Source organism: Myotis nattereri (genome assembly GCF_964212035.1).
Source record: "Myotis nattereri genome assembly, chromosome: 15".
NCBI classification, from domain to species: Eukaryota; Metazoa; Chordata; class Mammalia; order Chiroptera; family Vespertilionidae; genus Myotis; species Myotis nattereri.
Genome location: NC_138090.1, coordinates 51,800,756 through 51,872,844, shown reverse-complemented (window position 1 = coordinate 51,872,844; position 72,089 = coordinate 51,800,756). Strand labels below are relative to the sequence as shown.

The window sequence follows — 72,089 nt, the reverse complement described above, 5'->3', positions numbered from 1 at the left end:
AGGAAGCATAAAAAATGCGGAGACAAAGAAAAAAGACAGAAATGACAGAAATGGAGGAAAGCAACTACTGGATATAGAGTTCAAAACCACACTTTTAAGGGTTTTCAAGAATTTTCTAGAAACTGCCGATAAACTTAATGAGACCTACAAGAAATCTAATGAGACCCTCGAGGTTGTGATAAAGGACCAATGAGAAATTAAGTATACACTGACTGAAATAAAGAATATTATACGCCCTGATCGGTTTTGCTCAGTGGATAGAGCGTTGGCCTGCAGACTCAGGAGTCCCAGGTTCGATTCTGGCCAAGGGCATGTACCTTGGTTGTGGGCACATCCCCAGTGGGAGGTGTGCAGGAAGCAGGTAATCGATGTTTCTCTCTCATCGATGTTTCTGAATCTCTATCCATCTCCCTTCCTCTCTGTGAAAAATTAATAAAATATATTTTTTTAAAAAAGAATATTATACAGACTCCCAACAGCAGACTAGAGGATCGCAAGAATCAAGTCAAAGATTTGAAATGCGAAGAAGCAAAAAACACCCAACCGGAAAAGCAAAATGAAAACACAATCCACAAATACGAAAATAGTGTAAGGAGCCTCTGGGACAGCTTCAAACGTACCAACATCAGAATTATAGGGGTGCCAGAAGATGAGAGAGAGCAAGATATTGAAAACCTATTTGAAGAAATAATGACAGAAAACTTCCCCTACCTGGTGAAAGAAATAGACTTACAAGTCCAGGAAGCACAGAGAACCCCAAACAAAAGGAATCCAAAGAGGACCACACCAAGACACATCATCACTAAAATGCCAAGAGCAAAAGACAAAGAGAGAATCTTAAAAACAGCAAGAGAAAGAAACTCAGTTACCTACAAGGGAGTACCCATACGACTGTCAGCTGATTTCTCAACAGAAACTTTGCAGGCCAGAAGGGAGTGGCAAGAAATATTCAAAGTGATGAATACCAGGAACCTACAACCAAGATTACTTTATCCAGTAAAGTTATCATTCAGAATTGAAGGTCAGATAAAGAGCTTCACAGATAAGAAAAAGCTAAAGGTGTTCATCACCACCAAACCAGTATTATATGAAATGCTGAAAGGTATCCTTTAAGAAGAGGGAGAAGAAAAAGGTAAAGATACAAATTATGAACAACAAATATGCATCTATCAACAAGCGAATCTTTCTTCAACAAGTGGCTTTCTCACTCAACAAGTGAATCTGAAAATCAAGTGAATAAATTATCTGATGAACAGAATAAACAGGTGATTAGATTAGAATCAGGGGCATAGAACGGGAGTGGACTGACTATTCTTGGGAAGGAAAGGGGTGTGTGGTATGCGGGAAGAGACTGGACAAAAATCGTGCACCTATGAATGAAGACAGTGGGGGGGGGGAGGGTGAAGGTGGAGGGTGGGGTGGGAACCGAGTGGAGGGGAGCTATGGGGGGGAAAAAGAGGAACAACTGTAATAATCTGAACAATAAAGATTTAATTAAAAAAAAAGAGATAAAGAATTTTTTAAAAAAAGATGAGAGGGAACCAAGATAGCGGCGTAAGGTACAGACCTGTGCGTGCTGCCTCCCACAACAACACTGAAAATACCAACTATAAGACAAAACAGTTCTCACTCAGAACCATAGGAAAGCTGGCCCAGTGAAAGTTCTACAACTGGAAGGAAAGAAAGAAGAGCATTGAGACTGAGTAGGATATGTAGAGGCACCAAGAACAGAGGTACGAAGTCGCGTGCCAGGTGGGCTGCAACTGGATGGGCGTTTTTTTTCAATCAGAAGGGGTTACAGACTCTCAAATCCACTGAGCTTGTTTGGGCGGGTTTCTGAGGTCCCAGACCCCTACGGGGAAAGGCGGGACGGCCTTGCATTGGGTCGGAAAGCGAGAGTGGTTTTCTCGCAGAGCTGCTCGCTGGCAATAGGGGACGCAGACGCTAGGAGACGCCATTGCTGTTTCCTCCTCCCTAGTTATTCTGAGACCCCACCCTACTCAATTTACATCCCAACCCAAGCTGTGCCAGAGACACAAAAGGAACCACCTGTGCTTTTACAGCATAACCCAACAAACTGCAGATTTTAACTCCTCCCATCCATAAGGGACACACTCAAGAAGCGGGTTGTTTTCAATCGGAAGGGGTTACAAACTCTCGAATCCACTGAGCTTGTTTGGGGGGATTCTCAGGTCCCAGACCCCTACGGGGAGAGGCGGGACAGCCTTGCAGCGGGTTGGAAAGTGAGGGCGGCTTTCTCACGGAGCTGCTTGCCTGTACTTGGGGACGCAGAGACCCGGAGTGGCAAGGAGTCGCGGAGACGCCATTGCTGTTTGATCCGCCCTGGTGATTCCCTGCGAACCCGCCCTACTCAATTTACATCACTGTCCAAGCTGTGCCAGTGGCACAAAAGGAACCACCTGCGCTTTTTCAGCTTAACCCGACAAACTGCAGAATTCAACTCCTTGCACCCATAAGGGACACAGTCAAGAAGCAGAATCAGGTTCGGAGGAAGCCGGAAATGGACCAGGCTGGGCTGGCAACATGGAACCGCTGTACCAGCAAACGCACAAACAGGTCCACCAGATCCAGTCTCCCAGATCTGGGAGACGGCAGACAAGTAGTCTGTGCGCTTAGTAGAAAACGAAATCCAAGCAAGCAACCAGATATTCAGCCATCAAGAATGCCTGGAGATTTTGTCCAGCCAGGAGCCGCCCAACAAAAGACAGAATGCCAAACTTCGTGTTGACCAGTTAAAGTATGATGTCCAGCACCTGCAGACTGCTCTCAGGAACTTCCAGCATCGGCGATACGAAAGGGAGCAGGAGAGATAGCGAGAGGAGCTTCTGTCTCGAACCTTCACTCCCAACGTGGGATGCGGTGCCCCCTGTGAGGCTGTGACAACCCCTGCGAGGCTGAGACAGCCCCTGTGAGGCTGCGACGGCCCCTGTGAGGCTGAGACGGTCCCTGTGAGGCTGCAACAATCCTTGCGAGGCTGCAATGGCCCCTGTGAGGCCGAACACAGGGACAGTTGGGGGGGCAAGGGCAGAGGGTGGGGTGGGAACTGGGTGGAGGGGAGCTATGGGGGGAAAAAAAGGGGGAGCAACTGTAATAATCTGAACAATAAAGATAATTTTTTAAAAAAAGATGAGTTACTAATATATCTTTCTTTAATGTACTTTTATTGATTTTTTACAGAGAGGAAGGGAAAGGGATAGAGAGTTAGAAACATCAATGAGAGAGAAACATTGATCAGCTGCCTCCTGCACACTCCCTACTGGGTAAGTGCCAACAACCAAGGTACATGCCCTTGACCAGAATCAAACCTGGGACCTTTCAGTCCGCAGGCCAACGCTCTATCCACTGAACCAAACCGGTTAGGGCAAGTTACTAGTATATGTTTAATAAACCTCCACGAATTTATGAAATATAAATTAAACAAGAAAAATACTTAGGAAAAGCTAAGATCTCTATTAAAATGGAATGTAAATCCATGATTACTAGAACAGCTGTGAAGAACAGGGACAGATTAAACAAGGTCCTGAAGCAACTACAAAGTGAGCAATGTGGTCAATATCATAAGTGTAATGGTGGTTTCAGTTTCATGCACATGTCAAGATTTATGAAACACTATACTTAATGCATGTAATTTACTCATTACAGCTGTTAAAAAACTGGTTCAAAATAAAACAGTTCACATATTCTGGAAGAACAGGTTTGGCGACTCTATATACAATCCCTGTACTTATTATGCCCTCTGAGTGAGAGTCTCATCACAGTGGCAGAAAATGTAACAAACAATGAAGAACTTTCACCCAAACCCACAACCCTGGACTAAAGACGGCTTTGTCTCCACCTTGCTTTTGCTGTCAGCTCACAAATGGCTCTGATGGGAACATCTGAGAAGCTATAGGAGCCACAAAACATCTTCATTATAATCAATGACAATGACTGCTCCAGGGAAGATAAACATCCCTGGAGTCCCTCAGGTCTGTGTACACACAGGTCTTGCAGTCTTTTCCTCAAAATAATTCCTGGATGCACAGTTAAGTGAGGACCATTCCATCTAATGGGCTGCAGTCTCATCCAACAACAAATAGGTCAGTGTTTCTGCAGTGAAAGGGTTTCCCTAACTACTCTGGTCCTCATACCAGTGACCATCACCAGTGAAATTGTAGACAAAAGGGCATATGTCTCTCTGCAATACCTGCGCAAGGGATCCCCTTCACATGTATTGGCATCCCTTGCAAACTAGAAAAAAAAATCACGCTCCCAGACATACTTGAGGTTGTTACAGCTGCCCCCTCTTTGGAGTGATCTCTGTGTCTCAAAGCATCCAGCATCACATGAGGACTAGAGTCCACAGTGTTTCCTATGAAATTATGGGCAGCAATGTAAATTTGGCAAAAACTGCTGAGTTAATTTCTGCACCATGGTCTTCCCCCAAGGGCAAAAATGTTTGAGCCCACATAAAAGTTTTTCACATCATCATGCTTGGATAGCCTAGATTTCCTTAGAAACTAACCCAAACAGTAAATAGAACATCCAAGATTAAAGACGTCTTAGGAAAAGGCCTTCATTATTTTGCAAAGAAAGAGGCCTAAGACTGGCAGTTCTATCATTGATGACTGAGGCACTCAATAAACTCATCATTAGCATATAGGGAAAGTGTGTCCCTAAAAATAGCAGTTCTGCCACATTATGTTTACTGGCGCCAACAGCAATCAGTCCTATGTGGCAACTCATGACAGGGAAACAAGGGAGAACTAAGGGCTCAGGTATTCCTAATTTTCTTCAACAAATTAGACAACGGAGTTAGCTTCCCTGGGCACATGAGGATGGTGACTGATGCCATCTGTAGGGTCCTTATAGGTGGTTCAGGTGAAATACCTGCAGCAACAGAAATATGCAGTGACATAGATCTGGCAACATGTCTCTGTATGTTAGAAAGTGTAACATAATTACATAGTGTTTCAACATAAAAACACACACACACAACAGCAAAAACACTTATCGGAACTCTACATAATATAGGTGATTAAATGTATGAGGTACAATTCAGAAAAATGAGGATTTACAAATTTTCTTGTACTATTGTTAAGTGCAAACTAAGAAACTACATTTCCTACACATCTAACAAATTTCTCACATTTGTACTCTTATGCAGGGAACGAATTTAGAAATTTGGCTGAGAGATACCTCAGATTAATTGCACTCATAATGCCTTTCTCCAGTAAGTGTGAATTCGCTGATGACAACGAAGGGGAGTGCTCTGGGTAAAAGATTTCCCACATTCACTGCATTTATAAGGCCTTTCTCCTGTATGAATTCTCTGATGACAACGAAGGGAATATCTCTGGGTAAAAAACTTTCCACATTCACTGCATTCATAAGGCTTTTCTCCAGTGTGAATGCTCCGATGACGACAAAGGTTGCCGTTAGTGGTAAAATTCTTCCCACATTCACTACATTGATAAGCCTTTTCTCCTGTGTGAACTCTCTGATGACTAAGAAGGATGGTTTTAGTGGTAAGAGTTTTCCCACATTCACTGCATTGATAAGGCTTTTCTCCAGTATGAACTCTCTGATGTCTACGAAGTTTAGTTATAGTGGTAAAAGTTTTCCCACATTCACTACATTGATAAGGCTTTTCTCCAGTATGAACTCTCTGATGTCTACTAAGTCTAGTTATAGTGGTAAAAGTTTTCCCACATTCACTGCATTGGTAAGGCTTTTCTCCAGTGTGAACGCTCCAATGACGACGAAGGTGGCTGTTATTGGTAAAATTCTTCCCACATTCACTACATTGATAAGGCTTTTCTCCAGTGTGAACGCTCCGATGACGACGAAGGTGGCTGTTATTGGTAAAATTCTTCCCACATTCACTACATTGATAAGGCTTTTCTCCAGTGTGAACGCTCCGATGACGACGAAGGCAGCTGTTATTGGTAAAATTCTTCCCACATTCACTACATTGATAAGCCTTTTCTCCTGTGTGAACACTCTGATGACTACGAAGGTTGGTTTTAGTGGTAAAAGTTTTTCTACATTCACTGCATTGATAAGGCTTTTCTCTAGTGTGAACACTCTGATGATATTGGAGACAAGTGCTCCTTGTAAAAGACTTTCCACATTCACTGCCTTTATAAGGCTTTTCTCCTGTGTGAACTTTCTGATGATAATGAAGGTAAGAGTTACTTGTAAAAGATTTCCCACATTCAGAGCACACAAAACATCGACTTCCAACATCGACAACTTTTTCCTGAATAAACATGTGGGTGCAACTAATGTCATTCTTACATTCTTTTCTGGTGTAACAATTTTCTCTACTTTGAAACATCATCCCATGTGTTGAAATAGCACTTGGACTGTTTCTGGTCTGAGGGTCCTTTAGGTGGAGATGTCCTGATTCGGTAAGGACAACGTGCCCAACCTCTCCAACCTCTCCGCAGGTGAAACAATTCTGGGACACATTGAAATTGCAGCTGTTTGCAAGTGAGATCCTGTCCACCCCTCTAATGAGAGTCTTCTCTCTCACATGCTGCTGGTGAAATTTTACAATGAAGTAAAACTGTTTTGCACATGCCCCACACCTCAACTGTATCTGTCCGTGTTGTGTTCCCTGTAGCTCCAGCACGTGAAAAATGTTTCCCAAGACTAGCCCACAACTCTCACAGGGGTGGCTCTTCTGGGAAGACAAGGCTAACTTGGGATTCCTTGCCTGTGACAGTCCAACAGAAACCTTCTGTTTTGTTGATGCCTCCATATTCTCTGCTCCACAGCAGCAACCTGAAAAAATGAAATGTAGGTGAAGTGCATGTTGACCTGATAAAAACAGAATATCTTCACCACGGATGTTTATAAATGCCACATTATAAAAATAGATCCGAAAAAAACTGACCTGCCATCTCAGGAATATAGGCTCAAAATAAGAAAGTAAATCCAAAGTTTGCAAAGTTATTGTTTCCTTAAACAATGACTTTTTGAAAAAGCATCAATAAAAGGGAGATAAGAAAAAATAAAAGAATACTAACAGGTACTTTTCTAAAACATACAAAAATTGGCAAAACTTAAGCTAGAATAAAGCAAAAAACAAAAACAAGCCTCCAATAAATGAAAAAAGAAATGAAAAGTAAGACATTATACCTGACACTATGAACGACAAAGCATCATAAGAGATGCTGATGTTAGGAGACGACATGACCCTCCATAGAGAAATTGGTCAAGATCCCATATAAGCTTCTGAAATTAATAAACAAATTCAGAGCCCTGGCCATGTAGCTCTCCTGTTGAGTGTGTGGTCCTGATGCACCACGGCTGTGGGTTTTCTAGGGCACATGTAGGGCACATGCCAATAAATGCTTAGATGGGTAGAACAGCAGATCAGTTTCCCTCTCTTTCTGTTTCCCTTCCTGTCTCAAAAATCAATACATAAAAGCTGTGCAGCGCAGTTCAGTGATTACGTATCAACCCAATACCTAGGAGACAAAAATACTATTTCTTGTTAGGGGACATGCACAGGTTGCCAACTCAATCTCCAGTGTGCAGGAAGCAGCTGATCAATGAGTCTCTGTCATTACTCAGGTTTCAATTGCCCTCCTTCTCTTCCTCTTTGAAATCAATCAAATATCTTTTAAAAATAAGTAAATAAATAATTTAAAGAATAAATAGCCCTGACCAGTTTGGCTCAGTGGATGGAGCGTCGGTCTGTGGACTGAAGGGTCCCAGGTTCGATTCTGGTCAAGGGCATGTACCTTGGTTGCGGGCACATCCCCAGTAGGGGGTATGCAGGAGGCAGCTGATCAATGTTTCTCTCTCATCGATGTTTCTAACTCTCTATTCCTCTCTGTAAAAAATCAATAAAATATATGTATTTTTAAAAAAAGAATAAATAAACAACCCTGGCCCATTTTGCTCAGTGCTGAGAGTGCCCGCCTGTACCCTAGAAGGTCATGGGTTCAATTGCTAGTAAGGGGCAGGCACGTGGGTTTCAGGAAGTTCAATCCCCTCTTTGTGGGGACACATTGGGAGGCAACCAATTGATGTTTCTCTCTCTCTCTCATTTTCTTTGCCTCGCCCTTTCTCTTCCTCTCTAGAAAAAAAAAAAAATCAATGGAAAATCACTATTCAGGTGAACCTAAAAGAAAAATTAAGAATTGACTTCAGCCCTGACTGGTTTGGCTCAGTGGATAGGGCGTCGGCCTGCGGACTGAAAGGTCTCAGGTTCGATTACAGTCAAGGGCATGTACTTTGGTTGCAGGCAAATCCCCAGTAGGGGGTGTGCAGGGAGGCAGCTGATCGATGTTTCTCTCTCATCAATGTTTCTAACTCTCTATCCCTCTCCCTTCCTCTCTGTAAAAAAAAATCAATAAAATATATTTTTTAAAAAAGTATTTATTTCAGAAAAGCTACAGGAGAGGAGACTCAAGATGGTGGTGTAGGCAACAGCCTATACTCGCTGCCTCCCACAACCACATCAAACTTACAACCAAAATACAGAACCATCAGCAAGAACCGCTGGAAAGCTGGCTGAATGGAAGTCTTACCACTGGAGAAGTAAAGAAGAAAGCACACTGAGACTGGTAGGAGGTAAAGAGCCTCGGAAGGTGCTGGTCCTGGACCCATTTGGGCCACTTTTCTAATTGGGAGGGAGATCGTCACTACTGAGGTCACCTGGAGGAGCAAAGGTTCCCAGTGCCAAACCAGACTCCCAGCCCAGACTCCCAGAGCTGTGAAAAGAAGTGCCTACCAGGAAGAACAGGCAGGAAGAAGTACGGGCTGTAAAAACCAGTGCAGATTGGGGCTCAGGGACAAAGAGGCTACAGGAGACCCAGTTGCTCCTCTTATAATTTCCGCACCACGAACTGAAGTTACAAGCTCCCGCTTCATCTGACTCCCCTGGGCCTGGAGAGCCTGTGGGGGTGGAGCGGATGAAGACACAGACTAGGAGACACTGGACTGACTGGCATCCCGGCAGGAACTCGGGGGCGGCTTTCTCCCAGAGAGAGGTTCTCGCAGCGGTCATTATACCTATGCTGGGACATACCACTAGGTTGTGAAGGCCCCGATAGATGCTAAAATCCTCAACAAAATTCTGACAAATCAGACCCAGCATTACATTAGAAAGGTCATACACCATGACCAACTGGGATTTATTCCAGTGATGCGAGGATGGTACAATACCTGCAAATCAATAAATAGGATACATCACATAAACAAACTGAAAACCAAACATCACATAATCATATCAATTGATGCAGAAAAAACATCTTACAAAATCCAACACCCTTTCTTTATAAAAACTCAGCAAAGTGGGGAGTACAGGGACCATACCTCAAAATAAAAAAAAGTCTTATATGACAAACCTACAGCCAACACCATATTCAATGGGGAAAAACTAAAACCATTTTCCCTAAGAACAGGAACAAGACAGGATGCCGACTTTCACCACTCCTGTTTGATATAATACTGGAAGTGCTAGCCATTGCGATCAGACGAGAAAAGGAAATGAAAGGCATCCAAATTGGAAAAGAAGTAGTAAAACTGTCATTATTTGCAGATGATAGGATATAGTACATAGAAAAACCCTAAGGACTCTGTCAAAAAACTACTAAGTATAATAAGTGCACTCAGCAATGTAGCAGGATACAAAATTAACACCCAGCGATCTATAGGTTCAATGCAATCCCCACTAAGATATCAACGGCATATTTCAAAGGCCTAGAACAAACTCTCCAAAAATTCATATGGAATAAAAGAAATAAAAAGAACACACAACCTTGCCGAAACCGGTTTGGCTCAGTGGATAGAGCGTCGGCCTGCGGACTGAAGGGTCCCCGGATCGATTCCGGTCGGGGGCATGTGCCTGGGTTGCAGGCACATCCCCAGTGGGGGGTGTGCGGGAGGCGGCTGATCGATGTTTCTCTCTCATCGATGTTTCTGACTCTCTATCTCTCTCCCTTCCTCTCTGTAAAAAATCAATAAAAAAAAAAGAAGAAAAAAAAAAAAAGAACACACAACCGAATAGCCACAGCAATCCTAAGAAAGAAGAACAAAGTTGGAGGAATCACGATACCACATACCAAGCTATATTACAAAAATGCCTGGTACTGGCACAACAGACACATAGAAAAAGGCAACAGAACAGAGAATCCAGAAATCGACCCAAAACATTTTGCTCAATATTTGACAAAGGAGACAAGCACACAAAGGAGTCAAGACAGTCTCTTCAATAAATGGTGTTAAGAAAATTGGACAGATACATGCATAAAATCAAACTAGACCAACAACTTATATCATATACAAAAATAAACTCAAAATGGATAAAGGACTTAAACGTAACAGGGGAATCCATAAAAATCTTAGAAGGGCCGAAACCGGTTTGGCTCAGTGGATAGAGCGTCGGCCTGTGGACTGAAAGGTCCCAGGTTCGATTCTGGTCAAGGGCATGTACCTGGGTTGCGGGCACATCCCCAGTAGGAGATGTGCAAGAGGCAGCTAATCGATGTTTCTCTCTCATCGATGTTTCTAACTCTCTATCTCTCTCCCTTCCTCTCTGTAAAAAATCAATAAAATATAAAAAAAAAAAATCTTAGAAGGATACACAGGCAGAAAAATATCAGATATAAGTCCTAGTAATATTGTCTCAATACAGTTCTGAGGGCAATGGAAAGTAAGGAAAAAATAAACAAATGGCACTACAACAAAATTAAAAGCTTCTGCACAGTAAAAGAAACCATCGCAAAACAAGAAAGCCCAGTGCATGGGAGAACATATTTGCCAATTACATTTCAGATAAGGGTTTAATCTCCAAAATTTACAGAGAACTCATACAACTTAACAAAATGAAGATAAACAATCTAATTTAAAAAAATAGGCAAAGGACCTGAATAGACACTTTACGAAGAGGACATACAGAAGGCTGAGAGAAATATGAAAACATCCTCAAAGTCACTAATCATCCTAGAGGCAAATAAAAACAACAATGTGGTACCATCTCACACCTGTCAGAATGGCAACCATCAACAAATCAACAAACCACAAGTGCTGACAAGGATGCGCAGAAAAAGAAACCTTGGTGCACTGCTGCTGGGAATACAGACAGGTGCAGCCACTTGGAAGACACTATAAAGTTTCCTCATAGAGTTAAAAATGAAACTCCCATATGACCCAGTAATCCCACTTCTAGGTATATATCCCAAGAATCCAGAAACATCAATCAGAAAAGATATCTGCATCCTTATGTTCATAGCAGCACAATTTACAATATCTAAGATTTGGAAACAGCCTAAGTGCCCATCAGCAGATGAGTGGATTAGAAAACTGTGGTACATCTAAACAATGGAATACTACGCCGCTATAAAATAGAAGGTGAGTGTTCCGGTCCCGCAGCAACGTGCGGTGGCTGGAGAGATGTCGCTGCTGCGGTCACTGCACCGCTGTCTGGTCGCACGGACCGGGAGCTGTCCCGCAGGGCCCCTTCCGCTTCAGTCGCCGCAGCCATGGCACACCTTTCACGCGGGGCACTGGCTGTCCTCGGCCTCCAGCAAGGATCTGCTCATGAAGTTGCGGCGGAAAACGGGCTATTCCTTTGTGAACTGCAAGAAAGCCCTGGAGACTTGCGGCGGGGATCTCAGACAGGCAGAGAGCTGGCTTCATGAGCAGGCCCAGAAGGAGGGCTGGGGCAAAGCTGCCAAGCTCCATGGGAGGAAGACTAAAGAAGGTCTGATCGGGCTGCTGCAGGAAGGAAACTCGACTGTGTTAGTTGAGGTAAACTGTGAGACAGATTTCGTTGCAAGAAATCTAAAATTTCAACAGTTGGTCCAGCAAGTAGCCCTTGGAACCCCTGTTGCATTGTCAGAGCCTAAAGGATCAACTCTCCACTTACAGTAAAGGCTTCTTGAACTCCTCTGAGCTCTCTGAACTTCCCTTTGGGCCTGAGAGGAAAGGCTCTCTCAAGGATCAGCTGGCCTTAGCAATTGGGAAACTGGGAGAAAACATGACTCTTAAACGAGCTGCATGGGTGAAGGTGCCAAATGGGTTCTATGTTGGCTCTTATGTCCATGGAACAATGCACAGTCCCTCACTCCACAACCTGGTGCTGGGGAAGTACGGGGCCCTGATCATCTGTGAGATATCTGAGTGGAAAGCAAACCTGGAAGAACTTGGCCACCGCCTTGGGGAGCATGTGGTAGGCATGGCCCCTCTCTCTGTTGGCTCCCTGGATGATGAGCCTAGGGGAGAGACAGAAACCAAGATGCTATCCCAGCCGTACTTGCTGGATCCCTCTATCACATTGGGACAGAATGTGCAGCCCCAGGGAGTGTCTGTGGTAGACTTTGTGCGGTTTGAATGTGGCAAAGAGGGAGAGGCAGCAGAGGCTGAATAGGTTCCAGAGACTTTAGGCCAGGAGGAAACATTTGTTCTTAGTTCTGGGCTTTATTACAAAAAGCAATTATTTTCTAAGCCTCTTCAAACCCAGGATTTGTTTTTCATTTGTGTTTGTAATGAAATTATACATCATGAGTAAAGTTATTAAATAAAATTGTTATAAAAAAATTAAAAAATAAAAGAAGGAATTACCCTAACCGGTTTGGCTCAGTGGATAGAGCGTTGGCCTTCGGACTGAAGGGTCCCAGGTTCGATTCTGGTCAAGGGCATGTACCTTGGTTGCGGGCACATCCCCAGTAGGGAGTGTGCAGGAGGCAGCTGAATGACGTTTCTCTCTCATCGATGTTTCTAAGTCTCTATCCCTCTCCCTTCCTCTCTGTAAAAAAAAATAAATAAATAAATAAAATAAAATAAATAAAAAAATTCAAAAAAACAACAACAACACACAACAAACCGTGGTACACCTACGCAATGGAATACTATGCTGCTGTTAAAAAGGAGGAACTCTATTTGCAACAGCATGGATGGAACTAGAGAGCATCATGCTAAGCAAAATAAGCCAGGTGGAGAAAGATGAATATCACATGATCACTCATTTGTGGTCAATGAGGGAAAATGGACACATATGTAATACAATATATATTACTTTAAACAATAAAGAGTTTTTTTTAAAAAAAAATTGTGAAAATATCCATAGTACACAATGAAATCTACAGATTAAATGGAACCCTGAGGATAATTCTTAAGGTATTTTACAAAGACGTGAAAAGAGATCCTTGAAATGCATAGGACTAAAGAATGTGAATAGCAAAAACAATCGTGAGTGAGAAGCAAGCTGGTGGCATTGCACTTCTTGACTTCAATTACTTACAAAGAGAGAGCAAGCAAACAGTGTGTTCCTGAAGAAACACAGACACATACATCAACAGAACAGAAAACACAAAAATTAAGCCTGGCACATACATTCATGTAATCTTTGTCAAAATTGCAAGATAGAGAAGAAGGGAAAGATAGTTTCTTTAATGAATGGAGATTTGTCTTGACATTATTTTTGGAATGTGACACCAACCAGAGAAAAAAGAAAAAACAAACAGTCCAGATAGCAACAAATAAAGAAAAAAGCTTTCTCACAGCACAACAGCAATAAACAAAATGAAATGAAAAGAAATCTAGAGAAAAGAAGAAAATAATTGCAAATCCTGAGAAAGAGAAGATGGCGGCATAGGTAAACACCGGAGATTGCTGCTTCGCACAACCACTTCAAAAATACAACTAAAAGACGGAACGGACATCACCCAGAACCACAGGAAGGCTGGCTGAGTGGAAATTATACAACTAGAAGGAAAGAGAAAAGCATACCGAGACTCAGAGGAGGTGTGGTGCAGAAGTAAAATAAAAAGGTGTGGAGGTGCATGCGCAGTGGGCTTGCGGCTGAGGGCGCAGTTGTCTTTTTCAATCGGGAGGGAGTCTCAGGCTCTGAGCTCCAGTTCTGGGCAAGTCTCTTGGGACCCAGACTCAAACGGGAGAAGCGGGACTGTCTGGCATTGGTCGGAACTCGAGGGGAGCTTTCTCTCGAGGTACTTGCAGCAATTGCTGGGACACTGAGAAGCAGAGCCTCTGAGGACAGGACTGAGAGCAGCCATAACTGCTCACACCTCCCGCCCTGTTGATCCCCTGGGACCCGCCCCGCCCAAGCCTTGCACAGAGGCATTTGCTCGATAGCCTCAGGCAAAGGCTAGATTAGCACCTCCCAAGAGGACAGAAGTTCTCCCACTGCAGACATAGCTGATTCTCACAGCCAGTTGACCAGAGGTCAAATACCCTCTAGTGTTACCTACAAAAATCAAGGCTTAACTACAACAAGACTGTGCACAAAGACCACTAGGGGGTGCACCAAGAAAGCATAAAAAATGCGGAGACAAAGAAACAGGACACAAATGACAGAAATGGAGGAAAGCAAACTGCTGGATATAGAGTTCAAAACCACACTTTTAAGGTCTTTCAAGAACTATCTAGAATCCGCCGATAAATTTAGTAAGACCCTCGAAAGACTGGTGAGACCACCAATAAATGTAGTGAGATCCTCAAGAAATCTAACGAGACCCTCGATTTTGTGATAAAGTACCAACTAGAAATTAAGCATACAGTGACTGAAATAAAGAATATTATACAGACTACCAACAGCAGACCAGAGGGTCGCAAGAATCAAGTCAAAGATTTGAAATACGAAGAAGCAAAAAACACCCAACCGGAAAAGCAAAATGAAAAAAGAATCCGAAAATACGAAGATAGTGTAAGGAGCCTCTGGGACAGCTTCAAGCGTACCAACATCAGAATTATAGGGGTGCCAGAAGAAGAGAGAGAGCAAGACATTGAAAACCCATTTGAGGAAATAATGACAGAAAACTTCCCCCACCAGGTGAAAGAAATAGACTTCCAAGTCCAGGAAGCGCAGAGAACCCCCAAAAAAGGAATCCAAATAGGACCACACCAAGACACATCATAATTAAAATGCCAAGAGCAAAAGACAAAGAGAGAATTTTAAAAGCAGCAAGAGAAAGAAACTCAGTTACCTACAAGGGAATACCCATACGACTGTCAGCTGATTTCTCAACAGAAACTTTGCAGGACAGAAGGGAGTGGCAAGAAACATTCAAAGTGATGAATGCCAAGAACCTACAACCAAGATTACTTTATCCAGCAAAGCTATCATTCAGAATTGAAGGTCAGAGAAAGAGCTTCACAGATAAGAAAAAGCTAAAGGAGTTCATCACCACCAAACCAGTATTATATGAAATGCTGAAAGGTATCCTTTAAGAAGAGGGAGAAGAAAAAGGTAAAGATACAAATTATGAACAACAAATATGCATCTATCAACAAGTGAATCTAAGAATCAAGTGAATAAATAATCTGATGAACAGAATGAACTGGTGATTATAATAGAATCAGGGACATAGAAAGGGAATGGACTGACTATTCTTGCGGGGGAAAGGGGTGTGGGGGATGCGGGAAGAGACTGGACAAAAATCATGCACCTATGGATGAGGACAGTGGGTGGGGAGTGAGGGCGGAGGGTGGGGTGGGAACTGGGAGGAGGGGAGTTATGGGGGGGAAAAAGAGGAATAAATGTAATAATCTGAATAATAAAGATTTAAAAAAAAAAGAAAAAGAAAATAATTGGAGCCGAGGCCGGTTTGGCTCAGTGGATGGAGCGTCGGCGTGCAGACTGAGGGGTCCCGGGTTCGATTCCGGTCAGGGGCGTGTGCCTAGGTTGCGGGCACATCCCCAGTAGGAGATGTGCAGGAGGCGGCTGATCGGTGTTTCTCTCCCATCGATGTTTCTAACTCTCTATCTCTCTCTCCCTTCCTCTCTGTAAAAGATCAATAAAATATATTTTAAAAAATAATAATAATAATAATAATTGGAAATCCTATGAAGGAATTGCTTGGAGATTGTTGATTCAGTTCTGATCAGAACAACAAAGCAAATATTGAGATATAGACAAAAATTCACACAAATAGTTGGAATTCCCAGGAAATAATAAAGTTATGTTAATACTATACTGTAGGCTAAGAACAATGCAATGAGTTGTCTGAAAACCAAACTCGATATAACTTCATTAAAAATACTTTATTGCTAACCACTAGTAACAAGTATCTGCGCTTGCTAGAAACATGGTGGCACTAGATTTGCTGAATGCAGGGATGCTAAAAATGTGTACTTTGGAGAAAAGCGGGTGTGGGGCAGCAATATCTGCATCTGAAAAGCACAATTAAGTACTTTTGCAAAAATATGTGTTCCTGGATGTGATAAGCAATTAATATATAATATATACAAGGTAGTCAAGAGAATGTTTAACCAAAAAATAGAGTTATTAAGCAGGAAAAGGATATAGAAAAAATATCTCAAAAAGTAGGTACAAATGACCAACAAGAACATAGAAAATATTTTCTTCACTGATCAAGGTAGAATCACTCAGTCTTCCAAACACACTACCAAGCACAAATCCTTTCCTGTGAATTTAGTGTATCGGGGAGTATTGGGACTTCAGGAATAGAAGGGAGCAGCAGAAACAGACCAACCCTCCCCAGGACAGCAAGTACCCAGGAAACTGGAAAATCAAACAGTACCACAGTCTACATGGGAGGACAGAGCACACCCTGGGGGATAGGCCCTGGGAAATGGCAAAGCCAAGTCCGGGTCACTGGTAACAGTGAGGGTCTTACCCAGGGAGGATATAAGTTCAAAGTTCTCCAGCATCACATTCAGGTACAGCTGTCTCTGACCCTCATCAAGGAGGCTCCATTCCTCCCTGGAGAAGTACAGGGCAATGTCCTCAAAGGTCACGCCAACCTGTCAGAATGGAGACAATTGAAACCAGAGCTGCCTTTGGAAGAACCAGTAATTCTACTCCTTACACACCTTCCTGCCCTCAACCTCCTCCAGGGCCCCAGGTTACTATGGACACCAGGCCCTAATGCCAGTGCAGGCTGCTCTCCCATCACAGTCCCATTACTCACTGTGATTGCCCTCAGCAGAGCAGCTGGGTTGGGTGGGAAGGATTGGGGGAGGGGAGAGTCAGGGCAGGGAGGAGAGAAAGCAATGGCATTTAAGGTTTGGGCAATGCCCGCAGGGCCCCAGCCTTCCTGCCAAGCAACACCACTGCAGTCTCCTAGATCCTGCCTCCAAGACACAGCCAAGCATCGGTTTATGCTTCACCTTTAAGTCCCCACACCAGGTCCCGGGACCATCAGCTCACACTTCCTCCAGATGTGCACACCACTGGGTAATGTTCATCCCCTTCCCATCTTCAGATCCCAGGTTCACTCCCTCAGCTCTGCCCCCTTCCTGCTCCAATGCCACTGGATGTCACTGGACTCACCCATGAACTTGGCATATGGCGTGTGGAGAGCTTGTAGTCCAGCCGGATCCAGGACCACCCCAGGCCCCTGATGGACCCCACAGCCGGGAAAACCCCGAATGAGTCTGTGCCGTCCTCCCTGCAGCCTCTGCTCTTTCCGTCAATACTCACAGCCACACCCTCAGGGACCTTCAGATGGAAATCACCCCCGTCCTCTCTGCCCTGCACTTGCTGTGTCCTCAGAAGCCACCACACTCCTCTCTCCCCTCCGCCTTCCTCACGGTCCTCCGCGCGGGACTGAGCTGCAGGACGGGACAGGCGCCCTCCCCAGGCTGTGGTGTCTGTGTGAGGAGGCGGTGAGGGCCTGGGGGACTCGACTCACCTCAGCCCGTCTCCTCAGCACCGGCCGGGCCATTGCCCTCTGTGGGCTGAGCGGGGAGGGAGCGGCGGGAGTAGAAGCCACTGCAGGAATGGCGGTCCCTGTCCCGGCCCTGGCGTGGGTTCCTGTGGCGACTCCGAGCGTCATTCCCAGGTGTGAGCTGTGAGCACCACTGGCGGCTCCCGCCATCGGTTGTGTCGCTGGGAGCACCACTCTCCGGCCTTCTACACGGGAGTATGGACACGGAAAAACCTCACCCCCTGAGACAGAAATCTGAGAAGATGAAATCGGGCCACAAGGATTAAGGTCCCACCCTCCCGAAGCGGCCAAAAGGAAATGCCTTCTCTGACCCTCCATTGGCTCAGCCTGATGCCATTCCATGCATTGCCTTCTGGGTAATGTAGTTTCTCAGCTCTAAGGCCGGGATCCAGTATTTCTCAGTTGACTCTAGGACTGGATTTAGGGGCAAATAGCCCAAGAACAGACCAAGTACACTAAGGGCCCTCTAGCGGCTTCAGGGGAGGTGATTTCCGGGGTAAATTTGTTTCTCCTGCACCTGAAGAGCTTTCTTTAGCTGTGTTTTTGCATATATTTGTTCAGGACTTGCTGTTTCTGAAGGGCGAGCATTGTTTTTTCATTCAAGCCTTTTGGCATGTTTTTCCCTGGGGCCATATGTATCTGGAGGAGGTTGTTCAAGTCCCTAACTGCCTTAACCTGCCTCCATGGAATCCATTATACAAAGTTAAGGTCACAAAACAGACACTCATACTTAAGGGCATCTGCTTCTGATGCCATCCAAAGTGTCAGGTCTGCCTGCGCTGCAGTGTGGATAAGATGGTCAAGAAACATATGAAAAGATGCTTAAAGTCACAGATCACCAGAGAGATGGAGATTAAAGCAACAATTAGGTGTCACTTCACCACTGTCACAGTGGCTGCCATCTACAAATCAATATATGACAATTGCTGGGGAGGATGTGGAAAAAAGGGACCCCTAGTACACTGCTGGTGGGAATGCAAACTGGTGCAGCCATATGAAAATCAGTATGTCCTTTCCTCAAAAAATTTAGTATGGCCCGGACCGGTTTGGCTCAGTGGATAGAGTGTCGGCCTGCAGACTCAAGGGTCCCAGGTTCGATTCCGGTCAAGGGCATGTACCTTGGTTGCGGGCACATCCCCAGTGGAGGGCGTGCAAGAGGCAGCTGATCGATGTTTCTGGCTCTCTATCACTCTCCTTTCCTCTCTGTAAAAAATCAATAAAATATATTTTTTTAAAAATTTAGTATGGCCCTAACCAGTTTAGCTCACTGGATAGTGTGTCAGCCTGTGGACTCAAGGGTCCCAGGTTCGATTCCAGTCAAGGGGCATGTACCTTGGTTGTGCGCACATAATGCTGTGGACCAACATTCGCGAGAATAAGACCACTGACTCCAATTAGGTCTTAAACAGCAAGCGAGGATTTATTGAGCTGGCCAGCGACTACAGTTACAGCACCCTGCCGAAGCAGAGCCTGAACTACAGTGCTGACTACAGGAGTTACATTTTATTATTAAATTCTGTGGAGGCCCAGAGAAAAATGTGTCTTCCAAATTCTGGGCCCCCAATATGGAGGAAACTCTCTTTATTTATACCTTTTCTAGTCCTTTGTCTCCCAAATTTGGAATGAGACTTCGGGCCTTCTGAGAAAGAAGGCCTGCATGATGGGCAGGGGCTATGAGACCATATCTCAAGACCTGGCCTGATGTCAGTACCTTCCTATCTATGTGTTCTAGGACAGCGTGCCCCGCCTGGCTGAAGCGCCAGATATGCAGCCCAACACATTCCCCACTGGTTTTATGTACATGAGTCAAATCATTGACTCTTTTGGGTCATTGTTGGGGAGGAAGTTATATTGACCCCTTAGGACTATAAGCTTGATAGAATTAATTCTTTGCTGAATAAAGTCAGTGGGCCTGTTTATAAGATAAGGGCCTGGAATGAGGGTCAGGAGTAATCTCTTGAGGGTCCGAAGAGTCCTGGACTCTATTTTTCCTGGGTTGTCTTAAGCTGGGTGTGATGAAGCCACATCAGGATCCCATCGAACTTGATTGCTGTGGGAGTGGTCCTTTCCAGGTAGGAGTCAGTCCTTGGGTGGCAAATTTCTTTACCCAAACAGAGTCACCAGGTTGGAAGGGATGAACCGGATACAGGCAGATCATCTTGCATGTGCTTCTTATCTGCTTTCTGGGTAGACTGTAAAGCCTGAAAGAACTTGAGTAAAGATTAGTTATGTATTCAAGCTTTTCTAGATTGGGTTTCTATGTAAGCTGGTGAGATGGGTAGGTCAGGGTCTGGAAGAGTCATGAGAATCTGTAGAGGCCCCACTGGTTTTAGGGCAGCCTCCCGAGCTGCTTTGTCTGCAGCCTAATTCCCTCTTGTTTCTAGGGAGTCCCCTTGTACATAGAGGTGGAAAGACGTAGTTACATCTGGCAGTGCCAATTGGCCCATCGTCCTTGCTCTGCTCATGTCTGTCTAACTGCCTACTATATTACCTCAAGGATCCTGGCTCTGAATTCTTTCAGGGAAAATGGACGTTGAATTTTTTCTGTAACTGCTTCGTGCTGAGGAAAGTCAGAAGTTTCTCTCAGAGTCAAGAGATCCTTGCTATCTGTCAGAGGGATGATGAGGCCTGGTCACAGAAGGAGGTGTGCTTGTGACGTGGCGGAAACAAACTGTAGCAAATGGTCTGGTGGGAGGGAAAGAAAACATTTCAGTTTTAATAACCTCCATTGAAATAGAGTTTTTCTCCTTAAAATTATCCCTCTGTTTATTAAAATACTAATTTATTTACTGTATTCAATTTGGCCTGATTGTTTGCATAAACACAACAAGAATGGTAACTGACTATCTTTGCTGGAATTTCATGATTGAATATTAATGTGCCCCGTAGAGCCAGGAAGCCAAGCCATCCAGCTGCCATCAGGCCTGCCTGCAGTATCTGTTGAGTTAGGTGAATTCCTCACCCATAGTGGCTCTGCCTGGGCCCATTGTCCTTGCTTTAAGGCCCTCTCAGCAGCCCTCCTACTCGTCGCGGCCCAGAATGCATGGGGGTTCCATATTCCTCTTCTACTCTGACCAACTGCCAGTGATGGTAGGGCATGGGCCTGACGCTCCAGAGCCAGCTATTTTTAGGGCTCCCAAGCAGGATACCAGGCTTTCTCTATGGCACTCTTATTGGCTTCAAGTCTTCAGATCTCAGACAGGTTTCCTTAACACATGATACTCTAGTCAAAGTTTTCGGTCAATAAAACCACTATTGGAAACCAGTCTTATTGAATTTATGCAAAGAAATGGTATTGCCATGATTTATTTAGCATTGCCAAATTTTGGAGGAATTACATAAGGAGAAAAAGCTACTGACCTGCCTTAAGATCTTCTGATTTTCCTTGCCAGTCCTTTTTATGGACTCTCCAGAGTTATAACAAAATAGTAACTGTTAGATTTCTTTTTATCAGTCCCCCCTAAGTCCTTTGGCATAACTATTTACCCTCTGTTTAGGGAGGCAGAATGTAAATTATTTACTCTTTCTGGCTTACTGGCCTGTATTATTTAATTAATTTCCTTTCAACATTTCTCTTCTCCTTCTTATCACATACACAACCTTTATAAATTTTATACTTTCAAATTAGCCTTTAAACCTTCTTTCCATGTCCTTTAAAAATATATAACTATACCTCAGACCTTCTACTCAGTAATTCCTTATTCTTAGAGACCTCAATCCTTTAATGACTACTATAAAGCAAACAGAGTGTATTTCTTAGATTACTAAAAGCAGGTGCTTCCTTCCTATGCAATTTCAAGTATACTGTATCAGTCTAATTTAGCATTGGAAGGGTTAAAGAGAACAAAACGGGACAGAGAAAAACTTACTGTGCTTAGTAGCAGCTTACGGCCTGAGTCCAGCATAAAAATCAACAAAACTTCTGGTCTGCTTTACCTGCCGACACCTACCCGCCTCCCCCCTTTTTCCACATTAATCATTTACTCTGTCCTTAGCTGCTCTCCCTCCTAGATTTTTCCTTCTTTAAGCCCCAGAGGCTCAAATCCTTCTCTTTTACCACTTTTGACTTCTCTGACTATCCCCCTGTCCCCCAGCCTAGGGCTCCTCCATCTCAGCAGGCTGAAAGCCTACTACCCTATCTAGCAAATCCTACCACCACTACCCCATCACACACCTGCTCTGGAGTAGTTTTCAGCTCTCTTCCTTCCCCAGTCAGAGCGGATGCTGTCCCCAACAGAGAACTACTGTAAATCTATCAGGAAGGGCAGGCCTGTCGCAGGTCTTAGAACCACATGATAAAAATCCAGCAGTCCCTCTCCCTCACCCTACACAGGCTATGAGAAAATGTACTAATCTTAACCCAACAAGCCTTTGTTTAAACTTCTTTGGGTTGCAACTTTATACTTTTAAAATTAACCTTAGATTTCTAAAATTTTAACCTAACACAGCAAAATTATACATTAGGGAAAAGCAATTAAAAGTTCTCTACTATCTTCCCCCTAAAGCGGGGTTTGCCCTATCTTTAAACAAATTAAACAACGGAACAAATACTCTCATGTGTACAGCCAGACAGCACAAAGTGATGAACCTGATATGCCATCCCTAGATTAAAGGACCCGGTGGATGGCCACCCTACCCCAAACGTGGGCCACTCTTGTTCACAAAATTTCTGTAAATCAAACTAATTAATGGGGGTGGCGTAGTTCTGTCCGCGTCTCTTGAAGTCCTGAAAATTCTCAAGAAAACACTGCAGCGGAGAGCACACAGAAGCAGACGACCCCTGTCCCATTTTCACAAACACCAGAGAGACAAGTCCCATGCAACCGAAAGTTGGCACCTTGAGTGTGGCTCTTCCACAAAATGCCAGGTCTTCCACAAAATACTGACTTCTGCACATGGGCCACGAAGTTTCAATTGCACTATACGTGCGCACCCGCACGTGGTATTTTGTGGAAGAGCCACACTCAAGGGGCCAAAGAGCCGCATGTGGCTCGCGAACCGCAGTTTGCCAACCACAGACCTAGGAGACAACAATTCCATTCCTTGTCAAAGGAAATGCACAGGTTGCCAGCCTAATATCCAGATGGGGGTGTGCAGGAATCAGCTGATCAATGACTCTCATTATTCATGTTTCTATTGCTCTCTCCTTCTTTTCCAATGAGAAATCAATAAAATATATTTTAAAAATAAATAAATACATAATTTAACTTATAAATAAATACCTCTGGCTCATGTAGCTCAGTGCTGAGAGTGCCTGCCTGCACACTGGAAGGTCATGGGTTCAATTCCCAGTAAGGGGCAGGTACTTGGGTTTCAGGTTCAATGCCCCCTCTTCGTGGGGGCATATGTGGGAGGCAACCAATTGATGTTTTCTCTCTCTCTCTCTCTGCCTCTCCCTTTCTCTCTCTAAGGAAAAAAAAATCAATGAAAAAAATATTCTCACTATTCAGGTGAACATAAAAGAAGAATAAAGAATTGAATTCAGAAGAGTTACGGGAGAGAAGATCCAAGATGTTGGTGTAGAACAAAGGCCTATACTCACTGCCTCCCACAACCATATCAAAATTACAACTAAAATTCAGAACAACCATCAGCCAGAACCGCTGGAAAGATGGCTGAATGGAAGTCTTACGACTAGAGAGGTAAAGTAGAAAGCACACTGACACTGGTAGGAGGTCAAGAGGCAAGAAAGATGCTGGTCCTGTACCCATGAGAGCAAGTTTTTTATTTTTTTATTTTTTTATTTTTTTAATATATTTTATTGATTTTTTACAGAGAGGAAGGGAAAGAGATAGAGAGTTAGAAACATCGATGAGAGAGAAACATCGATCAGCTGCCTCCTGCACATCTCCTACTGGAGATATGCCCGCAACCCAGGTACATGCCCTTGACCGGAATCGAACCTGGGACCTTTCAGTCCCCAGGCCGACGCTCTATCCACTGAGCCAAACCGGTTTCGGCGAGAGCAAGTTTTTTAATTGGAGGGAGGTCGTCTCTGCAGACATCACCTAGAGGAGCAATGGGTCCTAGTATGACATCAGATGCCCAGCCCAGGGTCCCAGAGCTGGGGGAAAAAGTCCCCACTGCAGTAAGAACTACGTGCTATAAAAACCAGTGCAGATTGGTGCTCAGTAACACAGAGGTTGCAAGAGACCCAGCTGCTCCTCTTACAATGCCAGCACCATGAATGGAACTTTCAAGCTCAGGCTTCCTCTAACCTCCAGTACCAGGGGAACCTGGTGGGGAGGTGCGGATCAAGACACATAGCAGGAGAAACGGAACTGACTGTCATCGGGGCAGGAACTCGGGGGTGGCTTTCTCCCAGACAGAGGTATTTGCAGTGGTCATTATACCTATGCTGGGAAATCGCAGGTCGCAGGTCTGATGGATGACCATTTCTGTTTGCTGTGCCCTGGTGATTCCCTGAGACCTCACCCCATCCAATTTACAGCCCCACCCAAGCTGTATACAGCAGTTTTTGTATATGAATGGCCTGTCCTTGCTCAGGCTAAAGGCTGTCAAGTTGCAGTTGGGTCAGGGAGCCCTAAACCTATCAATAAAAGGCCGAAGAGGCAGCACCAGCACTAGCCATCCTTGCTTCACAGCTGGGCCTCATCGGGGCACTTCCAAACTTGAAACAAAGAGGAGAATCTGCAGATCTCTCTGTAGATCCTGCCCGGTGGCTCCAGGCACAGGCTGACTTTACACCTCCCTGGAGAGCCAAGAGCCAATGTGCCAAGTAGTCACACCATACCAGCTTAAACTCTTCACATCCATGAACGACACACTCAAGGGGCAGACTCACTGACCACCAAAGCCCCAATGAAGCAAGTCCTGCTCCATAGGGGTGTCTGCTACACAGCAGCTCTCCGCCTGGATCGCAGGGGCCCCAATAGATGCTAAAATCCTCAAAAAATTTCTGGCAAATCAGACCCAGCATTACATTAGATAGATCATACACCATGACCAAGTGCGACTTATTCTGGGGATAAAAGGATGGTGCAATATCTGCAAATCAATAAATATGATACATGATATAAACAAACTGAAGGACAAAAATCACATAATCATATCAATTGATGCAGAAGAGGCATTTGACAAAATCCAACACCCTTTCTTGAGAAAAACTCTCAGCAAAGTGAGAGTACAGGGATCATACCTCAACATAATAAAAGCCTTATATGACAAACCTACAGCCAACATCATACTCAGTGGGCAAAAACTAAAACCTTTTTTACTAAGAACAGGAATAAGACAGGGATGTCCACTTTCTCCACTCGTGTTCGATATAATACTGTGAGTGCTAGCCATAGCGATGAGACAGGAAGAAGAAAAGAAAGGCATCCAAATTGGAAAAGAAGTAACACTGTCATTATTCGCAGATGATATGATATTGTACACAGAAAACCCTAAAGACTCCATCCAAAAAGTAGTAAACTTAATGAATGCATTCAGCAATGTAGCAGGATACAAAAGTAACACTCAGAAATGTATGGCTTTTTTATACACCAGTAATGAACTCACAGAAAAACAAACAATCCTATGTACCATTGCAAAAAACATATTAGGATACCTACAAATAAACTTACCTCTGAAACATAAACTTAACTTATTCCAAAAACTACAGGAAGTTGACAAAAGAGATAGAAGAAGACATAAAGAAATGGAAAAATATACCGTGTTCATGGATTGGTAAAATCAACATCATTACAATGTCCACACTACCCAAAGCAATCTATAGATTCAATGCAATCCCCATTAAGATACCAATGGCATATGTGAGAAACCTATAATAAACTCTCCAAAAATTCATATGGAATAAAACACACACACACACACACACACACACACACACACACACACATGAATAGCCGCAGCAATCTTGAGAAAGAAGAACAAAGTTGGAGGGATCACAATACCAGATAACAAGCTATATTACAAAAATGCCTGGTACTGGCACAACAGACATATAGAACAATGCAACAGAACAGAGAACCCAGAAATCAACCCTTAGTCATTATGCTCAATATTTGACAAAAGAGATAACAGCATACACTGCAGTCAACACAGTCTCTTCAATAAATGAGACAAATTATTGTTGAGAATATTAGACAGAAATATGCAAAAAAAGGAAAATAGACCACCAACTTATACCATACACAAAAATAAATTCAAAATTGAGAAAGGACTTAAACGTAGGATGGGAAACCATAAAAATCTTAGAAGAATCCACAGGCAGCCATATATCAGACATATATCCTCACAATCTTTATGGATACAGCTCCTAAGGCCTTGTGGCGAACCTATGACACGCCTGTCAGAGGTGACAGGCAAACTCATTTTTTTCGTTGATTTTTCTTTGTTAAATGGCATTTAAATATATAAAATAAATATCAAAAATATAAGTCTTTGTTTTACTATGTTTGCAAATATCAAAAAATTTCTATATGTGACACGGCACCAGAGTTAAGTTAGGGTTTTTCAAAATGCTGGCACGCCAAGCTCAAAAGGTTTGCCATCACTGTCCTAGGGTAATGGAAACTAAGGAAAAAATGAATAAAAAGAACTATGTCAAGATAAAAAGCTTCTGCACAGCAAAAGAAACAATCAACAAAACAAAAAGAAAGCCCACTGAATTGGGGAAAATATTTGCAAATGTTATATCCGATAAGGGTTTACTCTCCAAAATTTCCTGGGAACTCATACATCTTAAGAAAAAGAAGATAAATGATCCAATCAAAAAATGGGCAAATGTATATCCACTTTTCGAAAGTAGATATACAGAAAGCCGAGGCATATAAAAACATGTTCAAAGCCACTTATCAGAGAGAAGCAAATCAAAACGACAATGCGATATCATCTCACACCTGTCAGGATGGCTATCATCATCGAATCAACAAACGACAAGTTGCTGGAAAGGATGCAGAGAAAAAGGAACCCTTGTGCATGGCTGGTGGAAATGAATATTGGTACAGACACTGTGGAATATAGTGTAGAGTTTCCAAAAAAATTAAAAATGAAACTCTCAATTGATCCATCTAGGAAAATATCCTAAGAAATCAGAAATAGCCCTGACTGGTTTGGCTCAGTGGATAGAGCGTCGGCCTGCAGGTTGAAGGGTCCCAGGTTCGATGTCGCCCAAGGCAACATGACGGACTGTGGGCTCGATTCCCAGTAGGGTGCGTGCGGAATGCAGGGGTCAATGATTCTCTCTTATCATTGGTGTTACTATCTATCTCTCCCACTCTTTTTCTCTCTCTGAAATCAATAATGAAATATAAAAAAAGAAATCAGAAACACCAATCAGAAAGGACATATGCACCCCTATGTTCATAGCAGCACAATTTACAATAGCTAAGATTTGGAAATTGCCTCAGTGCCCATCAGTAGATGAGTGGATTAAAAAACTGTGGTACATCTACACGATGGAATACTAGGCTGCTGTTAAAAAGGAGGAACTCCTACTATTTTCAAGAGCATGGATGGAACTGGAGAACATTATGCTACGCAAAGTAAGCCAGGTGGAGAAAGATAAATATCACATGATCTCACTCATTTGTGTTCAGTGAAGGAAAATGGAGACATATGTAATACACTATATATTACTTTAAAGAATAAATAATTTAAAAAAAAGAAATATTGTGAAAATATCCATAGTACACAATGCAATCTGCAGAATAAATGGAACCCTGAGGATAATTATTATGGTATTTTACAAAGACATGAAAAGAGATCCTTGAAATGTATAGAACTAAAAAATGTGAATAGTAAAAACGTAAGTGAGATGCAAGCTGGTGGCATCACACTTCCTGACCTCAATTTAGTACAAAGAAAAAGCAAGGAAACATTGTGTTGCTGAAGAAACACAGACACATACATCAACAGAACAGAACAGAAAACACAGAAATAAACACAGGCACATACTTCCAAGTAATATTTGTCAAAACTGCAAGACAGAGAAGGGAAAGACAGTTTCTTCAATGAATGGTGCTGCTCAAAATCAATACTCACATGTAGACACAACAATAATGGACACCACTGATAAAATTTAACACAACATGCATAACAGAATTGAATGTCAGCGCTAAAACTTAAAACGCCTCAGGACAACCTAGAGAAAAATTTTTGGAGGTTGGTTTTGACATGATTTTCTGAATGTGACACCAACCACCAGACAAAAAAGAAAAGAAAAAACAGTCCAGATGACAACAAATAAAAAAAAAAGCTTCTTCACAGCCCAAGTGCAACAAACAAAAGGAAATGAAAGGAAATCTAGAGAACAAAAGAAAATACTTGCAAATCCTATGAAGGAATCGCTTGGAGAGATTGGGGATTCAGTTCTGATCAGCACAATAAAGTGAATAATGAGATATGGACAGAAAATCACACAAATAGTTGGAGTTAACAGGGAATAATAAAGTTATGATAATACTATACTGGAGGCTAATAATGCAATGATGTGTCTGAAACCCAAACTCGATATAACTTCATTAAAAATACTTTATTACTAAGCACTAGTACCAACCACAAGTCCTTCCCTGTGATTTAGTGCAGCGGGAAGTATTGGGACTTCAGGAATAGAAGGGAGCAGTGGAAACAGACCAACCCTCCCCAGGACAGCAACTACCCAGCAAACTGGAAAAATCAGGCAGTTCCACAGTCTACATGGGAGGACAGAGCACACCCTGGGGGATGGGGCCTGGGAAATAGAAAAGCCAAGTCTAGGTCACTGGTGACAGTGAGGGTCTTACCCAGCGAGGATATAAGTTCAAAGTTCTCCAGCATCACATTCAGGTACAGCTGTCTCTGACCCTCATCAAGGAGGCTCCATTCCTCCCTGGAGAAGTACAGGGCAATGTCCTCAAAGGTCACGCCAACCTGTCAGAACGGAGACAATTAAACCCAGAGTTGACTTTCTGAGAACCAGTAATTCTACTCCTTACCTACCTTCCCCCCCTCAACCTCCTCCAGGGCACATGGTTACTGTGGACACCAGGCCCTAATGCCAGGGCAGGCTGCTCTCTCATCACAGTCCCATTACTCACAATGATGGCCCTCAGCAGAGCAGCCAGATTCGGTGGGAAGGATTGGGGGAGAAGAGGGTAGAGAGCAATGCCATTAAAGGTCTGGGCTATGCCTGCAGGGCCCCAGCCTTGCAGCCAAGCAACACCGCTGCATTTTCCTAGCTAGATCCTGCCGCCAAGACAAAGCCAAGTGTGGGTTCATGCTTCACCTTTAAGTCCCCAAAGCGGTTCTCGCGCACCATCAGCTCACACTTCCTCCAGATGTGCACACCACTGGGTAATGTTCATCCCCTTCCCATCTTCAGACCCCAGGTTCCCTCCCTCAGCTCTGCCCCCTTCCTGCTCCAATGCCTCTGGATCTCGCTGGACTCACCCATGAACTTGGCATATGGCGTGTGGAGAGCTTGTAGTCCAGCCGGATCCAGGACCACCCCAGGCCCCGGATGGACCCCACAGCCGGGAAAGCCCCGAATGAGTCTGTGCCGTCCGCCCTGCAGCCTCTGATCTTTCCGTCAATACTCACAGCCACATCCTCAGGGACCTTCAGATGCAAGTCAGCCCTGTCCCCTCTGCCCTGCACTTGCTGTGTCCTCAGAAAACACAACACTCCTCTCTCCCCTCCACCTTCCTCACGGTCCTCCGCGCGGGACTGAGCTGCAGGACGGGACAGGCGCCCTCCCCAGGCTGTGGTGTCTGTGTGAGGAGGCGGTGAGGGCACAGGGGACTCGAACTCACCTCAGCCCGTCTCCTCAGCGGGGGCGCCGCCATTGCCCTCTGTGGGCTGAGCGGGGCGGGAGTAGAAGCCGCTGCAGGAATGGAGGTCCCTGGCTCGGCCCTGGCGTGGGTCCGGTGGTGACTGAGCTTCAATCCCACGTGTGAGCTGTGAGCACCACTGGAGGCTCCCACCATTCGCTGTGTGAAGGGGAGCACCACTCTCCAGCCTCCTCCATGGGACTGTGACACCAGGAACTCCTCACATTCTGATACAAAAACCTGAGAAGGCAAAATCCTGCCACAAGGACCCCACTCCCGCCCTACAGAAGCAGCCAGAAGCCCTGGGGCGGACCATCACTTCCAAGACCCACCAGAGGACCCACCTTGGAGGAACAAAGCTATCAGAACTACTGGGAAGAGAATTTTACATCCCAGGGCTCCAGAAAATATCCCAAGGCTTGGCTAGAAGGTGCCAAGTGTGTGCCCGGGTGAACCAAGGACCCCCTGTTGTGGCCGCGCCGGGGCAGCGATTCCGAGGTGAGAACCCCGGGGACACTGGGAAGTGGACTTCACCGAGATACCAGGAGGACAAGGAGGGTATAAATATTTGCTGGTTTTCATTGACACCTTCTCTGGCTGGCCTGAGGCATACCCAACCAAAGCAGAGACAGCACAGGTAGTAGTTAGGAAACTCCTCACTGAAATTGTCCCCCGGTTTGGCCTACCACTATACATGGGGTCCGACAATGTCCCAGCGTTTATCGCCAAAATTACCCAATCCATAGCTAAGTCCCTGAGGGTTACCTGGAAATTGCATTGTGTTTATAGACCACAGAGTTCTGGACAGGTAGAGAGAATGAATCTGACCTTAAAGGAAACCTTAACTAAATTAAAACTAGAAAATGGCGAAAATTGGGTAAGTCTCCTTCCTTTTGCTCTCCTCAGAGCTGGGTGCACCCCGTATATAAAAGGACTCACCCCTTTTGAAATTATGTTTTGCAGGCCGCCACCTCTCCTTCCCCGCCTAAGATTGGCCCCTTGTGCCCCCTAGACAAGCCAGGGAGGCCGAGCCTGCCACAACACCCAGCCCCAGTCAAACCCCTGCTGGGCCCACATACTTAGTAGCTCCGGAAGGAACTTGGTGGGCATGTACAACTGGTGTAATCCCTTGCATCTTCCCTCCAGTCCTCCAGAACCTGATGGACCCTGGACTATGCATCCTGACGAATATACTCCCTCAGGTGTACTACTATTCAAGAGAAGGGGGTCGAGAACATTTAAACTTAGAACCCAGGAGGGATAAAAGGGCCCCCATCCTAGTCCCCCTCCTTATGGGACTAGGACTAGCATGATCCATGGCCGTTGGAACAGCCGCCCTAGTAACCAGCCACGAAAATTATAGAGTTCAGTAGGCAGACAGATCAAGACTTAAGAACTCTGGAAAAATCCCTTGGCCAACTGGAGGACTCCCTCAGTTCACTTGCAGAGGTAGTGTTACAAAACAGACGAGGTCTAGATCTGCTTTTCCTAAAGCAGGGAGGCCTCTGTCTGGCCCTAGGGGAGACCTGCTGTTTCTACACCAACCACTGGGGGGTGATCAGGGAAAGCCTTAGCCAGCTGCGAAAACGGCTGGCTGACCTAGAAGAGGCTAGAAAGACCAAGGGCAATTGGTAGGAGAATTTACTTTCCTGGTCCCCCTGGCTAACTACCCTGCGCTCCTCCTTGGCAGGACTAGTCATTCTGCTCCTCCTAGGGCTACTATTCGGCCCCTGCATCGCCAAATGCCTCCTCAATTTCATACAAAATCAAATACAAGCTGTAAAGTTGATGGTTTTACACACTCAATACTCCAGGATCGTAGAGGAGGGCACTGAATCAAAGATTTGATTCAGGCATAAGACCAATAGGGAATGTGCTAGGGGGAGGGACCGTGGCATGGAAAGATTACTGAATGTGCTGGGGGCAAGGACCCTGGCATGGAAAGGTTACTGAATGTGCTGGGGGCAAGGACCCTGGCATGGAAAGATTACTGAATGTGCTGGGGGCAGGGACCCTGGCATGGAAAGGTTACTGAATGTGCTGGGGGCAAGGACCCTGGCATGGAAAGATTACTGAATGTGCTGGGGGCAGGGACCCTGGCATGGAAAGATTACGGAATGTGCTGGGGGCAGGGACCCTGGCATGGAAAGATTACGGAATGTGCTGGGGGCAGGGACCCTGGCATGGAAAGGTTACTGAATGTGCTGGGGGCAAGGACCCTGGCATGGAAAGATTACTGAATGTGTTGGGGGCAGGGACTGTGGCATAGAAAAATTACTGATTGCTTTAAAGAAACAGTGATATGATAGAACCCAGCCAGGTGTGACCCCGTTTTCCTCCCGAACTTTTTACCCTGCCAGTTAATGCTTTGTAGTTTTTGCAAATAAAAGCTTTGATGCACCCTCGGTCGGTACTGCTGTTGTGCGGCTCCCTGTGTGGAGGTACGTGCTGTAGTCGCGGGCCACCTTAATAAAGGCTCTTAAATTTAAATTCTGAGTCGGTGGTCTATCTCGCTGATTGAACCCATAACATTGGAAAGAGTCCAAGTACCCATCATTAGATGAGTGGATGAAAAACTGTGGTACATTGATACCAGGGAATACCATGCAGCAGTAAAAACGAATACTCTCTTACCCTTTCACACAGCATTGGGGGGGGGGGGGGGGGGCGGGGGGACGGACCTGGAGAGCATCATGCTAAGTGAAGTAAGTCAGTCAGAGAAAGACAAGCATCACTTGATCTCACTCATATATAGATTCTAATGAACAAAACACTGATGAATGGAGTGAATTCAGAGACATGTAAGCATAGAAATTACTGCAGAATCTCAGAGGGAATGTGTGTGTGTGGGGGGGAAGAGGATGGGGGAGGGATGTAAAAAGAAAGATCCTCAGGTAAACATGAAAAAACATGCTCACACACAATAAAAACAAAGTCACCTGAGCTTTGAGCATTTCCTTTTATTTTTCTTTCTCCTTTTCACGTTGATTTCATCAGCAACATTCACTCTTGACCTCGACAAAAACGATTAGATTATGACTTGTCTCCCATCAACTAAGCATTTGTATGAATAACCAAAGATTTATCAACACTGTTTTTAGACAACAAGCTATAAATAAATGAAGCTTTCAATGCTCCTCGATCCAAGTTAAACACTTCCAGTTCTCAGAGCTCAGGGTCAGGAGGGGCCTGTGCTCAGAGCAAGGGTCCCTCCCTGAGCAGCTCCTTCCTCTCAGCAAAGGATGGGTCTGGGCGGGGCCACTGAGGAGCCTTGTGCTTGGCATTGGATAGGAGTCTATAGGCAGGAGGACCCTTCCTCTTAGAGCAGGTGGCCTGAGTAGGCCGTGCCAGGCAGGAGACCCAGGGGCTGCGGGGGGACCTGCCTGAACACACCTCCTCTGGGCACTTCAGCCTGGGCGCCGGCCTGGACAGCATTGCTTTCCAGAAGCAGCAAAGGAAATGAAGAGGGACCATGTTAACGTAGAAATGAACACAGGCCGTGGTTGAAACATTCCCCCCGCGTGCAACCAGGTCCTGGCTCAGGTCACCCCCGGGGACTACTGCAGCAGAGCCGTCAGAGGCGGGAAGGGCCTGAGCATCTGCTTGCACCTGAAGCAGCTGCTCTTCTGAACTCTCAGCATGACAGATGATGGCGTTGCCCTCAACACAGAAAGTCAAGGGAAGTGCTCTGAGATGTAAAGGGAACAGGAGGAAACAAATAAATGCAACCATGGAAACAGAAGCTGCAGCTGAGCCACCCTGGTCCTCATACTGTACCTGCTCCACTGAGGGCTGCACATCAGTGGTAGAGACTGTGTCTGACGCCGGAGATAACAATGGTTGAAATCCAGCCCCTTGAATCTGACACTTGTCTGTGGTATAAACTTGGGGAGCTGACTTCATTTCTCAGTTACTGAATTTTTTCAGCAATTTGATAGGAGTTTCCACTTACCCAGGTTCTTGTGAGCATTAAAAAAGAAAATGGTCAAAAATCTAACCCTAAAATCCTGGCAACAAGTACTCAGCTTGGTACTTTTATTGATCTTGGAAGGCCAAAGCCAGTGCCATCTGTTGATGTTATTTGTCAACGGTGACGCTTAGATGAGCCGGATGACAGGATACGGAGAAGCAGAGGGCTTCCTTTTCCTGGCAGAATGTCCTCTTCTAATTAACTTCATTCCACTTGACCTCTACACCATCAATCATCTGAATGTCACATTCAGACAACTGAGAGTCAGGGAGCTCTAGGAAGTCTGCTGGACATTCCCGAGTGGGGCCCAGCAAAATGACACCTGAGTGCCCACAGCACCTGCCGCCCTGAAGGAGAGACAGTAGCTTCTTATAGGTCCCATTTCTCACTAAAATGCACCCAAAGACAAATGTCCTTGTGAGCATTGCCTGGCCTGGGAAGGTCTCTGCAGGGAGATGCTGGAGTTCAAAGTAGATAGACAGAGAAAAAAATCAATGCTGAGACAGAATCATTGATCAGCTACCTCCTGCATATCCCACACTGCAGATCTACGCGGGGCTCAGGAATCCTCCTTGACTGTGAATGGAACCGTGATATTCTGGTTCATCTGTTTAAAATAGAGGCCTTGTGCATGAAATTCATACACTCAGGTGGGATCCCTCAGTCCGTCCTGTGCCCTCTCACAGTCCGGGATCCTGTGGGAGATGTCCCTCTGAGGAAGGTAAATAACATTTATATCCATATAAAGAATTATACAGAAATGTTTGTACCACCTTTATTAAAAACAACCAAATATAGCCCTAACCGGTTTTGCTCAGTGGATAGAGTATCGGCCTGCAGACTGAAAGGTCCCAGGTTCGATTCCGATCAAGGGCATGTACCTTGTTTGTGGGCACATCCCCGGTAGGGGGTGTGCAGGAGGCAGCTGATCGATATTTCTCTCTCATTGATGTTTCTAACTCTCTATCCCTCTCCCTCCCTCTCTGTAAAAAAAATCAATTAAAAAATATATATATTTAAAAAATAACCAAATATTTATTAAGATGGACATGATGGTGATATATTCAAAGATAAGAATATCTACCAGAGCTCTGGCCTATTTGGCTCTGGATGGAGCATAGGCCTAGAGACCAGAGGGTCCCAGGTTCCATTCCAGTCAAAGGCACATACCTTGGTTGAAGACTCCTTCCAGCCAGGGCACCACTGGTCAGGGGTGATATAGGAGGCAACCAATCGATGTGTTTCCTTCACATCAATGTTTCTGTCTTTTCCTCTCTCTTCCACTGTCCAAAAGAATCAATGTAAAAATATCCTCGGGTGAGGATTAACAACAACAAAAAGAATAACTATCAAAAAAAATGAGTTACTAATATATCTTTAATAAATGTCCAAGAATTTATGAAATATAAATTAAAGCAGAAAAATACTTAGAAAAAGAAAAGTTCTCCATTAAAATGAAATGTAAAACCATGGTTACCAGAAAAGCAGGGAAGAACAAGGACAGATTAAATGAGGCCATGAAACAACTACACAGTCACAGATATGCTCAGTATTATGAGTATAATGATGGATTCAGTTTCATGCACCTGTCAAGATTTATGAATCACTACACTTAATACATGCAATTTACTCATTATAGATTTTCAAAAATGTTTCAAGATGAAACAAATGTTACTCAGTTTGGAACAACAGGTTTTTCAACTCTATGTTCAACCCATACTCTTTTTTTTTTAAATATATATTTTATTGATTTTTTACAGAGAGGAAAAGAGAGAGATAGTCAGAAACATCGATGAGAGAGAAACATCGATCAGCTGCCTCCTGCACATCCCCCACTGGGGAAGTGCCCGCAACCCAGGTACATGCCCCTGACCGGGATCGAACCCGGGACCCTTCAGTCCGCAGGCCAACGCTCTATCCACCGAGCCAAACCGGTTTCAGCATCAACCCATACTCTTATGCCCTCTGGGAAAGAGTCTCATCTCAGTGACAGAAAATGTAACAAACAATGAAAAACAATGAAGAACTTACACCCAATAACTCACTGGAATACTGACTGGGTCACAAAAGCCACATCTCTGGCCTAAAGACACCCTTTCTTTTCCTCTTAGTTTTGCTGCCAGAGCACCAATGGCTCTGATGGGAACATCTGAGAAGCTATTTTAAGCCACAAAACTTCTTGATCATAATCAGTGAAAATGATGGCTGTACAGAAGGTAAACAAGCCTGGAGTCCCTCAGATCTGTGTACACACGGCTCCTATAGTCTTTTCCCAAAAAAATGTCTGGGTGTAAGTTTAGATGAAGACCATTCCATCTAATGGGCTGCAGTCTGGTCCAACAAGAATTAGGTCAGTGTTTCTGCAGTGAAGGGGTCCACTCAAGGTGATGGTCTTGGAACCAGTGCCCATCACCCATGGAATTGAAGGAATTAAAGCACATGGCCCTCTGCAACACCTGGGGAAAAGAATCCCTTCAGCCGAGACCGGTTTGGCTCAGTGGATAGAGCGCCGGCCTGAGGACTGAAAGGTCCCAGGTTCGATTCCGGTCAGGGGCACGTACCTGGGTTGCGGGCACATCCCCAGTGGGGGATGTGCAGAAAGCAGCTGATCGATGTTACTCTCTCATTGATGTTTCTCACTCTCTATCTCTCTCCCTTCCTCTCAGTAGGAAATCAATACAATATATTAAAAAAAAAAATCCCTTCAAATGTCTTACCAGTCCTTGAAAAAAGGAAAAAAAAATAACGCAGCTCCCAGATATACTTCAGGTTGTCACAACTACCCCCTCTTGGGAGTGACCTTTGTGTCTGAATGCATCCATTTTCACATGAGGACTAGAGAGTCAACAGTGTTTCCTGGGAAAATATGGGCAGCAATGTGAATTTGGCAAAAACTGCTCAGCTAATTTCTGGTCCATAGTCTTCCCTCAAGGGCAAAAATGTTTCAAAGCCCATATACGTTTTTCAACGAATCATGCTTCCAGAGCCCCGATCTCCATATAAAATAACCCACACAATAAATGGAACACCCAACATTAAAGAAGTCTTACGGAAAAGCCTTCATTATTTTGCAAGTAACAGCCATGAGACTGGCAGTTCTTCCACCTGGCAAAACAGCTCTTTATGTTAAAAAGTCCAACATACATACATATGGTTCCACATGCAAACAAGCAAACAGAACAGATAAAATAGTTGCAGGTAGGATACACAATATACGTGATTCAATATATGAGATAAATTTCAGACTAATGAGACTTCACATATTTTCATATACAACTGTTAAGTACTAAGAAACCACATTTTCAACACATCTGAGAAATTTTTCACATTCGTACTCTTTTGTGCACAGCAAATTTACAAATTAGGCTGAGAGATAGCTCACATTAATTACACTCTTTATGACAATCTCCTGTGTAAACTCTCTGATGACAATGAAGGTGAGAGTTAGTTGTAAAAGATTGTCCACATTCACTGCATTTATAAGCATTTTCTCCTGTATGAACTCTCTGATGACGGTAAAGGTTTGTGCTACTGGTATAAAATTTCCCACAGTCACTGCATTTATAAGGCTTTTGTCTTGTATGACTTCTCTGATGACGGCAATGGACATCGCTTGTCTCCAGTGTGAACTCTCTGATGATTTTGGAGAGCTCTGTTTTCACTGAAAGTTTTCCCACATTCACTACATTTATAAGGGTTTTCTCCTGAATGAACTCTCTGATGACGAAAAAGTTTACTACTACAGGTAAAAGATTTCCCACAGTCACTGCATTTATAAGGAATTTCTCCTTTATGAACACTCTGATGATTTTGGAGAGCTTCATTTTCAGTAAAAGTTTTCCCACAGTCACTGCATTTATAAGGCTTCTGACCTGCATGATTTCTCTGATGACGGCGATGGACATCGCTCCTGGTAAAAGATTTCCCACATTCACTGCATTTAAAAGGCTTTTCTCCAGTGTGGACTCTCTGATGATTTTGGAGAGCTCTGTTTTCACGGAAAGTTTTCCCACATTCACTACATGTATAAGGCTTTTCTCCTGTATGAACTCTCTGATGATGACAAAGTTTACTGTTACTGGTAAAAGATTTCCCACATTCACTGCATTGATAAGGCTTTTCTCCAGTGTGAACTCTCTGATGATGACAAAGTTTTTTGTTACTGGTAAAAGATTTCCCACATTCACTGCATTTGTAAGGCTGTTCTCCAGTGTGAACTCTCTGATGTCTGTGAAGTTTGAAATTAGTGGTAAAAGATTTCCCACATTCATTGCATTTATAAGGCTTTTCTCCTATGTGAACTTTCTGATGAATGTGAAGGTAAGAGTTAGTGGTAAAAGATTTCCCACATTCATTACATTTATAAGGCTTTTCTCTTGTGTGAACCCTCTGATGAACGTGAAGGTAAGACTTAGTGGTAAAAAATTTCCCACATTCACTGCATTTATAAGGCTTTTCTCCAGTGTGAACTCTCTGATGTGTGTGAAGTTTGAAATTAGTGATAAAAGATTTGCCACATTCATTGCATTTATAAGGCTTTTCTCCTGTGTGAACTCTCTGATGAATGTGAAGGTAAGATTTACTGGTAAAAGAATTCCCACATTCATTGCATTTATAAGGCTTTTCTCTTGTGTGAACCCTCCGATGAACGTGAAGGTAAGACTTAGTGGAAAAAGATTTCCCACATTCACTGCATTTAAAAGGCTTTTCTCCAGTGTGAACTCTCTGATGTGTGTGAAGTTTGAAATTAGTGATAAAAGATTTGCCACATTCATTGCATTTATAAGGCTTTTCTCCTGTGTGAACCCTCCGATGACTGTGAAGTTGACAGTTAGTGGTAAAAGATTTCCCACATTCACGGCATTTAAAAGGCTTTTCTCCAGTGTGAACTCTCAGATGATTTTGGAGAGCTCCACTTTGGATGAAAGTCATCCCATATTGACTGCATTTATGAGGCTTTTCTCCTCTATGAATTCTCCGATGCTGACAAAGTGCACTTTGCCTGGTATAAGATTTCCCACATTCACTGCAGGGAAACGGCCTTTCTCCAGTGTGCACTCTTTGATGACGACAAAGTTTAATGAAACAGTTGTAATCTTTCCCACATTCAGCACATATATAAGGCTTTTCTTCAGTGTGAATGCTCTGGTGAGAAAGAAGGCTACCGCTCTGGGCAAAAGATTTCCCACATTCACTGCATTTATAAGGCTTTTCTCCTGTGTGAACCCTCTGATGACTGTGAAGGTGAGACAAAGTAATAAAAGATTTCCCACATTCACTGCAGTGATGAGGCCTTTCTCCAGAGTGCACTCTGTAATGATGATATTTGCGACCATTGAAAGTTGAAAAAGACTTTCCACACTCACTACACTTATAAGGCTTTTCTCCAGTGTGAATTCTCCGATGACAATGAAGGTTACTGCTACTAGTAAAAGATTTCCCACACTCATTGCACTCATAAGGCCTTTCTGCTGTGAGAACGCTCTGATCATAATGGAAGGCAGTGCTATTGGTAACAGGATTTCCACATTCACTGTGCTCATACGGCCTTTCTTCAGTGTGCAAAGCTTCATATTCACTTAGGCTGTTACTATTGCTAAAAGCTTTCCCGTAGTCACTGCACTGATAAGGCCTTTCTCCAGTGTGACCTTGCTGTAGAAGATAAAAGCTAGAAAATTTGGTAAAATATTTCCCACATTCAGAGCACACAAAATATCCACTTCCAACATTGACATCCTTTTCCTGAATAAACGTGTGGGTACAAGTAATGTCTTTCTTAGATTCTTTTCGGGCGTAATAATTTTTTGTCCATTGAAATGTCATCCCATGTGTCGAAATAGCATTTGGACGGTCCCTGGTCTGAGTAGCGTTTAGGTGGAGATGTCCTGATTCGGTAAGAACACCCTGTCCAACCTCCCCGCATGTGAAACCATTTTGGGACATATTGAAATTGCAGCTCTTTGCAAGTGAGATCCTGTCCACACCTCTACTGAAAGTCTTCTCTCTCACATGCCATTGGTGAATATTTACACTGAAGTAAAACCGTTTTGCACATGCCCCACACCTCAACATTATCTGTTCGTGTTGTGTTCCCTGAAGCTCCATCACGTGGAAAATGTTTCCCAAGACTAGTCCACAACTCTCACAGGGGTGGCTCTTCTGGGAAGACAAAGGTAACTGGGGATTCCATGCCTGTGAAACTCTCACAAAAAAGTTCTGTTCAGTCGCTGCCTCCTCATTCTCTGCTCCACAGCAGCAACCTGAACAAAAGGAAACACTGGTAAAGTACATGTTCACCCTATGAAATCAGAATATCTGCACCACAAATGTTTATCTGTCATGACTAGGCCTGATTCCATAGAAAGATTTTAAGGACCAGTGAGGTACACTCTGAGGAAACTGTTGTTATGCATATTGTGGCCCCAAAACTCAGTTGATGATGAAAAGCAAACCAAGAGAGGGACAGAAGCACAGGATGGGACACAAAGAAAAGAGGAAGGCTCTACTCATTTTTCCTGCACAAACGGCTGCCATTAGGACCTTTCATGTTGGCCATGTGAGTCTATGTAGAATAATTTAAAACGGCTGAAAGCCATAAAAATGTATTGTATTAGACCACACGATGTTCAACGTCAATATAATAACATTTGTGCACTCCAAGGTACTGCAGGCATGGACCAATGTTAGAGGGCATTAAAGAGAGGCCTGTGAGGCCGGTGGCGGCGGCCTGGCGGCGGGAGAGACCTGGGCGGCAGCTGCGCCTGAAGTTGCAGCCGGGCTCGCGGGGGTGCTGCACAGGGGTCGGGGGGGGGGGGGCAGCCCTGAGCTGGGGCCTGGCCCTGCCTGGGCTCCCCCAACGCACTCCGGGGCACAGGTCTTGCCTGTGGTGACCACAATGCCCCAGGCCTCTGAGCACCGCCTGGGCCGGCCTCAAGAGCCACCTGTCAATGCCCAGCCCCAAGTGGGATCCAAACTACCATTTGCCCCCCGGGCTCGCAGTAAGGAGCATCGAAACCCAGCCCCTGGGCCAAACCCCATGTTACGGCCTCTGCCTCCCCGGCCAGGTCCACCTGAGGAACGGCTCAAGAATCTGGAGCTGGGACAAACACGGACCTCAGGCCCTCGTCCCAGAGGCCCCCTTCGGGCAGATCATGGAGTTCCCCTGCCTGGCTCACCAACCCCAGCTGTGGCTCTGCCTCTCCCAACCAGGACCAACCTAGCCAGGTCCAAGTCTGTGAGCAGTGGGGACTTGCGTCCAACAGGGATTGCCTTGGGAGGGCATCGAGGTGCTGGAGAGCTAGGGGTTGCACTGAGCCGCTTGGCGTTCCGGCCTGAGCCACCCACTTTGAGACGTAGCACCTCTCTCCGCCGCCTAGGGGGCTTTCCTGGGCCCCCCACCTTGCTCAGTATACGGACAGAGCCCCCTACTTCCCATGGCACTTTCCACGTGATATCTGCCCGGCCCTCCAAGCCTTTCGACTTCGATGACAAGATGTGCTTCCTGAATGCTGTGCTGCAGTGTTTGAGCAGCACTCGGCCTCTCCGGGACTTCTGCCTGAGAAGGGACTTCCGGCAAGAGGTGCCTGGAGGGGGCCGAGCCCAAGAGCTCACTGAAGCCTTTGCAGATGTGATTGGTGCCCTGTGGCACCCTGACTCTTGTGAAGCTGTAAATCCTACTCGGTTCCGAGCTGTCTTCCAGAAATACGTGCCCTCCTTCTCCAGATACAGCCAGCAGGATGCCCAGGAGTTCCTGAAGCTCCTCATGGAGCGGCTACACCTTGAAATCAACCGACGAGGCCGCCGGGCTCCCCCAATCCTGGCCAGTAGCCCAGCTCCCTCTCCACCCCACCGTGGAGGGACTCTGCTAGAAGAGCCGGACTTAAGTGACAATGACCGGGCCAACCTAATGTGGAAGCGTTACCTGGAGCGAGAGGACAGCAAGATTGTGGACCTGTTTGTGGGCCAGTTGAAAAGTTGTCTCAAGTGCCAGGCCTGTGGGTATCGCTCCACGACCTTCGAGGTTTTTTTGTGACCTGTCCCTGCCCATCCCTAAGAAAGGATTTGCTGGGGGCAAAGTGTCTCTGCGGGACTGCTTCAGCCTTTTCACCAAGGAAGAAGAGCTAGAGTTGGAAAACGCCCCAGTGTGTGACCGATGTCAGCAGAGAACATGAAGTGCCAAAAAGCTGACAGTACAAAGATTCCCCCGAATCCTCGTACTCCATCTGAACCGGTTTTCCACCTCCCGAGGCTCCATCAAGAAAAGCTCCGAAGGTGTGGACTTCCCGCTGCAGCGCCTAAGTCTGGGGGACTTTGCCAGCGAAAAAGCCGGAAGCCCCGTCTACCAGCTGTACGACCTCTGCAACCACTCGGGCAGCGTCCACTATGGCCACTACACCGCCCTGTGCCGCTGCCAGACCGGCTGGCACGTCTACAATGACTCTCGGGTCTCCCCGGTCAGTGAGAACCAGGTGGCGTCCAGCGAGGGCTATGTGCTCTTCTACCAGCTGACGCAGGAGCCGCCCCGCTGCCTGTGAAACCCTGCCCCCATCCGCCCAAGCCCGGGCTCCCCATTTACCTCAGAGATGTCTATTTTTGTCTTTTTCATTGGGGAGGCGGAGGGTGATTGTAGCTCCCATTTTGTAAATTAAAAAGTACCCTTCCACCTGGAGGTCCCCCTGTGCCCCAGCCCCATGTACAGAGCTCCTCAGGCCCCGCCCGTGTACAGCCCCGGACTTCAATCTCACTTTTTGTGAATAAATTTATTAAGGAAAGAAAAAAAAAAAGAGAGGCCTGTGAAAGAGGCACAAGTGCAAAGTCAAGAGAAGTAAAGGTTATACATGGGCTGGGAATCCCAGTAGAAATGATCACTATGTAAACTGAGTGCTGATAGAACCAAGATGGCAGAATAGGTAAACGCCAGAAATTGCTGCCACGCACAACCGCTTCAACAATACAACTAAAAGACAACACAGACATCATCCAGAACCACAGGAAGACTGGCTGAGTGGAAATTCTACAACTAGAAGGAAAGAGGAAAGCATACTGAGACTTAGAGGAGGTGCGGTAGTAGAGTGCAGAGGTATGGAGGTGCACGCGGAAAAGGCTGGCAACTGAGCATGTGGCGCACTTGAAAAGGGCTGGCAACTGAGGACGTGGCCCAAGTGGAAAGGGCTGGCAAATGAGGTCACGGTTGTCTTTTTTAATCGGGAGGGAGTCTCAAGCTCCCTACTGCTCTGAACTCCAGCTCCGAGCGAGTCTCTGGGGACCCAGACTCATTTGGGGAGAACCTGGACTGTCTGGCATCGGTCGGAACTCGAGGGTGGCTTTAACTCAGCGGTACTTGCTGAGATTACCGGGACACTGAGTCGCTGGGACTCTTAGGGTAAGACTGAGGAGCAGCCATAGCTGCTAGCTCCACCCAGTTGATCCCCTGAGACCCCGCCCCACCCAACCTGTGCACAGAGGCTTTTCCATATCAAAGGCCTGGCCCTTTGCAATCTGGTAATTACCTAGCAAACTGCAGCTGGTCAGAGAGACCAAGAACTTCCAAAAGAAGGCCCAAGGCCCCACACCACCTTGCATTGCTTAACAGCTGGGCCTCTTCTGGGCACCTCCAAACCACAAACAAAGAATAAGAATCTGCAGATCTCTCTGTAGCTCCTGCTGAGTAGCCTCAGGCAGAGGCTAAATTAGCACCTCCAAAGAGATCCAAGAGCCAGTGTGCCCAGTGGTCAGAGTGGGACCATCCAGATTACAACTCCTCAGATCCATAAGGGACACACTCAGTGGGCAGAGTCAGTGAGCACCAAAACCCCTCTGAAGCAAGTCTTGCCCCAGAAGGGTTTCTCAAGCACAGAAGTTCTCCCACTGCAGACACAGCTGATTCTCACAGCAAATGGGCATGGAGGTCAATTCCTCCCAGTGATAACAACTACAATCAAGGCTTAACTACAACAAGACTGTGCACAAAGCCCACAAAGGGGTGCTCCAAGAGTAATAGGGGAGGGTGAGCCACTGGACCCTATAGTACACCTAACACAGAAAGCCACTCTATCAATACAAGGAAGCATAAAAAATGAGGAGCCAAGAAAAAGATAACATATGAAAGAAATAGAGGAAAGCAAACTACTTGATATAGAGTTCAAAACCACACTTTTAAAGGTTTTTCAAGAATTTTCTAGAAACCGCCGATAAATTTAGTGAGACCCTCAAGAAATCTAATGGGACCCTCAAGATTATGAAAAAGTACGAAAAAGAAATTAAGCATACACTGACTGAAATAAAGAATATTACGAAGACTTCCAACAGCAGACTAGAGGATCGCAAGAATAAAGTCAAAGATTTGAAATACGAAGAAGCAAAAATCACCCAACTGGAAAAACAAAAAGAAAAAGGAATGCAAAAATATGAAGATAGTGTAAGGAGCCTCAGAGACAACTTCAAACATACCAAAATCCAAATTATGGGGGTGCCAGAAGAGAGACAGCAAGATATTGAAAACCTATTTGAAGAAATACTAACAGAAAACTTCCCCTACCTGGTCAAAGTAATAGACTTCGAAGTCCAGGAAGCGCTGAGAACCCCAAACAAAAGGAACAGAAAGAGGACCACACCAAGACACATCATAATTAACACATTGTTTGGGGGTAGTTTTTATCGTCCACACTCTACTACCAGTCAACTTAAACGTATAACTAAAACGTATAAATATGTTTCCCGCTTTCAATGCGTTAAAATGCCAAGAGCAAAAGACAAAGAGAGAATCTTAAAAGCAGCAAGAGAAAGAAACTCAGTTACCTACAAGGGAGTACCCATACAGACTGTCAGCTGATTCCTCAACAGAAACTATGCAGACAGAAGAAATTATGCAGGCCAGAAGGGAGTGGCAAGAAATATTCAAAGGGATGAATACCAAGAACCTACAACCTAGATTACTTTACCCAGCAAAGCTATCATTAGGAATTGAAGGTTAGATAAAGAGCTTCACAGATAAGAAAAAGCCAAAGGAGTTCATCACCACCAAACCAGTATTATATGAAATGCTGAAAGCTATCCTTTAAGAAGAGGAAGAAGAAGAAAAAGGTAAAGATACAAATTATGAACAATTACACAGCTACCAACAAGTGAATCTAAAAATCAAGTGAATAAATAATCTGATGAACAGGATAAACTGGTGAATATAATAGATTCAGGGGCATAGACAGGGACTGGACTGACTATTCTTGGGGAGGAAAGGGGTCTGAGGGTGTGGGAAGAGACTGGACAAAAATTGTACACCTATGGATGAGAACAGTGGGTGGCAGGGGTAAGGGGAGAGGGTGGGGTGGGAACAGGGTGGGAACAAGGGGAGGGGAGTTATGGGGGGAAAAAAGAGGAACAAATGTAATAATCTGAACAATAAAGATTTAATTAAAAAATTAATAAAGTTGCCAAAAACTTAAAAAACCTAAATATATAAATAAAAAACACCTGTGCTGGACCTATTTATCCTTCCCTCTCTATTCCAAGCCTGTGGCAGCTACTAAGCTTTTTACTCTCTGTATAGTTTTCCCTTTTCCACAATGTAATGTAGTTGGAATCATACAGTATATACCCTTTTCAGACTGGCTCTTTTTACTAAGCGATATATATTTAAGTTTCTTCTATTCGTTTCTTGGCTTAAGGGGTAATATCAATGTGGGGAGGTCTTGTTTCTTGGTATTGCCATTCCTAGTTTGATTTTTCTCTATTTTCTCTTTTTATTGCTGAAGATTTCATTGTACAGATGCACCACAGTTTGTGTATCCACTCACCTTTTAGGGGACATTTTGGTTGCTTACAGTTCTTTGCAATTAGCAATAAAGCTGCTATAAACATTTTAAAAAAGAAAGAAAGAAAGAAAGAAAACGCTGGGTTTCCAGCTATGAATGTAACAAAGGCCAGCAAAGAATTCCTCCCCAGTGACCCTTCTCCAAGGAAAGACCACGTGTGACACCACTATGTCATTAATAAAACACTGTTTCACCCTAACCGGTTTGCCCCAGTGGATATAACGTCGGCCTGTGGACTGAAGGGTCCCAGGTTCAATTCCAGTCAAGGGCATGTATCTTGGTTGTAGGCACAATCCCAGTAGGGGTTGTAAAGGAGGGAGCTGATTGATGTTTCTCTCTCATTTAGGTTTCTAACTCCCTATCCCTCACCCTTCCTCTCTGTAAAAAATTCAATAAAATACATTTAAAAATAAATAAATAAAATCATGTTTCTTCTGTGATGCACAAAGGATTCATCCCCTTAAATCCCACTTGAGGCATTCCATGGGATAAATGATGCAAATCTTCAGAGAAAAACAAAAAAGGTGGATGATCAACACTGTGGTAGAACAACAAAGGACAAATAAGACAACAAATGACCTATTTGAGCCCTTGCTGGCTTGGCTCAGTGGATGGAGCGTCTCCCTGTGGACTGAAGGGTCCTAGGTACAATTCCGGCCAGGGCATGTGCCGAAGTCGCAGGCTTCATCCCCAGGAGGTGGTGTGTAGGAAGCAGCCGATCCATGATTCTTTCTCATCATTGATGCTTCCATATCTCCCTTCCTCGCTGAAATCACTAAGAATATATTTTTTAAAAACCCACCTATGTGAGTGACATCCAAAAGAATGCAGAATTACAGATACGACCATCTCACCCGAGCCCAGTGTAAGTAGACAGCTACTCACAAACAAAAACCCATATGAAATAGGAGTAAGAGTAACATGAACACAGTATAACAGACACAAATGAAGAAGTGTACAGAAAGCATGACTAGAAAAGACGGGGTGAATAAACATATTTGAAAATACGAACAGTAAAAAACAAGGGTCAGAATTACCTCCAGCAGTCCCTGTGCTTTTGCTATCATTGACCAAAGTGGCCTGTTCTTAAAAGAACACTAGAAACTTTTGTGTTTAAAAACCAATGACTTGACCAGTATGGCTCAGGTGGTTGGAGCGTCATGCTGTGTACCAAAGCGTCGAGTATTCAATTCCCAGTCAAGGCACCTATCAGTATATGGGTTCCATTTCCAGTTACCTTGTGTGCAGAAGTCAGTCGATGGATATTTCTCCCTCACACGGATCTTTCTCTCCCTCTCTTTCTCTCCCACCCATCTCTCTTCCTCAAATATTTAAACAAGCATCAGTAAAAGGAGATAAAGCAAAATAAAACAATACAAATATTGGCTACTCTTGACTTAGACTAAAGCAAAGAACAAAAACCAACAAACAACAACAATCTTCACGGGGGTAGGGGAGGCTGGGGAAAGTCAATTGGGGAAGAAAAGAAAAATGTTAAAGAAATGAAAGGTAAAAAGTATACCTGACACTAGGAACCACAAAGCATCATAAGAGATGTTGAGCCCTAACTTGTTTGGCTCAGTGGATAGAGTGTCGGCCTGAGGACTGAAGGGTCCCAGGTTTGATTCCCGTCAAGGGCATATACCTTAGTTGTGGGCACATCCCCAGTAGAGGTGTGCAGGAGGCAGTTGATCCATGTTCTCTCTCATCGATGTTTCCAACCCTCTAGCCCTCTCCCTTCCTCTCTGTAAAATATCAATAAAATATACTTTTACTTAAAAAAAAAAAGAGATGTTGATGTTAAGAGACAACATGACCTTCCACAGAGAAATCTGTCAAGATCCCATATGAGCTTCTGAAATTAATAAACAAATTCAGAGCCCTGGCCATGTAGCTCTCCTGTTGAGTGTGCGGTACCGATGCACCACGGCTGTGGGTTTTCTAGGCACATGTAGGGGACAGACAATAAATGCTTAGATGGGTAGAACAGCAGATCAGTTTACCTCTCTTTCTCTGTTTCCCTTCCTGTCTCTAAAATCAATAAATAAAGGCTGCCCAGTATGGCTCAGTGATTGAGCAAAAACCCATGACCTAGCACAGTGGTTCTCAACCTTCTGGCCCTTTAAATACAGTTTCTCATTGCTGACCCAACCGTAACACTATTTTCGTTGCTACTTCATAACTGTAATGTTGCTGCTGTTATGAATCGTAATGTAAATATCTGATATGCAGGATGATCTTAGGCAACCCCTGTGAAAAGGGTGTTCGACTGCTAAAGGGGTCGCAACCCACAGGTTGAAAGAAGCTGACCACGGAGATCAAAATTCCAGCCCTTGACAGAAGATATGTGCAGGTTGCCGGCCCAATCTCCATTGGGGGTGTGTGCAGAAAGTAGCTAATCAATGACTCTCTCATTTTTCATGTTTCTATTGCTCTCTCCTTCTTTTCCTCTCTGAAATCTGTAAAATATACTTTAAAAATAAATAATTTAAGGAATAAATAAATATCCGTGGCCCATGTCGCTCAGTTTTCAGAGTGCCTGCTTGCACACTGGAAGGTCATGGGTTTGATTTTCTGTAAGAGGCAGGTATGTGGCATTCAGGTTCAATCCCCTTCTTGGTAGGGGCACATGTGTGAAGCAACCAATTGATGTTTTACTCTCTCTCTCTATATATATATATATATACTTCTCCCTTTCTCTCTCTTAGAAAAAAATCATTGGTAAAAATATTCTCAATATTCAGGTGAAGATAAAAGAAGAAAGAATTGAATTCAGAAATGTTACGGGAGAGGCAATCCAAGATGGCGGTGTAAGCTTATAGTCTCTTCATTCCACAACCACATCAAAATCACAACTAAAATGCAGAACAACAATCAGCCAGAACTCCTGGAAAGCAGGCTGAAGGGAAGCCTTAGCACAGTGGTTCTCAACCTGGACTGCACATTAGAATCACCTGGGAATGTTTTCAAAACCTGATTTCTGGGCCTCATTATTAGTAACAATGAAACAATTTCCAAAGGATGAGGCCCAGATATCAGGATTTTGAAAAGATTCCCAGGTGATTCTAATGTGCAGCCAAGGTTGAGAACCATTGTCTTAGCACTAGACAGGTAAAGTGGAAACACACTGATACTGGTAGGAGGTAGAGAGGAATGGAAGGTGTTGGTCGTGTACCCATGTGGGACACTTTTTTAATTGGGAGAGAGATCGTCTCTGCAGAGGTCACCTGGAAGAAAAAGCGGTCCCAGTGTCACACCAGATGCCAAGCACAGCATCCCAGACTGGGGAAAAAAGGCCCTACTGGCAGTAAGAACTACAGGCTGTAAAAACCAGTACGGATTGGGGCTCAGTGACACAGAGGCTGCAGGACCCAGCTGCGCCTCCTACAATGCAGCACCAGGAACGGTATTTACAACCTTCTGCTTCTTCTGACCTCCAGGGCCTGGCGAGCCTGGTGGTGGAGGGGCGAATCAAGACACATATGAGAGGGAAACTGGCCTAACTGGAATCGAGGCAGGAATTCGAGGGCAGCTTTCTCCCAGACAGTGGTGCTTGCTGTGGTCATTATACCTATGCTGCCACATCCGAGGTGGCAGGTCTTACTAACAACCATTCTGTATGCTCCGACCTGGTGATTCCCTGAGACCTGACCCCATCCAATTTACAACTCCACCCAGGCTGTGTGGAGCAGCGTTTCTATATGAATTGCCTGCCCTTGCTCAGGCTAAAACCTGTCTAACAAGTTGCAGTTCCGTCAGGGAGCCCCAAACCTATCAATAAATGGCTTATACCTGGCACAAGCACTAGCCTTCCTTGCTTCACAGCTGGGCCTCATCAGGGCACTTCCAAACTCGATACAAAGAGGAGATTCTGCAGATCTCTCTATAGATGCTGCTGGGTGGCTCCAGGCAGAGGCTGACTTTACACCTCCCTGGAGACCCACGAGCCAGTGTACCCAGTGGTCAGTGTCATACCATAGCAGCTTAAAACTCCTCACATCCATAAGACATACACTCAAGGGGCAGACTCACTGACCACCAAAGCCCTACTGATGCATGTCATGCTCCATAGGCGTGTCTCCTGCACAGCAGCTCTCCCACTGTTGTCGTAGTTACACCCATTAATGCTAAAATCCTCAAGAAGGGTCCTAGGTACAACTCCGGCCAGGGCATGATTTCCTTTCACCAGGTAGGGGAAGTTTCTGTTAGTATTTCGTCTTTTTAAAATTTTCCTCAAGAAAATTCCGGCAAATCAGATCCAGCAATATATTAGAAAGATCATACACCATGACCAAGTGGGATTTATTCGGGGAATGAAACATTGTACAATATCTGCAAATCAATAAATATCACACAACATATGAATAAAATGAAAGACAAAAATCATATAAGCATATCAATTGACGCAGAAAAAGCATTTGACATAATCTGACACCCTTTCTTGAAAAAACTCTCAGCAAAGGGGGAGCAAAAGGATCACACCTCAACATAGTAAGAACCTTATATGACATACCCACAATCAGCAAAAACTACAACCATTTTCCCTAAGAACAGGAACAAGACAGGGATGTCCACTTTCACCACTCCTGTTTGATATAAAACTGGAAGTGCTAGCCATACAATCAGACAAGAAGCAGAAATTAAAGACATCATAACTGGAAAAGAAGAAAACTGTCATTATTCAAAGATGACAGTATATTGTACATAAAAAACCCTAAAGACTCCATTAAAAAACTACTAAATTTAATAAATGCATTCAGAAATGTGGCAGGATACAAAATTAAGAACCAGAAATCTATGGCTTTTTTATACACCAATGACAAACTCAGAAAAAGAGAAACAAACAAACAAAAAATCCTATCCACTATTGCAACAAAAAAATTAGGATACCTAGGAATAAACTTAACTAAGTAAAAGACCTGTATGCCGAAAACTACAGGAAGTTGAAAAAAAGAGATACAAGAAGATATAAACAAATAGAAAAATATACCATGTTCATGGATTGGTAGAATCAACATGATTAAAATGTCAATACTACCCAAAACAATCTGCAGATTCAATGCAATCCCCAGAACAGAGAATCCAAAATCGACCCAAGCCATTATCCTCAACATCTGTCAAATGAGACAACAGCATACAATGAAGACAAGATAGTCTCTTGAATAAATGGTGTTGGGAAAATTGGACAGATACATGCAAAAAAATAAACTAGACCACCAACTTTTATAAGTCTGTAAACTTAAGATGGGAAACAATAAAAATCTTAGAAGAATCCACAGGCAGCAAAATATCAGCCATATATCCTAGCAATGTCTTTACGGATACAGCTCCTAGGGCAATGAGGGCAAACCTATGACACGTGTGTCAGAGGTGACACGCGAACTCATATTTTTGGTGATTTTTCTTTGTTAAATGGCATCCTATCTAATAATAGACAAACATGGTAACTGAGCGTACCATCGCTATGCCTCCATTGGCTAATCAGAACGATATGCAAAATAACCAACAAAGATGGTGTTTAATTTGCATACATAGGCACCAAGGGGCAGAGGGAAGACTGAAGACGGCTCCAGCTGGAGCAGCGAAGGCCTGGGTCCCGGGTGCCGGAGGAAAACCGGTGCTGGCAGCCAGGGGAGGGAAGACCTATTGCACAAATCTTTTCGTGCAACAGACCTCTAGTTGAAATATAAAAAAATAAACATCAAAAATATAAATGTTTGTTTTACTATGGTGAGAGATACCAAATAATTTCTTTATGTGACATGGCACCTGAGTTAAGTTAGGGTTTTTCAAAATGATGACACGCCAAGCTCAAAAGGTTCACTATCACTGTCCTGGGGTAATGGAAACTAAAGAAAAAATGAACAAATAGAACTATGTCAAGATAAAAAGCTTCTGCACAGCCAAAGAAACCATAAACAAAACAACAAGAAAGCCCACCACATGGCAGAACATATTTGCCAATGTTATATCCGATAAGGGTTTACTCTGCCTAATTCACATGAACTCATATATGGTAAGAAAAAGAAGGTAAACAATCCAATCAAAAAATGGGCAAAAGGACCTAAACACACACTTTTCGAAAGTGGATATACAGAAAGCCGAGACATATGAAAACATGCTCAAAGCCACTTATCCGAGAGACGTAAATCAAAACGACAATGAGATATCATCTCACACCTGTCAGGATGCCTATCATCAACTAATCAACAAAGGACAAGGTGCTGGCAAGGATGTGGAGAAAAGGAACCCTTGTGCTCAGCTGGTGGGAATGCATATTGGTACAGACACTGTGGAATATAATGTAGAGTTTCCAAAAAATTAAAAATGGAACTCCCAATTGACCCATCTAGGAAAATATCCCAAGAAATAAAAAAAACAGCCCTAGATGGTTTGGCTCAGTGGATAGAGTGTCGACCTGCAGGTTGAAGGGTGCCAGGTTCGATGCCGCCCAAGGCAAAATGCCACGCTGTGGCTTGATTCCCAGTAGGGTGCATGCAGAACGCAGAGATCAATGATTCTCTCATATCATTGATGTTACTTACTATCACTCTCTCCCTCTCCTTTCCTCTCTCTGAAATCAATAATGAAATATTAAAAAAAAAGAAAAAAAATCAGAAACACCAATCGGAAAGGACATATGCACCCCTATGTTCATAGCAACACAATTTACAATAGCTAAGATTTGGAAATAGCCTAAGTGCCCATCAGTAGATGAGTGGATTAAAAAACTGTGGTACATCTACAAAATGGAATACTAGGCTGCTGCCAAAAAGGAGGAACTCTTACTATTTGCAACAGCATGGATGGAACTGGAGAGCATCATGCTAAGCAAATGCTAAGCCAGGTGGAGAAAGATAAATATCACATTATCTCACTCATTTGTGGTCAATGAGGGAAAATGGCGACACATGTACTACAATATATATTACTTTAAACAATAAAGAATTTTTAAAAAATATTGTGAAAATATACATACTACAGAATGCAATCTACAGATTAAATGAAACCCTGAGGATAATTCTTATGGTATTTTACAAAGACATGAAAAGAGAACCTTGAAATGTATAAAACTAAAAAATGTGAATAGCAAAAACAATCGTGAGTGAGAAGCTAGCTGGTGGCATCACACTTCCTGACTTCAATTTCTTACAAAGACAAAGCAAGCAAACATTGTGTTGCTGAAGAAACACAGACACATACATCAACAGAACAGAACAGAAAAGACAGAAAAAAACCCAGACACATAATTTCAAGTAATTTTGTCAAAACTGCAAGACAGAGAAGAAGGGAAAGATAGTTTCATCAATGAATGATGCTGTTGAAAAATCAATACTCACATTGAAACACAACAATACTGGACACAACATGCATAACAGAATTGAATATCAGCGCTAAAACTTAAAACGCCTCAGGACAACCTAGAGAAAGAGTTTTGGAGATTTGTTATGACATGATTTTCTGAATGTGACATCAACCACCACAAAAAAACCAAAAACAAACAGTCGAGATGGCAACAAATAAAGAAAAAAGCTTCTTCACAGCACAACAGCAATACACAACCTGAAATGAAAGGAAATCGAGAGAACAGAAGAAAATACTTGCAAATCCTATGAAGGGATTGCTTGGAGAGATTGTGGATTCAGTTCTGATCAGCACAACAATGCAAATATTGAGATACAGACAGAAATTCACACAAATAGTTGGAGTTCCCAGGGAATAATAAAGTTATGTTAGTCCTAACCGGTTTGGCTCAGTGGATAGAGTGCAGGCCTGTGGACTGAAGGGTCGCAGGTTAGATTCCAGGCAAGGGCATGTACCTAGGTTGCATGCACATCCTCAGTAGGGGGTGTGCAGGAGGCACCTGGTCGATCTTTCTCTCTCATTGATGTTTCTAACTTTCTATCCCTCTCCCTTCCTCTCTGTAAAATTCAATAAAATATATTTTGAAAGATAAATAAAATAAAGTTATGTTAATATTATATTGGAGGCTAATAACAATGCAATGACTTGTCTGAAAACCAAACTCGATATAACTTCATTAAAAATACTTTATTGCTAAGCACCAGCAACAAGCATCTGAGCTTGCCAAAAACATGGTGGCACTAGACCTGCTGAACGCAGGGTTGCCAAAAACATGGACTTTGTAGAAAAGTGAATGTTGGGAGAAAAATCAGCAAAACACAATTAAGCACATGCGAAAATATGTGTTCCTGTATGTAATAAGCAATTAATATATAGAATATACAGGGTAGTTAGAACACTCTTTAACCAAAAAATACAGTTAATAAACAGGATAAGGATATAGAGACAATTCTCCAAAAAATACGTACAAATGACCAACAGGAATATAGAAAATGCTTTCCTCACAGATCAAGGTGGAATCCCTCAGGCTTCCTGTAACACTACCAACCACAAGTCCTTCCCTGTGAATTTAGTGCAGCGGGGAGTATTGGGACTTCAGGAATAGAAGGGAGCAGCGGAAACAGACCAACCCTCCCCAGGAGAGCAACTACCCAGCAAACTGGAAAAACAAGCAGTACCACAGTCTACATGGGAGGACAGAGCACACCCTGGGGGATGGGGCCTGGGAAACCTCAAAGCCAAGTCCAGGTCACTGGTGAGAGTGAGGGTCTTACCCAGTGATGATATAAGTTCAAAGTTCTCCAGCATCACATTCAGGTACAGCTGTCTCTGACCCTCATCAAGGAGGCTCCATTCCTCCCTGGAGAAGTACAGGGCAATGTCCTCAAAGGTCACGCCAACCTGTCAGAATGGAGACAATTAAAACCAAAGCTGCCTTTCACAGAACCAGTAATTCTAGTCCTTAAACACCTTCAGGCCCTCAATCTCCTCCAGGGCCCCTGGTTACTGTGGACACCAGGCCCTAATGCTCATCACAGTCCCATTACTCACTGTGATGGCCCTCAGCAGAGCAGCTGGGTTGGGTGGGAAGGACTGGGGGAGGGGAGGGTAGAGAGCAATGGCATTTAAGGTCTGGGCGATGCCTGCAGGGCCCCAGCCTTCCTGCCAGGCAACACCACTGCAGGCTCCTAGATCCTGCCTCCAAGACAAAGCCAAGCCTGGGTTTATGCTTCACCTTTAAGTCCCCAAAGCAGATCCTGGGGACATCAGCTCACACTTCCTCCAGATGTGCTCACCACTGGGTAATGTTCATCCCCTTCCCATGTTCAGACCCCAGGGTCACACCCCAGCTCTGCCCCCTTCCTGCTCCAATGCCACTGCATGTCGCTGGACTCACCCATGAACTTGGCATATGGCGTGTGGAGAGCTTGTAGTCCAGCCGGATCCAGGACAACCCCAGCTCCCTGATGGACCCACAGCCGGGAAAGCCCCGAATGAGTCTGTGCCGTCCTCCCTGCAGCCTCTGCTCTTTCCGTCAATACTCACAGCCACACCCTCAGGGACCTTCAGATGCAAGTCACCCCCGTCCTCTCTGCCCTGCACTTGCTGTGTCCTCAGAAGCCACCACACTCCTCTCTCCCCTCCGCCTTCCTCACGGTCCTCCACGCGGGTCTGAGCTGCAGGACGGGACAGGCGCCCTCCCCAGGCTGTGGTGTCTGTGTGAGGAGGCGGTGAGGGCCTGGGGGACTGAACTCACCTCAGCCCGTCTCCTCAGCGGGGGCGCCGCCATTGCCCTCTGTGGGCTGAGCGGGGCGGGAGTAGAAGCCGCTGAAGAAATAGCGGTCCCAGTCCCGGCACTTGCGTGGGTCCGGGTGGCGACTCCGAGCTTCAATCAAAAGTGTGACCTGTGAGCACCACTGGCGGCTCCGACCATGGGCTGAGGCGGGGAGCACCACTCTCCGGCCTTCTCCACTGGACTGTGGACACGGAAAACCTCACCCCCTGAGAAAAAAATCTGAGAAGATGAAATCCTGCCACAAGGATTACGGTCCCGCCCTCCCGAAGCGGCCAAACGGAAATGCCTTCTCTGAGCCTCCATTGGCTCAGCCTGATGCCATTCCATGCGTGGCCTTCTGGGTAATGTAGTTTCTCAGCTCCAGGGCCGGGATCCAGTATTTCTCACTTGATTCTAGGACTGGATTTATTGGCAAATAGTCAAGAACACACCAAGTATACTAAGGGTCCTCTAGCTCCTTCAGGGAGGTGATTTCCGGGGCAAAGTTTGTTTTCCCTGCACCTGCACAGCTTCCTTTAGCTGCGGTTTTGCATATATTTGTTCAGGACTTGCTGTTTCTGAAGGGCAGGTATTGTTTCTTCATTCAAGACTTTTGGCATGTGTTTCCCTGGGGCGATATGTATCTGGAGGAGGTTGTTCAAGACTCTAACTGCCTTAACCTGCCTCCATTGAATCCATTATACAAAGTTATTGTCACAAAAAGACACTCATACTTAAGAGCATCCAAAGTGTCAGCTCTGCCTGGACTGCAGTGAGGATAAGTTGGCCAAGAAACCTGTGAAAAAATGCTCAAAGTGACTGCTCACCAGAGATCCAAATTAAAGCAACAATTAGGTATCACCCCACCACTTTCATAATGGCTGCCATCAGCAAATCAACAAATGACAAGTGCTGGGGAGGATGTGGAAAAATGGGAACCCTAGTACACCCCAGATGGGAATGCTAATAGGTACAGCCATAATGGATTCAGTTTGAAGTTTTTGTAAAATATTTAATATGGAACTGTCATTTAATTCAGTGATTCTACTCCTAGGAATATATCCTAAGAAACCTGAAACAATCACATAGATATATGTACCCCTATGCTCATAGCAGCACAATTTACAATAGCAAACCTCTGGAAACTGCTCAAGTACCCATCAGTAGATGATTGATTGGATAAAAAAGTGTGGTACATTATACCATGGAATGCGATGCAGCAGTAAAAATGAAGACTCTCTTCCCCTTTCACACAGCATGTAGGGACCTGGAGAGCATCCTGCTAAGTGAAGTAAGTCAAAAGAACTATCACTTCATCTCACTCATACATGTAATTTAATTAACAAAAAAACCATGTTGAATGGAGTAAATTCAGCGTGTGGAATTCACAATGCGGAATCTTAGAAGGGAAGGCGGGGAGGGTAAAAAAAAAAGAAAGAAAGAAGAAACATCCTTCTCTGTGGAGTATGCTCACACACACACACACACACACACACACACACATGCAAACAATGAAAACAAGGTCACCTGAGACTTGAGCATTTTCTTCTGTTCCCTGAAAGCAATGGGAAAGCTCTAACTTGCTGGTTTCTAGATCTGCTCTAAATTTGTGTTTGTAAACCTGCCTTCTGTCAGCTTTGACCCTGGAAATGCTGATACCCCTCCATCTAAAGTTCTCCTACTTCACATGAGTGGATTGCTTTTGGTGGTGTTGTAAGAAATGTCCAAACCTGTGGAGAATTTCTCTCAGTTTATTTGCCCCAAGCCTGCGACACTGCCTGGAAACAAGAAAACACATTGAGGCGGGAGAATGGCAGGTTTGCACCTTCTTTATACATTAGATTCTAACGAGAAGACATAAGGGGGTTATATGAAATTCACTGGTGATAATATAGGGGAGACAGTTAAGGAGGGAAATATCTGGGATGGGATAAAAAGTAAAAAACAATAGACACAAACTTCTTTTTACATGTTACAGAATAGTTAACACTTCATATTTAACACAGCTCTGTGGTCTGCTGTGTTGGGAGATTGTGCCCTTAAGATTCTGTAAAACGGAAATTTCCCTGAAAAGCCAAAGATATGTTATCCCAGATGCAAAAACACAATAGCCAGGCTTAATAAGGTACAAATAGACCTCCGCAAAACAAAACAAAATAAAACAAAAAACAAGGCTAGGACATAACTACCCCTGTGGCTTACTTTTGCTTAGAAAGTTTTAACTTCAAACCATCTTATATGGTTACTTTTGGCCTCTGAATTCCTAAGATTGGCCATGGCATGCCAGGATCCCTGAGCTTACTAGGTTTAGTATGTGCCATCATTTTTATCCAAACTGGGGAGTCAGAACTGGTTGGTTTAGCCCTAACCAGTTTGGCTTAGTGGATAGAGCAGTGGCCTGCGGACTGTAGGGTCCCAGGTTCAATTCCAGGCAAGGGTATGTACCTTGGTTGTGGGTATATCTCCAGTAGGGGGTGTGCAGGAGCAGTTTATGGTGTTTCTAACTCTATCCCTCTCCCTTCCTCTCTGGAAGAAATCAATAAAGTAAAAAATAAAATTAAAAAAGAACTTGTCGGTTGAGGAGAAAATTCAGTGAGTGCTTTATTTCCTGGCGGACCCATTGTTCACATACTCCTGGACAGAATGCCTCCATATTGCTGGTGTCCCTTTATTTGGACTCCTAGATGTACTTAAGGTTCAGGCCAATAAAGCCTCAGGATCTAAATGTGGTGGAGGTATTTGTAAGGAAAAGAAAAAGGTCTTTCTTTTCCTTTATGTGGTCTTTCACAATTAATGAGAAACACCTGCTAATTCAGTGGTTGTCAACCTTGGCTGCACATTGGAATCACCTGGGAATCTTTTTAAAATCCTGATTTCTGCCCTAACCGTTTTGGCTCAGTGGATGGAACATCAGCCTGCGGACTGAAGGGTCCCAGGTTCAATTCTGGTCCGGGGCATGTACCTTGGTTGCGGGCACATCCCCAGTGGGGGGCGTGCAGGAGGCAGCTGTTCAGTGTTTCTCTCTCATCGATGTTTCTAACTCTCTGTCCCTCTCCCTTCCTCTCTGTAAAAAAATCATTAAAATATATATTTTTTAAAAAATAAAATAAAATCCTGATTTCTGGACCTCATCATTAGTAACAAAGAAATGGAATTTCCAGAGGATGAGGCCCAGAAACCAGGTTTTTATAAAGACTCCCAGGTGATGCAATGTGCAGCCAAGGTTGAGAACCACTGTGCTAACTAAACCCCAAGTGTTTTGACTCATCTAATTCAATAAAGGAGTTCATACCGCTGAACAAGACTAGTTAATTTCAAGGCTACATTCTTGCTACTCCTCCTCCCTGGTCACACCTCAGAGATAATTCCCACCAATGAGTCTCTAGTTAGTGGTAAGTTTCCTTCCCTCTGCCCTGTCAAACAAGCCTCTTTTGAACTTTTCATAACTTTTTCTCTAGTCAAATTGTATAGGCTTGTGAAAAGTACTGATCCCTATACATCTGCCAGACTGTCTGCAGGAAAGCAAACAAACTAACTTATAGAGACAGCCCCTCATATCTACTGTACTTCAGGGCATTCCAAGGTCCCTCCATTCCTTGTCCCTGAACACAGACACTGCTGAAAAGCAGAAGCCACCCTTCTCCCTGCCCTGTACTGACTAGCAATGTTTGGCCCTTTCTTCATTTGGAAAGTGAAATAAAATTCCTCTCGTCGTGTCTTCTTTTAGGTCTGAATTCTTTCACAGCCTGCATCACTGGCCACATCTGAATAGTATGTCCTTATTCTGAGGAGTTACGTGGGACAAAATGAGGAAAATGACATTGTAGAAGCAAAATAATGTTTCCTTCTATGGTTGGCCTAGTAATTAAATTATATAATATAGACTAACAGGGGAAAAACAACCAAACTGTCATTAACATGTATAACTCCATATAAAAGGATTCAACTCAGAAAAAACAGAGTAACTGGCCAAAATGGCAAACACCATTACACGGAAAACTACTTAGGCCACAGTCAAAAAATGTTGTGTGTGTGGAGTCAGTCAGGGTAGATTGTCAGGTAAAGCACAATAAGGACCACAGTCGTGGCTGACTGTGCTGTGCACTGTGGTGAGGGGTTGTATTCAGAAGGACTCTGTTCCAAATCAAAGACCCATAGTACAGACACAGGAGACTGGGAAGGAGGATGGGGTCCAGAACATGATCCTGGCTGGAGGGAAAACATGGTGAGAGCCATTGTCCCATTCAGACAGTAGGGATATAGAGGACAGAATACTGGCCACAACATGGCCAGTAGGTCCTATGCATGAATAAGAGGTGAGCACCTGTCCAATAAGACCAGGATCGTGTAGAACTCCAGTGTCACTTGGGAATATTAGGTCCCACATTTCATGTTCACTCCTGCAGGGTGAATGTCAGTGCCACATAGGACCATCATTTGAAGGGTCAAACTGAGGCAAGAAATTAGTCACAGTGGATGTGATAACAGCAGGACACTCAAAATGTGGGTGAAGGTGCAGAGACCCAGCACAAATTACTGAGGTCTCCTGAGGGTCAAACTCTGTGCTGGGATCAAAGGGGAGGCAGCTACATTGCAGCTCACTCTGAAAGAAGATTCCCTTGGAGAAACCACTGCAGCTAAGAAATGATGGCATTACCTTGAACACAGGGAGGCCAAGGGGAAGTGCTCTGAGGTGTACAGGGAATGGGAGGAAACACATAACTGCAACATTGGAAACAGGAGCTGTAGCTGAGCCACCCTGGTCCTCAGACTGTGTACCTGCTCCACTGAGGCCTGCACATCAGTGGTGGAGACTGTGTCTGACGCTGCAGAAAATAATGGGTTAAAATCCAGTCCCTGGAGTCTGACACTTGTCTGTGGTGTAAACTTGGGGAGCTGACTTCATTTCTCAGGTACTGAATTTTTTCAGCAATTTGATAGTTTTCCACTGACCCAGGTTCTTGTGAGCATTAAAAAAGAAAATGCTGCCGAAACCGGTTTGGCTCAGTGGATAGAGCATCGGCCTGTGGACTGAAAGGTCCCAGGTTCGATTCCGGTCAAGGGCATGTACCTGGGTTGCGGGCATATTCCCAGTAGGGGATGTGCAGGAGGCAGCTGATCGATGTTTCTAACTATCTCTCTCCCTTCCTCTCTGTAAAAAATCAATAAAATATATTTAAAAAAAGAAAAAGAAAAAAAGAAAATGCTCAAAAATCTAACCCTGCAATCCTGGCAACAAGTACTCAGCTTGGTACTTTTATTGATCTTGGAAGGACAGAGTAAGCGCCATCAATCATCTGCATGTCACATTCAGCCACCTGAGACTCAGGGAGCTCTAGTGAGTCTGCTGGACATTCCTAGGTGGGGCCCACTACAATGAGACCTGAGTGCCCACAGAACCTGCCTCCCTGCAGTAGAGTCAGTGGCTTCTTATAGGTCTTATTTCTTACTAAAATGCACCCAAAGACAAATGTCCTTATGGGCATAGGGGAGTGAGAAGTGCCTGGCCTGGGAAGATCTCTGTAGGGAGATGCTGGAGTTCAAAGTAGATAGAGAAAAATCAATGCTGAGAGAGAATCATTGATCAGCTACCTCCTGCATATCCCACACTGCAGATTTAGGAGGGGCTCAGGTATGCTCCTTGACTGTGAATGGAACCGTGATATTCTGGTTCATATGTTTAAAATAGAGGCCTGGTGCATGAAATTCATACACTCAGGAGGGGATCCCTCAGTCGGACCTGTGCCCTCTCGCAGTCCAGGAGCCTGTGGGAGATGTCCGAACTGACAAAGGTAAATAACATTTATATCCATATAAAGAATTATACAGAAATATTTGTACCAGCTTTATTAGAAATAACCAAATATTTATTAAAATGGACATGATGGTGATATATTCAAAGATAAGAATATCTACCAGAGGCCTGGCCGATTTGGCTATGGATGGAGCATAGGCCCACAGAGCAAAGCGTCCCAGGCTCAATTCCAGTCAAAGGCACAAATCTTGGTTGAAGATTCCTTCCCAGCTGGGTCCCAGCTGATGCAGGAGGCAACCAATCGATGTGTTTCCTTCCCATTAATGTTTCTCTGTCTTTCCCTCTCTCCTTCACTTTCCAAAAACAAAACAAAACAAAAAAAACAATAGAAAATTATCCTTGGGTGAGGATTAACAACAACAAAAAAGTATCTATCAAAAAAAAAGATGAGTTACTAATATATCTTTAATAAATCTCCAAGAATTTATGAAATATAAATGAAAGCAGAAAAATACTTAGAAAAAGCAAAGTTCTCTCTTAAAATGGAATGGAAAATCATGGTTACCAGGTAAGCTGTGTAGAACAAGGACAGATTTAATGAGGTCGTGAAGCAACTACACAGGCACAGATATGCTAAGTATTATGAGTATAATGATGGTTTCAGTTTCATGCATATGTCAAGATTTATGAAACACTATACTTAACACATGTAATTTACTTATTACAGCTATTAAAAAATGGTTCAATGAAGCAGGGGGTCTCTCGGGGGTGAGGACGACGGAGCCCCAACACGCTAGGGCATCTACATGCACAACTCCGGAGACCAGGTTCAGTGACGCAGATCGGTTTTATTGTGGAACTACAGGAGTATATATAGCAGGTCGATCCTATCAAAACAGAATATCTTCACCACAAATGTTTACCTGTTATGAGTAGGCCTGATTCCATAGAAAAATTTTAAGGACCAGTGAGGTATATTCTGAGGAAACTGTTATGTATATCGTGGCCCTAAAACTCAGTTGATGATGAAAAGCAAACCAAGAGAGGGACAGAAGCACAGGATGGGACACAAAGAAGAGAGGAAGGCTCTACTCATTTATCCTGCACAAACGGCTTCCTTTAGGACCTTACATGCTGGCCATGTGAGTCTGTGTAGAATAATTTAAAGCGGCTCAAAGCTGCCCTGATTGGTTTGGCTCAGTGGATAGAGCGTCTGTCAGGGCCAGCCTGACAAGGTTGAGCCGGGCTGAGGCAGGGAGGTGGGAATTGAGAAAAGAAAGACAGGAAAGCGGGGTTGGGAGGACTCCAGTTCTTTCGGTGAACTGAAGCGAGTTTATTAGCCACACAATCCTATTTATACACAACACACTGAATCGGAGGTCTGTCAAGAGAAATGTATTCTTTGTTCCTCTTAATCTCTAAGGGAGGGACACAGCAGAAGGACAAGTTCTCAGTACAGCATATCTCAGTAAACAGTTACAGACTTCTTGGAAAGCTATGAAAGGCTGTTCTCATTCTACAAAGGTTGCTCTCATTCAACTGATAATCACCATCCAAACAAGTCTGGAAAAACTGTGTGGGTAAGGGTCCCAGCCTTGCTAGCCCCTTCATGTGCAAGGACCTTGCCAGCTTACATCTGGCCCCCAACAAGCTTCAGCCTGTGGACTGAAGGGTCCCGGGTTCGGTTCTGGTCAAGGGCATGTACCTCGATTGCGGGCACATCCCCAGTAGGGGGCGTGCAGGAGGCAGCTGATCGGTGTTTCTCTCTCATGGATGTTTCTGACTCTCTATCCCTCTCCCTTCCTCTTTGTAAAAAAAATCAATAAAATATATTTTTTTTAAAAATAAATAAAAATAAAGCGGCTCAAAGCCATAAAAATTGATTGTATTAGAGCACATGATGTTCAACGTCAATATAATAACGTATGCCCGCCAAGGTGCTGCCGGCATGGACCAACGTTGGAGGGCAGAAAACAGAGACCAGTGAAAGAGGCCGAGGTGCAAAGTCCAGAGAGGTGAAGGTTATCCATGTTCTGGGAATCCGAGTAGAAAGGATAACCATGAAAACTGAGTAGTTGGCAAAGTATAAACAATGAGAACAAACGAGCACAACTGGGTGAGGAATGGGCAACTGTAAGAAAACACTGTGTCTTCCTACTATGAATGTAACAAAGGCCAGCCGAGAATTCCTCCCCAGTGACCCTTCTCCAAGGTAAGACCACGTGTGACACCACGGTGTCATTAATAAAGACCTGTTTCGCCCTAACCGGTTTGCCTCAGTGGATAGAGCATCGGCCTATGGACTGAAGGGTCCCAGGTTCAATTCCGGTCAAGGGCATGTACCCTGGTTGTAGGCACATTCCCAGGAGGGGTTGTGCAGGAGGGAGCTGATTGATGTTTCTCTCTCATTGAGGTTTCTAACTCCCTATCCCTCTCCCTTCCTCTCTGTAAAAAATTCAATAAAATACATTTAAAAATAAATAAATAAAATCATGTTTCTTCTGTGATGCACAATGGATTCTGCCTCTTAAATCCCACTTGACCCATTCCATGGGATAAATGATGCAAATCTTCAGAGTAAAACAAAAAAGGTGGATGGTCAACACTGTGGTAGAACAGCAAAGGACAAATCAGACAACAGACAAATGACCTACTTGAGCCCTTGCTGGCTTAGCTCAGTGGCTGGAGCGTCTCCCACGGAAGGACCTACACGGAGGGCTGGATGCAGTGGTACTCCTGGTCCTGGCCTGCGGCCACGACGGTACCCAGCGTCCCTGGTTCCAGTGGCTGTAGACTGCACTGGGTTTGTCTGTCTGGTATTTGTTTGTCTTGGTGTTTATTGTCAAAAAGTTGTCTGCTTCTGTGTGTACCCTGCTGCAATGTTTTTTGAAAATTTTCAGGATTTCAAGGAGTAAGCTGCAGGTTCCGGGCAACCTTAGGTTGCATTTGGCTGATTTATTTTGTCTTTGTTCTTTGTTGTCTTTGTCTTTGTCAAATGGGATAGGGTCAGTCATCTTTGTCGACCCCCTATCAGTCAGGCCCACTCCGGGTGAGTGGAAGGGGAGCTTGATCACCTCCTGGGAAGCTATAGAGCTCCCTCAGGAATTGGGAAATTGTTAGGAATTGGGTGGATTGTTTAACCTCTGAGTGAATGTCTGGTGAAAGTGTGTGAGTGTGGAGGGAGGGAGCCTGCCCTCTCCTCTCGTTTGTGTGGCTCCACGACTTTGGTTACCGAGTCCAAGTGGGCCCCAACCTGCGGTTCCGCGATTCGTCATACGGCATAACGCTGACTCACCCCCAAGTGGAAGTGACCAGGTCCAGGGTTTATACAGGTGCACCTTAGCTAAGATGAATCTAAGCTCCCAAGAGATGCGGCCAGGAGGGCATCTGAGTGAGGATCTGTGAAAACAGGTCACCCCCTCCCTTGTCTGTCTCTCGCCACCGATCATCATGGGGTCGAGACAAAGTTTGTTTGTGTGGGACTGGCCAAATTACTACAGAGAAGGGAGACTGGATACAGCTCCAGCCTGGGCTAGTCAATTAAGAAAGTGTAAATCATTACTGGTCTGTGTGAAGTAAAAGCTACTTTGATTTATTCTACTTTCTGTTGATACGCTTAGCTGAACGTTTGGGCTGGCCCCTTAATAGTCTTTCAAAAGCCTTTTGCAGCTGCGAGAATTATTTTTGTGAGTCTTTTGCTCACTATTAAAGGGGAATCAGCCCACTTAGTTAATAAAGATTTCTGTCTATCAGTTGCTCTTACCTAGGTTGTAAATTTACTGTATAAAACTGAAGTTCTAGGGTAGATTTAAAGGTTATAATGTTAATGCTTTTGATTTACAGTGATTCTGTGAACGGGAGTGGCCTACTTTCCAGGAGGGGTGGCCGGATGCAGGGTCTTTTGATCTGACCACTGCCTGCCGGGTCCATTATGTCATATACGGCCGCCCAGGGCATCCTGATCAAATTCCTTATATTCAGGTTTGGGTTGACATATTGTCCAAGAAAGCCCAGTAGATGAGGGCTTGCCTCCCGAGGGGAAAATTGGGACAGAGACAGACAATTCTTTTGGCCGAGCCCCAGAAGGGAAAGGCTCCCCCGGTCCTTCAGGCAGAGCAGGAAGAACCCATTAGCCAGCCGCCCACTATGGTCCCCAGGTGCCGGATCTGGGTGAGCCCTGGCCTCAAGCCCAGGCCACTCCACCAGCTCTTGATTCGGAGCCCCTACCTCCCCCGACACCAATTGTCTTCCCTCCGGACCCAGCAACGGGAGGGGTTTTGTCGTCCTTCAACCCCTTCAGTCCATCCCATACTAGACAGGGACAGCGTATGGAGACAGAGGGAGAGAGGGGGAGAACCTGCAGAACCCTGCGACATCCGCCAGTCCTGCAGTTCCTATGTTGCCACTACGGCAGGCAGGCCCTCTAGATCTGGGGCTAGATAGGCAGCCCTCTGGGGATGCAAGGCAGATCGAGGTGCTATTCCCCAGCTCCAGACCAGATTGGGGAGTGAATGATCAAAGAAGGGGGGCTAGATGCCTGAGCTGCCTGCAGTGGCCCTAAAAAAAAGCAGCAGCAGCAGTGAGAAAGTGGAGAAATATCCCCTTCCAGTACACTTCCTTCAAAGAGGCCTGGTCGCTGCTCTGCCATAAAGGGGACTGGTGGGAAGACAAGGAAAGCAGGGCCCTGTAACTAATAAACAGTGCCGGGAGCCAGTCCATGCTTGCTGTTTCAAGGGACCTGGCATATATGGCATACTGTTCTTAATATGTTTGCTCACCTTCTTGGCACTATGTGTTTTAACCAAGGTCTCTGAGAAAGGTTGTTTCCCCAGGTAGGGATTTTCCCCTGAAGTTAGGGAGGGAATAAAACCTCTTAACTAAGTGCCAGGCGGGTAATTAATCACTTTAACTACAAACAATCATGCTTAAGCTACATAATCTTTACTCCCTGGAATGGAGATAAGAAACGCCCTAACCTTTGGAATAGAGATTGATAGGATTGGAATCAACTGGTATAAATACAGATGTAACAAGACAGAACTCAGAAGACAGAACCTACACAGAATTTCGCTGGAGAGAACATGGCAAAAGATCCTGGACTGAACCTGACTATAGAAATTGGCAAGAGAACCTGACTAGAACCTGGTGACTGAACCTGGCTGGAGAACCTAGCGAGGGAACATGGCTACAGAACCTGGCTGGAGAACCTAGCAAGAGAACATGGACACAGAACCTGGCTGGAGATCCTAAGCAGAACCTCTCTGGAGATCCAGACCAGAACTTGGCTGGAGATCCTGGCTGGAGATCCTGGCTAAGCTGCTGATCAACTTAACGCTGTCTCCGTGTCGTTCCTTCTTCGCCGACTCCGTCCACGCCTTTGGGAACCCCTGGACCTGCTGGGGTTGGACCCCGGCAAAACAGGGTTAACAAAAGGGCAGAGAAAAGGGCACTCTCCCTGGACCTGAGAGCCATCAGGACTTTGAAATTCTCCGAGAGAGGATAAGTCTAACTCAGAGACTGGCCAAAACCTTGTTGGGTTAGGAGGACTGGAGGCTGCATATTGACCTCATAGACTGCAGTTTTCTAGGCAGAGGTCCAAGCCCAGTTGTATAGGGGTTAAGCTACCTGTATACTGTCTTGCAGGCCTGTGTGACAATGCCCATGTCAGGGGTGGCACAAAGCCTCAACTGTAGGAAACTGGGGAAGGCCTGTCTAGAACAGAAAGGATAGTAAAGTAGTGAATACTGGCCCTCTGTTACAGGAATTACAGACCCTGTGAGGTCCTGTGACATGTAAGACCCTGTAAAGAAATAAAGCTCCTTTAGTCCGTTCTGAGAGAACAAGTAAGGGGAGCCCTACTACAGGGGGAGCTATAACTATCTATTTGAATATAGACATACTGTAAATTTCTTCTTACCATTTAAAGACAGATTAAAGGCTGTATTTCCCTCCAGGCAACCGAACTGGAATCGCAATAGTGAGAGGGGAAAGGAGGCTCTCGATCGGTATTGCCAGACTCTATTGGGCGGCATCCGAGCTGCTGCTTGGAGACCCACAAACCTCTCTAATATGACAGAGACAATCCAGGGGCCTAACCCTGATGCCCTGGAAAATCGGAGGGCTGTCAATGTTGCATTTGTTTCCCAGTTGACCCCAGATATTAGAAAAATTGCAGAAGTTAGAGGGCTTAAAGGGGAAATCAATCTCTGAGTTGGTTGAGGTGGCCCAAAAGGTTTTTGACAATCGGGAGGACTCAACGGCAGGTTTAAACACCCGGATGGCGAAGGTCCTCCTGGCCATGAGCGAGGAAAAAGGCCCAAGGGGCCGGAGAGACAACAAGGGCAAAGAAAAGCCTCGCAGGAGAAAAGGACTCCAACCCCGGCTTAGGAAAAAATCAACGTGCATTTTGCAGAAAGGAAGGACATTGGAAAAGGGAGTGCCCTGAACGTGCCGGGGAACCGACTCCCGTGTTAGTGGAGGAGGTGGATTACGGTTGTCAGGACTCAGGACTCAGCTGCGCTCCCCCCCCCGCCCCGCCCCCCCTCAGAACCCAGGATAACCCTGACGGTGGGGGGCCAAAAGGTGGACTTCCTTGTGGAACTCAGCACTCACTCAGGCCCTCTGGTGGGGAAAGGGAAAAAGAGTGAACATTTTAGCTTCCTGAAAACAGCTGTTTTGAACCCGGCCACACTCCTCCCTGATGGGGAGACAGAGGCCCCTAAGCCAGACTGCGAAGAGACACTGACTACCCTCACTTCCCTCCGTGAGGATGTTGTGGACCAGCCCCTGCAGGATCCGGATGAGACCCTCTACACGGAAGGGAGCAGCTTCGTAGAGGAAGGTACCCAGTATGCGGGAGTGGCAGTAGTGACATGAGGAGGGGCCAGAGGAGATCTACAATCAGCCAGGATTAGAAAGAAGCCCCGGTGAGCACCCCGGCACTCGTCCTGCCAGACCTACCCAGGGACTGCAGGGATATATCTCCTCACACTGCCCTTACAGGAGGCCAAGGAAGAGCTGAAAAACCAGTAGGGCCCCTAGACGTTCTCATAGCCCTTCCAGCACGAAGGTTCCCAGAGAAGCCTACTCATCTGCCGGAGGAGCAGAGGCTAGCTGTGAAACAAAGGGCCCAGGAAGGAGAGGCTGGATGGCTAATTCTGCCAGACGGGAGGCCTATAGTACCAGAAGCCCTGGGGCGGACCATCGCTTCCCAGACCCACCAGAGGACCCACCTGGGGGGAACGAAGCTATCAGAACTACTGGGAAGAAAATTTTACATCCCAGGGCTCCAGAAAATATCCCAAGACTTGGCTAGAAGGTGCCAAGTGTGTGCCCGAGTGAACCAAGGGCCCCCTGTTGTGGCAGCGCCAGGGCAGTGATTCTGAGGTCAGAACCCCGGAGAACACTGGGAAGTGGACTTCACTGAGGTACCAGGAGGACAAGGAGGGTATAAGTACTTGCTGGTTTTCATTGACACCTTCTCTGGCTGGCCTGAGGCATACCCAACCAAGGCAGAGACAGCACAGGTAGTAGTTAGAAAACTCCTCACTGAAATTGTCCCCCGGTTTGGCCTGCCACTGTAAATGGGGTCCGACGATGGCCCGGCGTTTATCGCCAAAGTTACATAATCCATAATTAAGGCCCTAAGGGTTACCTGGAAATTACATTATGTTTATAGACCACAGAGTTCTAGACAGGTAGAGAGGATAAATCAGACCTTAAAGAAAACATTAACTACATTAAAATTAGAGACCGGCGAAAACTGGGTAAGTCTCCTTCCTTTTGTTCTCCTCAGAGCTGGGTGCACCCCGTACATAAAAGGACTCACCCCTTTTGAAATTATGTTTGGCAGGCTGCCACTTCTTCTTCCCCGCCTAAGGGAGGAAGAAATTGCCTGGCTGTCTACCCACAAATTTGCTTAAGTTCTTACAAGCTTTGCAGAGCAGCGCCACGTCGGCACAACGGGTAATGAGAGCCGTACGGGAGGAGGGCGTGCTGAGATCCAGTCCAACACAGCCTGCCTTCTCTCTGGGTGATATCATTTGGGTAAAGCATCACGACCCTGGCAGCCTGGAACCTAGATGGGATGGACCCAACCAGGTGGTGCTGAGCACTCCAACCGCCATCAAAGTCGCAGGAAAGAGGCACTGGAAATTGTAACCCCGTCCTCCTCATGCCTCTCGCCTGGTGAACTGACCAATGGGAAGGAGAAAAGACGTGGGGACTAAGAATCTATGTCAGCGTCCGAGACACTGGCCAATTCTTCACCATCCAATGCCGGACTCTTCCCTGACGGCTCAACCCCTACATTGCCAAATGCCTCCTCAATTTCATATCGTAGAGGAGGGAGCTGAATCAAAGATTTAATTCAGGCATAAGACCAGTAGGGAATGTGCTAGGGGGAGGAAATGAAACATGAGAAACTTACTGAATGTGTTGGGGGGAGGGACTGCGGGATGGAAGGGTTACTGATTGTGTTACTGACCATGGAAGAAAAATTGCTAGATTGTCTTAGAAAAACAATGTGTTATGATGTGCCCCAGCCAGGTGTGACTCCGATACCTCCCCTTTGTGCTTATGAACTTTCTGTGAACTTCTAAGGAACAGCTAATGAAATGCTTTGTATTTTTTTAACACTGTTTTCCTATAAAAGATCATACTGCACCCTTGGTCTCTGCCACATGCTGCAAACGTTCCCAGAGTGGGAAGTTGCGGGCTGTGGTCAGCTGGCCAGCTTAATAAAGGCTCTTAAATTTAAATTCTGAGTCGGTGGTCTATCTCGCTGAGCCAACCCATAACACCTGCAGTCTCTGATCTGATCTTTCCCTCAATACTCACAGCCACATCCTCAGGGAACTTCAGATGCAAGTCATCCCGTCCTCTCGGTCCTGCACCTGCTGTGTCCTCAGAAGCCACAACACTCCTCTCACCTCCACCCGTCCAGGCGGGACTGAGCTGCAGGACGGGACAGGCGCCCTCCCCAGGCTGTGGTGTCTGTGTGAGGAGGCGGTGAGGGCCGGGGGACAGGAACTCACCTCAGCCCGTCTCCTCAGCGAGGGCACCACCATTGCACTCTATGGACAGCGCAGGGCAGGAATAGAAGCCGCTGCAGGAATGGCGGTCCCTGTCCCGGCCCTGGTGTGGGTCCGGGCGGTGACTCCGAGCTTCAATCCCACGTGGGAGCTGTGAGCACCACTGGAGGCTCCGACCATTGGCTGTGAGGCGGGGAGCACCACTCTCCGGACTTCTCCACGGGAGTGCGAATGAAGGGACAGAACGGAATTGATAGCTGTGTCCCTAACAAAAGGACAGAATGGAATAGATAGTGAAAGGACAGAATGGAACTGATAGCTGTGTCCCTAACTCCTCTCCCAGGAAAGCCACAGAATGTATCAGTTACTCAGCCTGCCCTTATCTCAGCCAATGGGAAAGCAAGGGAAACTAGCCCCCGGCCCTCACTCAACCAATCGGAATCGACCAAGTGCCTCCACCCCTCTCCCCAAGCCCTATAAATTCATTGTTCTCTTGGGACTCTGGGCTCTCTCTTGCATCCAGTAATGGAGGCAGGGGGTGGGGGACCAAGTCCCGGGCTTCAATAAAAGACTCTATGCTTTTGCATCGGACTCGGCACCCTAGTGGTCTGTCTTGGGGGATTTTGAAATCTGGGCATAACAAGGACAAGGAAAACCTCTGCCCCTGAGACAAAAATCTGAGAAGATGAAATCCTGCCACAAGGTACTGAAGTGGCCAAACGGAAATGCCATCTCTGACCCACCATTGGCTCGGCTTGATGCCATTCCATGCGTGGCATTCTTCGTAATGTAGTTTCTAAGTTCTAAGGCCAGGACCCAGGATTTCTCATTTGATTCTAGGACTGGATTTAGGGGCAAATAGCCCAAGAACACACCAAGTACACTCAGGGTCCTCTAGCGCCTTCAGGGGAGGTGATTTCTGGGGCACATTTGTTTCCCCTGCACCTGCAGGGCTTTCTATAGCTGTGGCTTTTGCATATATTTGTTCAGGACTTGCTGTTTCTGAAGGGCAGGCATTGTTTCTTCATTCAAGACTTTTGGCATGTGTTTCCCTGGGGCCATATGTGTCTGGAGGAGGTTGTTTAAGTCTCTAACTGCCTTAACCTGCCTCCATTGAATCCATTATACAAAGTTAAGGTCACAAAACAGACGCTCATACTTAAGGGCATCAACTTCTGATGGTATCCAAAATGTCAGCTCTGCCTGGGCTGCAGTGTGGATAAGATAGTCAAGAAACATGTGAAAAGATGCTTAAAGTCACAGATGACCTGAGAGATGGAAATTAAAGCAACAATTAGGTGTCACCTCACCATTGTCACAATGGCTGCCATTAACAAATCAAAAAATGAGAAGTGCTGGGGAGGATGTGTAAAAAAGGGAATTCTAGTACACTGATGGAGGGAATGCAAACTGGTGCAGCCATATGAAAATCAGTATGGACGTTCCTCAAAAAATTTAGTATGGAACTTCCATTTGATCCAGTGATTCCACTTCTAGGAATATATTGTAGGAAACCTCAAACAATCAGATGGAATGTATGCACCCTTCTGTTGACAGCAGCACAATTTACAATAGCAAAGATGTGGGAACAGCCCAAGTGTCCATCAATAGATGACTGGATTAAAATGCTGTAATACAGCCCTCGTCGGTTTGGCTCAGTGGATAGAGCGAACCCTGCAGACTGAAGGATCCCAGGTTCAATTCAGGCCAATGGGACATACCCAGGTTGAAGGCTTCATTTCCAGTAGGGAGGGCACAGGAGGCAGCCAATCAACGATTCTCTGTCATCATTGGTGTTTCTCTCTTCCACTTTCATTTCTCTTCTGTAATCAATGAATGCATTAAATAAAAAAACCCATGGAACATTTATACCAGGGAATACTGTGTACCAGGGAAAAAGGAAAAATATTTACACTTACAAACAGCATAGAGAAACATGGAGAGCATCATACCAAGTGAAAAAAGTCAGTCAGAAACAAGTATCACTTGATCTCACTCATATATGAAATCTAATTAACAAAATAAAGAGTGAATGGAGTGGATTCAGAGACATGGAAACATGGAAGGAAGTGCAGAATCTCAGAGGAAAGGAGGGGGAGGGGAAAAAAAGCAGGAAAAAACAGCCTCAGGTGAGAATTAAACACACACATACAAACACACAAACAAAACAAAGTCACCTGAGCCTTGAGCATTGTCTTCTGTTCTCTGAATGCAATGGGAAAGCTCTAGCTTGCTGTGTTCTGAGTCTGCTCTAAATTTCTGTTTATTAATCTGTGTTCAGTCAGTTGAGTTGCTGGAAATGCTGCACCGCTCCATGTAACTCTCCTGCTTCACGAGTCAATTGCTTTTGGTGATGTTGTAAGAAATGTCCAAACTTGAGGAGAATTTTTCTAAGTTTATGTGACCCAAACCGGTAACAGTGCCAGGAAGCAGAAT

At 44.9% G+C, this 72,089-nt stretch overlaps 3 protein-coding genes across 3 annotated transcripts; 2 read left to right on the top strand and 1 right to left on the bottom strand.

Moving 5' to 3' along the window:
- Nucleotides 1-11,412: 11,412 nt before the first annotated feature.
- Nucleotides 11,413-12,388, top strand: LOC308531497 (elongation factor Ts, mitochondrial-like; the record flags this gene model as incomplete). Its single annotated transcript, XM_081108430.1, is given in 2 exon segments — nucleotides 11,413-11,844; nucleotides 11,846-12,388. Coding segments are annotated over 2 exon segments (975 nt in total).
- A 24,071-nt stretch (nucleotides 12,389-36,459) lies between these two features.
- Nucleotides 36,460-55,093, bottom strand: LOC308531487 (uncharacterized protein). Its single transcript, XM_081108424.1, has 2 exons — nucleotides 53,866-55,093; nucleotides 36,460-39,676 (listed from the first exon to the last, which is right to left on the bottom strand). The coding sequence occupies exons 1-2, from the start codon at nucleotides 53,897-53,899 to the stop codon at nucleotides 36,978-36,980; spliced, it is 2,733 nt and encodes a 910-aa protein (XP_080964550.1). The 5' UTR covers nucleotides 53,900-55,093; the 3' UTR covers nucleotides 36,460-36,977.
- On the top strand, nucleotides 40,294-41,950 carry LOC308531495 (ubiquitin carboxyl-terminal hydrolase 21-like; the record flags this gene model as incomplete). The annotated part of the gene is given in 3 exon segments (XM_081108429.1): nucleotides 40,294-41,439; nucleotides 41,441-41,584; nucleotides 41,588-41,950. Coding segments are annotated over 3 exon segments (1,635 nt in total). The 5' UTR covers nucleotides 40,294-40,311.
- Nucleotides 55,094-72,089: the final 16,996 nt, after the last annotated feature.

Coding starts and splice junctions, on each gene's coding strand:
- LOC308531487 (XM_081108424.1), bottom strand. CDS start 53,899: ATGCTGGAGAACTTTGAACTTATATCATCACTGG. Junction 39,677..53,865: donor TGAACTTATATCATCACTGG/GTAAGACCCTCA, acceptor CCTTTTGTTCAG/GTTGCTGCTGTGGAGCAGAG.